This window comes from Neoarius graeffei, chromosome 22 (assembly GCF_027579695.1).
Source record: "Neoarius graeffei isolate fNeoGra1 chromosome 22, fNeoGra1.pri, whole genome shotgun sequence".
Taxonomy (NCBI): Eukaryota; Metazoa; Chordata; class Actinopteri; order Siluriformes; family Ariidae; genus Neoarius; species Neoarius graeffei.
The window spans coordinates 37589501-37661589 of record NC_083590.1 but is presented as its reverse complement, the minus strand read 5'-3'; positions in this window follow the sequence as shown (position 1 = coordinate 37661589).

The following is a 72089-nucleotide window of genomic DNA, read 5'->3' as shown; positions in this document are numbered from 1 at the left end:
ATCTCCTGGTAACGCATCTGAACAGCACGCAGCGCAATCTTAACAATTTGGTGACCCCGACGTGATACTCTCAATCAGGTAAGACATGTTTGATTGACTACCTGGTTGGAAGTAGTTCCGTAGTGCCCTAAGGAGGGCTTTGTTTTCCCTGGTTCGAGTCCAGGAAGAGCGCGCTATAGAAATTTGTGTAGTGCCCTAAGGAGGGCTTTGTTTTCCCTGGTTCGAGTCCAGGAAGAGCGTGCTATAGAAATTTAGATAAATATCTGCTGTTTGTTTCTGTTCAGATCCGTTTGCTTTAATGTACGATGGGGGGCTCGTATCCTAAACCTGAGGTCACAGACACCCCAGCGGAATGGATGAATAAGTGTGGTTTAGGCTATTACGTTACGCCGTGGCTGGACAATTTGGCTGGGTGGACGGAGGCAAATCCTCAGATTCCATCGTATCCCCGTGATGGGACGTTTAATCCAGGCTTTCTTGCTTCAGCGCACCGTATGATTTATGAAAGCTTAGGCGATCCGGATTGGGACCGCCCTTATATGCGCGCAGGGTATGATAAATGGTTTGACATGAAGAAGGTATGGGATAAATCAAAGGGTGTTTACACCCCGAGACCTGTTTTAAAGGCTATTCTAAAACCAAAACTTTCTCAGTTAACCTCCCATGTAAAGCGAGGGAGGAATAGTTACGTCCCACTCATTCCTCATCTCATATACATGTCCAGTAAATTTGTTAGCACATGATTTAATGTGCAAATTAGAAGTAAATCTCACATCCACTCCAGATGGACTAACTATTGAAGTAAGTGAAATGTGCGGTGTGCAGTATGGGTTTGGAAGCCCTCTGTATGTGTATGTCTGGCAGCTCTGTTCAGATCAGCTCACACAAACTCCAAAACACCTTGTACAGCTCGCACACTTGAACACCTCATCAGTTGACACAGATTATATGATGAGGAGCGTTTGCTCGAAATAGTCGATGTGTTGCAACCTAGAAATGACGTCGCTATGAATATAAAGGAAGAAATAGCTCCGGCTCAGGAAGGTGGCCGTCCGCGTCAGCGCACCGTGTCGACATTTTTTTGGAGGGACACACCGAATGCTTTGCAACTCCTGCGTGAGCAGTTAACTAGGTATTTACTGGCTATGAAACAAGCGAACCGTGATCTGTCGCAGGTTACTAACTGTAAACAGGAAAAGTCAGAAGTGACGTCGGCTTTTTGGAAACGTTTTGGTGAAGTTTGGCAGCACCTGGGTGGGTTAGAATTGGACATGACTCAACCCAATCCAATGTTCCTGTCCACCTTTTTATCTAACTGCCGCCCTGAGGTTCAGAACGTTTTGAAACATCACTTGAGCGATAGGACTCATTTGGTCCTTCGCCAAGCGGGTGAACGGTTGAGGACAATGGAAAGTGATGGGTTGTTAGATTGTAAGACTAATAAAGCATGTTTATCTGTGGCCCCACAGGGCCCCGGGTCGTATCGTCATAATAATGACAAAACACGCACCGGGCCTCGCACATGGTCGGGTGGGAACCGGAAGAAAACAGGCAGGTGCCACTATTGTGGAAAGGAGGGCCACTGGATGAGGGAATGCTATGCGCGGCGGAGGGATGAGCAGAGTAGGACGGGAGAATTAGGGGATGTGTTGCAAGGCCAGAATCCCGGACCTAAGGGCTATCGGCAGAATAACGGACAGGACCAGCGCTATCACGCCCCGCTATAGGGCTGCCCCCAGGGTACGGAATCCACAGCCGTTGCCATGTTAAATCTCTCTTTTAGCTCTCCTCGTAATGCGGAGCTCCCTCTTGTGCCTCTGTGTTTGGCAGGAAGGGAGTATCCGTTTATGCTTGATACTGGGGCCACTATGTCCTCAGTAGGGAGGGATTATGAGGGTCCTTTATCTACACGGTTTGTTAGCTCTGTGGGGATAGAAGGGGTTCCTTTTGACTCTAGTTGTACACCACCCTTACCTGTCATCTGCACTCTGGACCCTTCATTGCGTTTTTCACACTCTTTCATTTTTATGCCAGAGTGCCCTTTTAATCTTTTAGGTCGCGACCTCATGAGTCTTCTCGGACTCTCGATCTCCTTTAGCGGCTCACACATGATTGTTGATACTCCGGACGGTGCTCCGCCTGATGTTTTTGCTCTATCCAGTTCTGTGCTGCCACATAACATTCTGAACGCTGCTTGTACGTCCCAAGCTCTTTCCCCTGTTCTCTCTGCTCTTCCTAACACCCTGTGGGCGGATTATAAGGACGATGTGGGCTCTGTGAGCTGCTCTCCGTATGAAGCTGTTATTAAACACTCTACACCTGTTTATGTTAAACAATACCCTCTGTCTCCTAGTAAGCTCGATGGTATTGACAATGTTCTACAATCTCTTTTGCAGCAAGGTGTCGTGGTTCCTTGTGTCAGCCCGTATAACACCCCAGTGAACCCGGTCCCAAAACCGGATGGCACATGGCGCCTCACTCAAGATCTACGTAAAATAAATGAACTCATCGTTCCCGTGGCTCCAGTGGTCCCTGACGTTCCTTCTCTTATGTCTTCTATTCCGTGTGACCATGCTTATTTCTCTGTGATTGATTTGTGCTCTGCCTTTTTCAGTGTTCCTGTGGGCCATGAGACTCAGCCCCTGTTTGCTTTCACACACAGGGGAAGACAATACACGTGGACGCGGTTGCCACAGGGTTTCATTGACTCACCGGCGGTCTTCACTGCCGTATTGCGGGACGCGCTGGCTGATCCCTGTCTTCCCCGGGGCTCCACGGTGCTCCAGTACGCGGATGATCTTCTGGTAACGGCGGAGGATCAAGACGCTTGTGCTGCCGCCACATTGTCTCTCCTCACACTCCTGGCGCAGAAGGGTTTCAAGGTCTCCCGCACGAAGTTGCAGTTTTGCCTCACAACTGTTCGCTACTTGGGACATGACCTCTCCCAGGGTTCCAGGAGGCTTAGCCCGGAACGCGTTCAAGTCATTATGGACACTCAGGTACCTGCAACCAAGCACGCTCTCATGGCATTTCTGGGCCTCATCAATTACTGTCGTCAATGGATCCCTGACTGTTCAATCTATGACAATTGTTTGCGTTCAGCTATAAGTCACTCAGATCCTTTGACTCAGCCCCTGGTCTGGACTGAGGACATGCTAACGGCCTTAAAGGCTCTGAAGCAAGCTTTGTGCTCCGCCCCTGCTCTCGGGCTGCCGAACTATCGTTTGCCGTTTCACCTGTATGTGTGCAAACAGAAGGGGACCGCCTCTGGGGTGCTGGCTCAGGAGCACGGGGGGGGCATGCGACCTTGCGCGTTTCTGTCTAAAACTCTTGACGCTGTGGCACAAGGGCTTCCTGGCTGTCTTAGGGCTGTTGCTGCGTGTGCTCTCATGGTCACGGACGCTGAAAAACTTGTTTTGTCGCATCCGCTCATTTTACACACTTCACATGACGTCGTGTACATTCTGCGGAATCTTAGCACTCAGCATTTGTCTGCTCAGCGTCGCTCTGGCTATGAGTTTATTCTTTTGGCCACAGAGCATCTCACTGTTAAGCCCTCCTCGTCGTTTGATTCTGTCGCCCACGCTCTTCAGCGTCTTCTTAACTCACAGGATGACGATGTTGCGTTTGACTCACATGACTGTCTTTCTAATATCGTTTTTGAGACTAGCATCCGCCCAGACTTACACTCCACCCCTCTTTCTACAGGCGATTCTCTTTTTGTAGATGGTTCCTGTTCCCGCCCTGCGGATGGTGTGTTCCTGTGTGGTTACTCTGTCTGTCGCCTCCCTGATGAAATTGTTGAAGCTCATTCTTTGCCTTTTTCTTCTGCTCAGGCTGCGGAGCTCTATGCTTTGACTCGCGCATGTATTTTGGCTCAAGACACAGACGTTACTATTTACACCGACTCACGCTACGCTTTCGGCGTGGCGCACGACTTCGGCCGCATTTGGGCGTCTCGGGGGTTTACGACAGCCGACGGTAAGCCCATTTCTCATTCTTCACTTGTTACTGATTTAATCACCGCCTGTCTCCTTCCGTGCACGTTGGCCATTGTTAAGACACGCGCGCACACAAGAGGGGACTCATTTGAAGTAAAGGGCAATTCATTCGCTGATCGAGTCGCTAAAGCTGCAGCCGCATCCGGTGTCCTGCCTCCAGGCTTTAATTGCGCTTTAGTTTCTACTGATCGCATGGTTAGCGCTGTCTTACCTGACATAGATCTCATTTCTATCCAGGCCTCGGCCTCTGTGGCAGATACACAGTTCTGGGACGCCCAGGGCGCGACAGAGAAGAGTGGCGTTTTGCTTGACGCACAGGGCCGTCTTTGTTTACCTCGTCACTGTACTCCCTTTCTCGTCCGCGAGTTCCATGGTCCCACTCATCGCGGCCGAAGAGGGGTAGTGGAGGATATGAACAGAACATTCTGCATCAATAATTTGCACACAGACGCACACAACATTCTGGACAAGTGTTTAACGTGCGCCCAGAATAATCTATCTAAACCAGGCGCGGTACATCAGCACCTTCCCATACCCGACACGCCTTTCCAAGAATGGCAGATCGACTTCACTCACATGCCAAAGCAGGGCCCGTTCAAATACCTTTTGGTCATGATTGACAAATTTTCACGGTGGATTGAGGCTTTCCCGTGTAGCAAAGAGAACGCCCGAACAGCAGTGAACAAACTTACACAGGAAATTATCCCACGTTACGGTCTTCCGGTAGGAATTGACTCTGATAAGGGAACGCCGTTCACCTCTAAGGTAACGCAGGAGCTATGTAAAGACCTCAAGATCAATTGGCGTTTTCATATCCCATACCATCCACAGTCCTCTGGCATTGTGGAGCGTGCGAATAGAACAATTAAGGGTAAGTTGCGTAAGGCTATGCAAGACGCAGGCACGAAAAATTGGGTCCAAGTTTTACCGTTGGTCCTCGCTGATATGCGCATGACTGCTCAGGTCGCTCTCGACAATTTATCTCCGTACGAGCTCGTCATGGGACGCCCCTTTCCTGTCCCTTGGCGTAGAGGCATGCAGGTTATAGGAACGGGTGATCTTGAAGTACATCTCAGCGAGTACGCGGTGGGTCTCATGCGGGTGCTGGATGAGTATTGGGCGAGAGTAAATTCCAAAAAGCCTCCCATTCCAGAGGCACACACTCACCCCTTTGAGGTAGGGGACAGAGTTTTAGTAAAGAGATTCGCTAAACTAAACGCTCCCATGGAGGAGTCACCCTACAGTGGGCCCACCGATGTACTCGCTGTAACTCGCACGGCTGTACTAACGGACCTTTTTCCACAGTGGATCCATGCCAGCAGAATAAAGAAGGCTCCAATGTAATAGAAATCTATATTGTTGATGCTTAACAGACTTTTGTGTTTCAGAAAGTTGCTGTGACAATAGCTGACGGCCTTTTCAGGGATCCCCTTCCAGCATCTGGAGCAATCCAGTTTCGGCTGATCTACAAAGAGGGGATGGTTGGTGAGTCTTGCAAAGTTCTGGGCTGAAGAGTCTGAAAAGCACGGGAGCCTGTGATATTTTTCGCCGTCTGCACCCTGTGAGCATTAGAGAACAAAGTCAGTGACCAGTATGACTTTCTTCATCATCGTGCTGATCTCAACGCTTGGGGCAGGGTTACCCGCACAAGCAATACACCGGGACCCAAGGGATAACGAGTTTTGGAAATATATAAACTTCACTGTAAAAACATCAATGAATATGAGTATACCTTGTTATGTGTGTTCTTTGTTACCCCATGACAGCAGCGATCCTTTTCCGGTCCGAATAGCCCCATCTAACTATTCTAAGGTTAATATGACATGGCTCAGCCTGTGGCCCTCGTATACTCAAATTAAGGTTTTCCTGACAGACAATACAGACCCAGAGGTAAGGTTGTCGGCCAAGACTGGGGTGTGAATAATACTCTGGGCTTGCGTCAGAGTATTAAAGAGGGGATTGTAAGAATATAATCCTGAATACTCCTAAACCTACTCTTGTAAATGCGCGGCCCAAGGGTGACTGTCGTGTAGTGTAGCAGTTTAGGGTTAACTTTAGGCCAGAGATAATACGCGCTGCTCTGTACATTTTGTACTTTTCGTATGTTCTGTTCCTATTTCATATCCTGGTCAACTCACCATATAAGGAGTTGTTTTATTATACATGAAAGAGCAGACCATACACCCCCTAGAACAGGAGGAACCAGGAATGTGGTTTCAGTGAAACTAGAAGGTACAGAGAAAAGCAAAAGAGTATGTTCTCGCGGTTATTGAACTGTGCATAACTCCTGTGTGACCTTGATACTGAGTGTGCAAAACACATTCCATAACTTTCTACTGCTGATACTCCCTATGCAGAAGTGTGTATATATACGCCCTGACGCAGCTATGTGTCAGGACACGCAGAGAATAAACCAGATTGATTTAGACTCATGTGGTTCGCTCTCTTCTTGTCCTCGGAGATCTCCTGGTAACGCATCTGAACAGCACGCAGCGCAATCTTAACACACGGGTGCTGATAAAACTGCCCTGGTAATATGCCACATGATTTTCCCGGACACACATAGACACAGACAACCATTCACACTCACATTCACACCTACGGTCAATTTAGAGTCACCAGTTAACCTAACCTGCATGTCTTTGGACTGTGGGGGAAACCGGAGCACCCGGAGGAAACCCACGCGGACACGGGGAGAACATGCAAACTCCACACAGAAAGGCCCTCGCCGGCCCCGGGGCTCGAACCCAGGACCTTCTTGCTGTGAGGCGACAGTGCTAACCACTACACCACCGTGCCGCCCGATTGGAACACCTGATTCCGATAATTTGGATGGGTGAGCAAATACTTTTGGAAATATAGCGTAGGTGAGCATGTTGCTCTTTGATGGTAATGGTGCCATCTTTTCTGGAAACTAGGAATGCAAGAGCTACTACTGTGAGCTTAAAGACGTTCATGTTGTTTACGTCGCACAATAACCAGCGAGTAATATGATTAGCATTTGGGTGGGGTTTGTTCTGAATAATTGTGCACTTTTGTCAATAATAACGTGTCTTTTCGATGAGTGTCTGTACACACAGACTGAACAACTGAATTAAAAACAATGGTGTACAGTTTGACTATTTGTTCCACATATTTACTCAACTACTCAATTTACACTCTCATTCATGACATATTAGTGACAGAATTAAGCGCATCCCTGTTTATACCAATTTATTGTCATGGCTGTATGGAAATAGCTACATTTGCATTTGTGCAGTGTGGTTGTGATTTTGAGAGACACTGAAAAAGCGTGTCGTTGCATTCTGAAAAAGCGGTGACTCTGAATCCGACTTATTTTCTCAACTCTTCATATCCTCTATTAACTGCTTAAGTGTTGTGCCTGAATTGCTTAGTGTAACAGCGTAGGTGTGTGCAAGTCCGCTGTGTGCTGCTTCGTTGGGGCTCTCATCTCTGATTAAAGCTTCATACTTGGTCTCACAGTGATTACAGTGATTAGTGATGAAGTGATTAAAAGTCATGAATCAGAGTGACCTCATATTTAAATTGAAGTAATTAGTATTGGCAAGGAGTTCTGGCGGTCTCGGCAAGTTCAAAGCATTTATTCTTTCCTTTCTTTGACACAGAGAGAGAGAGAGAGAGAGAGAGAGAGAGAGATGCATTTAACAACAATAAGAACTTGTCACTTGTCTTATAAGTGATAAAGCATTGTGTCCAAAATGAAGCTCATATTAATTACACAGTAATAAAAATATTATAAATGAACCCTTTTTGCCCTTCTTAAGGAGAAAAGGAGGGAGAAAATGATGTGTGGTTTGCCAGCATCAGGAGCATCTGATCAGAAATGATGTGAGGAAGAAATAATAATAATAATAATAATAATAATAATAATAATAATAATAATAATAAGACAATGGCATTATTCCTGAACTTAACATTCTTCCAGATTTACGTACTGCTGTTCCCAAACTTCTGAGCACCAAATCTTTTTCAGCACCGTGCTTCGAAGAACTTGGGTAAACTTGGAATCAAACAGGCAATAAGTCATGCAGTTTATATCACGCACTTCGCAATGCCGCAAATGTGGGACATATTATATATGTATATTCATATATATATAAAATATTAAAACGTGCATTACCTGTTGGCCCTTCAGGATTTTCCCCGCAAATCCCCATAGCAAGAACAAGAATAAAAGTCACTGCGTGCATTGTTTATTCCGGTTATTCACGGCGCTGGATATCCGAGTAGTGCTTTGGAGAAGTCGCGCGCGCTTTTGCGCCCATTAAGCCGTCGCTGTTCTGCGAGAGCTGGTGCTGAGTTTACACGCAGCGTGTGCACGAGCCAGAGCCGCTCCAGCTGACGTCAGGACCAATGGATCAAACAAGGTTTTTTCTCTCTCTCTCTCACTCTCGATCTCCCAGCTGCGCTTTTTCTCCCCTCCAAAACTATCTCTCTCTCTCTCTCTCACTCTCTCTCTCTCTCTCTCTCTCACACACACACACACACACACACACACACACACACACAACAGTGAGTCGATGGCGCCCTCCTGAGGAAACCACATATTACAGTTCCATCCCAGTACCATAACAACCAACTACTTCATCCAACCTGTTTTGCAACAAAATCAGGATTCAACAAAAATACATTTGTTAGATCTCCTGAAATTGCAACAGTTCTGTAGGATCGTAGTACAATACTACAACACATTCAGAACTCTGCAGCTAGACTCCTTACCCATACCAAATAATCTGCTCATATCACCCCCATTCTTCCTCTGCTTCACTGGCTACCTGTTCTGTCCTGTTTTAAGTATAAAATCTTACGACTCACCTTCAAAGCTCTCTGTAACCTTGCTCCTCTTACATCTGTGATCTTCTGACCCCATGCACTCCAACCCACTCTTTCAGATCCTCTAGTCATAATCTTCTTGCTGTCCCTTGCACTAGACTCTCTACTTTGGGTGGCAGGTCCTTCAGCACCATGGCCCCCAAGCTCTGGAAGACCCTCCCTCACACCCTCCGTGACCGCTCTTCCCTTCCTTTCTTCAAATCTCATCTCAAAACCTTTCTGTTTCATGAACACTTCAGTTTTATTTGTGTGTTGTTTTCTTTGACCAATGTACAGCAACCTTGAGTTTGAGAAAGGTGCTATATAAATGTAACTTCTCATCTCATCTCATCTCATTATCTGTAGCCGCTTTATCCTGTTCTACAGGGTCGCAGGCGAGCTGGAGCCTATCCCAGCTGACTACGGGCAAAAGGCGGGGTACACCCTGGACAAGTCGCCAGGTCATCGCAGGGCTGACACATAGATACAGACAACCATTCACACTCATATTCACACCTACGGTCAATTTAGAGTCACCAGTTAGCCTAACCTGCATGTCTTTGGACTGTGGGGGAAACCGGAGCACCCGGAGGAAACCCACGTGGACACGGGGAGAACATGCAAACTCCGCACAGAAAGGCCCTCGCCGGCCACGGGGCTCGAACCCGGACCTTCTTGCTGTGAGGCGACAGCGCTAACCACTACACCACCATGCCGCCCTAAATGAAACTTAACGGTATTATTATTTATTATTATAAAGTATTAGGGTGCTCTGGTTTCCCCCACAGGCCAAGTCAACCAAACATGATTCGCCTCAAGCCCGGATCAGGTTCAGAACAGACAGCATCCATTCATTCAGTGTACTCAAGCTTCACTAACTGCTTTATCCTGGTCAAGATCAAATCAAATGATTGTGCAAGATATCACAAACTTCCCATATAATGACAATTACAGGATATGGCACAGCCCACTTATATGGTAAGTATGCAACATCTCGTCATACATGGCTTATAGCCAAGTCAGCACTACATGCCTCGTTGTCTATCAGCTCATGTACGACCCGATTTCGTGGAATAACTGTTATATGTCTGAGCATTTAGGCCTTTTTGGGATTACTTGATAAGGCTACAAGATGGGCGGCACAGTGGTGTAGTGGTTAGCGCTGTCGCCTCACAGCAAGAAGGTCCGGGTTCGAGCCCCGTGGCCGGCGAGGGCCTTTCTGTGTGGAGTTTGCATGTTCTCCCCGTGTCCGCGTGGGTTTCCTCTGGGTGCTCCGGTTTCCCCCACAGTCCAAAGACATGCAGGTTAGGTTAACTGGTGACTCTAAATTGACCGTAGGTGTGAATGTGAGTGTGAATGGTTGTCTGTGTGTATGTGTCAGCCCTGTGATGACCTGGCGACTTGTCCAGGGTGTACCCCACCTTTCGCCCGTAGTCAGCTGGGATAGGCTCCAGCTCGCCTGCAACCCTGTAGAACAGGATAAAGCAGCTACAGATAATGAGATGAGATGAGGCTACAAGATATTTTTCTTTCACCAATGAAGAAGGTAAGAACATTATAGTTCAAAACACTCTGCTAGACTGTCAGGTGACATTGGAAGGTCGAGATATGAAGAAGTCGTTTTTTTATGACAAAAAGAAAATATCAGAGACGAACTTGAAATTACATCTTCACATCATCACTCTATCAGACTACCGGAGACAGTGTAAGATACTGAGAGGAATAAGAATTAAAACGTTCTCCTCTTTTGGACATGACAGTGTAAATTTCAAAAACAAGTGGGAGGCAATCTTAAATAAGTGCTCCCTTGACTTCATTCTAATCGTCTCTCATCTCATCTCATTATCTGTAGCCGCTTTATCCTTCTACAGGGTCGCAGGCAAGCTGGAGCCTATCCCAGCTGACTACGGGCGAAAGGCGGGGTACACCCTGGACAAGTCGCCAGGTCATCACAGGGCTGACACATAGACACAGACAACCATTCACACTCACATTCACACCTACGGTCAATTTAGAGTCACCAGTTAACCTAACCTGCATGTCTTTGGACTGTGGGGGAAACCGGAGCACCCAGAGGAAACCCACGCGGACACAGGGAGAACATGCAAACTCCGCACAGAAAGGCCCTCGCCGGCCACGGGGCTCGAACCCAGGACCTTCTTGCTGTGAGGCTACAGCGCTAACCACTACACCACCGTGCCGCCTCATTCTAATCGTCATAGAGGAAACAAAAAATAAAAACCTGGAACTTCAAAAGGAGCTCCAAGAGGTGAAACATAAACTCTCCCAAGATTACTTTGGTGAAAAGAAAGGTTACCACTTGAAAACAAATTGAAAGAGCGGCTGGACAAGTTGCCAAGCGCATTAAAACAAAAAAATCTGTTTAAATTCAAATGTGACCAAAGATGTATAACCAGGAAGGAAATGTTTACAGCTGTAATATGAAGAAAAAAGCATGGAGCAATCAACTAAAAGAACCAGATCAGTCTCATTTAACTTACCCAGTAGCACTGTTCTCCCCAGAGCACTTTTGCGTATCAGGGCTGACACGCTTTAATTTCACGCTGACACGCTTTAAATTTGCCAACACACTATTTTTTTTTTTTTTGCTCCAACACTCGCTGAAAAATCATGTCAGATTTCTACCTTGCGATGTTGGGGGCAGTGTTGTAGTTGAGTCACCAAACCTTGAGTCCGAGTCCAGTCTCGAGTCCCCAGTGTTCAAGCTCAAGTCAACAAAATAATTTTCAAGTCGGGTCCGATTTGAGTCCACTATTGATTTGAGTTGAGTCCGAGAACAAGACTCCAACCACAGCATATGACAGTGGCTGTTTTAGCGCCATTAACATTAGTTTGTTCCTGAACATGACGTATGAACAGATGAATGTGCTTCTCTTTGTCAGGGAGCGTGAAGTATTCTGTCAGAGATGGTTGGGAGACGGATGTAAGTGCAGAAGGTGTGTTTATTAATACAAGTGAAGACAGATAAACAATCCAGAACGGCAGGCAAAATTGTAAAACAGTGAAACAGGCAATAGGTCGAGCGAGGCACAAACAGGCTATCGTAGACTCGGCAGAAACAAAGACGAGAAACAGAAAATCCGGGATCAGGAAACCAAACAAGGAAATAAGGCTCGGTAATGTGTCAGCAATGCAACACAATACTTCGCAAAGTAAGTGTGTTTTCACAGTTTTTATATAGGTGCACTGATTGCACCTTAATCCTGTGCAGGTGTGAGTTGTTTAGAGCACGCACAGGAGTCTGCTTGGCGCACGTGCTGTCCAGCGCATGCCTGAGAGTCTATCTGATGCATGCACCAAAGCATGCAGGTGTGATACTCTTGCACAAAATTAGTCCAAAAATTAATGTAGATATATAAATATCTTATGCCAAATTATTATGGCATGTTACAAAAAATTAAGAAAAAGTCTGAGTCCTTGTCTCCAATTTATGAGTCTGAATGCTGTCAATGCATGAGTTCAAGTCCAAGACCGAGTCATCAGTGCTCAAGTCCAAGTCAAGTCACAAGTCCTTAAAATTAGGGCATGAGTCAGACTCGAGTACTACAGTACAAGCCTGGTTTGGGGCATATTTTGAAGGAAAGTCAGTGTTTTGGGCCGGTTTGCTGACATGATGCACTCAGGCAGACTTGGAAATACCCCTGGGAAATCCCCAATCACAGCAAACGCCCTCAATCACTTTGCTGCTGCTGCACTGGTACCATGACGCTTCTGTGAGCGGTGAGATCGTGGTTTATGCTTTTTGTGTGGTGGGTATACATCTCCACATTTCAGTCATGCTGAAAAGATGTGTGAATGGTGCTCAGTGCCCCATAGATTCGTATTTTCGACAGCTAAATGAGAGTAGGACAGAAGAGCCAGAAAAAGAAGAGGAAAGAAGTGAAACCAAAGACTTTGTTGACACAGTAGATTGTTAAGGTGCTTAAAGGTGTTTGAATTTATTATTATTAAGGCAGCACGGTGGTGTAGTGGTTAGCGCTGTCACCTCACAGCAAGAAGGTCCGGGTTCGAACCCTGTGGCTGGCGAGGGCCTTTCTGTGTGGAGTTTGCATGTTCTCCCCGTGTCCGCGTGGGTTTCCTCCGGGTGCTCCGGTTTCCCCCACAGTCCAAAGACATGCAGGTTAGGTTAACTGGTGTCTCTAAACTGACCGTAGGTGTGAATGTGAGTGTGAATGGTTGTCTGTGTCTGTGTCAGCCCTGTGATGACCTGGCGACTTGTCCAGGGTGTACCCCGCCTTTTGCCCGTAGTCAGCTGGGATAGGCTCCAGCTTGCCTGCGACCCTGTCGAACAGGATAAAGCGGCTAGAGATAATGAGATGAGATTATTATTATTATTATTCATCTCATCTCATTATCTCTAGCCGCTTTATCCTGTTCTACAGGGTCGCAGGCAAGCTGGAGCCCATCCCAGCTGACTACGGGCGAAAGGCGGGGTACACCCTGGACAAGTCGCCAGGTCATCACAGGGCTGACACATAGACACAGACAACCATTCACACTCACATTCACACCTACGGTCAATTTAGAGTCACCAGTTAACCTAACCTGCATGTCTTTGGACTGTGGGGGAAACCGGAGCACCCGGAGGAAACCCACACGGACACGGGGAGAACATGCAAATTCCACACAGAAAGGCCCTCGCCGGCCACAGGGCTCGAACCCGGACCTTCTTGCTGTGAGGCGACAGCGCTAACCACTACACCACCGTGCCGCCCCATTATTATTATTATTATTAGTAGTAGTAGTAGTAGTAGTATAAATTTTTTTAACTGCAACAGAACTCATTTAAACTTTTGGTTAATGGTGTTCTGGCAGCGGTTCAGGTAATAAAACAGTGTTATTACATACTACATTGTTATCAGATGATGACTTTATTTATTGCTCATGTGAGCCCCATGCTGAAAACCACAGCATTACAGACCTCCACTTGTTGGAGCAACCTTTTCAACCATGTTTCCATTTCCGGTTGAGAGCACGTCGTGCGCATTCTGGCATTCACTTCTCACCGGAGCTCTTTATTTTATTTTCTCTCCTTTTTTTTGTGCATTTGTGTAGTTTGATGTTTATGTTTAAGTGTTTTTGTCCGCCGGTTGTGGTGTAGCTCCGGACCCAGTTTTGGGCATCAGTTCCCTCCAGGCCTTGGTTTGCTTTGGGTGATGCCTGTGCTCCTCGCTATATCGTAGTTGTCCAGCGCTTTGTGCTGTAGTGCTTTAGTGCTTGTCATGATGTTCCGAGCGATGTTGCTCGGTGGTGTCGCAGCAGCTGTGCAGGCGGTTTGGGACGTACCAGCGCTTCTGCTTGGTGGTGCGTCTGTGCTCGCTTTGTAGATCCATGGTGTGGTGTTCCGAGTGATGTTGCCCAGCGGTGTCATGGTGGCTGTGCTGGCGGTGTGGGACTTGTTTTCGTGCGCCTTTTGGTGGAACTGTGGCTGCTACACCATTGGAATGACATCCTGACCTCTATTTGGTGGACTTTTTTTTTTTTTAACTATAATTGTAAAGCGACCTTGGGTTTTGAGAAGGGCGCTATATAACTTGAACTTATTATTATTATCTCATTTCATCTCATCTCTTGCCGCTTTATCCTGTTCTACAGGGTCGCAGGCAAGCTGGAGCCTATCCCACCTGACTACGGGTGAAAGGCGGGGTACACCCTGGACAAGTCACCAGGTTATCACAGGGCTGACACATAGACAACCATTCACACCTACGGTCAATTTAGAGTCACCAGTTAACCTAACCTGCATGTCTTTGGACTGTGGGGGAAACCAGAGCACCCGGAGGAAACCCACGCGGACACGGGGAGATCATGCAAACTCTGCACAGAAAGGCCCTCGCCAGCCACGGGGCTTGAACCCGGACCTTCTTGCTGTGAGGCGACAGCGCTAACCACTACACCACCGTGCCGCCTAATTATTATTATGTTAAGAGTAAAAAGTGACAGTGTCAGTACCAACATAAAATGCTCCTAAAAGTCACATATGCTCCTTTTTTACAAATTTTCTCAGGGAGGCCCCCTGGACCCCCCCAACAAGAAAGGGGGAAACCCCCCCGTACTCTCCCCCCACGCTCCTTTGGCACGTCGCACAGCAAAAATTTAGGGCTTTAGTTTAATCCTGGAGAGAACGCTGCAGTCATGATGATGAAGATAAGCACATTAACACACTCTCAACAAAAAGAACAGAAATTTTTAGATGTGGGGTCCAAGTTCACCACCCAATCAAAAATAAAAGGCAGAGGAAGACATGGAGGGGCTGAAAGTGTCCCTCTAGAGGGACCCCACGAAGGAGTTCATACCAAATTTCGGATGAGATGAGACAGACAAAGGCGGTAATTAACAATCCTAATACTCCCCTCTCACCAGAATGTATTTCTATTCTTGCAAAGAGATTGTTGTTTGCTCCCACATACTCAGCTAATAATAAATTCCAGACTTGTTCAAGTTTTAGCAAAATCTGCATCGTAAAGGATGGTATCATAGCAATCCTTATAAGGATGAGAGCTCTTTGACAACAAGAGCTGATTGAGAGAATGTTATACGGTACATTTTAGACCAAAATCCACATTCTTTCCAAGCAATCCTAATCAGACTATTGAATGCTTTTACAAAAAAAAAGTTACATATGAAGTGGATAAGTTATTTGCAGGACAAAGGAGAGTTAAACATCACAATCTCACAAAGAGAGAGTCTCAAGCATAATAATAGCAAACAGAGGATGAGAACATTGTCGTGAAACCAGCCCCTAAGGAGTGCAGTTGTAGTATGGGGTAAGAACCGGTACATTCAGGAGGCACAACGATAACTGACTGACCCTGAATACCGTACTATCAACTCCTGGTATGCACTCACCGGCCACTTTAATAGGAACTTGTTCTTGATTGTAAGATTCCTGTTCTTGGCTGAAGGACTGGAACCCAATGTGGTCTTCTGTTTGCTGTTGCATGCTGAGATGCTTTTCTGCTCACCATGGTTGTAAAGAGTTGCTATGATTTTCTATATGCTTCTTGGCAAAAAAGCTCAAACCAATCTGGCCATTTTCCTCGGACCTCTCTTTTCAACAAGGCATTTGTTTCCACCCACAGAACTGTCACTCACTCACTCAGTGGGTTTTTTTTTTTCGCACTAATCTGTGTAAACTCTAAAGCAGGGGTCACCAAACTTTTTTCTCTGGGGGCCACATTGTCGTTCCTGACTGTGATGGGGGGCCGGGGTCGGGTCAGCTATATAACATAGAATTGTATGACCCAGACAAATATGACCACCAGCAGGCCTCATTGTGTAGTAGAGATTACTAGCCTGGCACAGCCATCCACACTACTATATCCCCCACTACTATATCCCACACTACTATATCCCCCACTACTATATCCCCACTACTATATCCCCCACTACTATATCCCCCACTACTATATCCCCCACTACTATATCCCACACTACTATATCCCCACTACTATATCCCCCACTACTATATCCCCCACTACTATATCCCCCACTACTATATCCCCCACTACTATATCCCCCACTACTATATCCCCACTACTATATCCCCCACTACTATATCCACACTACTATATCCACACTACTATATCCACACTACTATATCCCCACTACTATATCCCCCACTACTATATCCCCACTACTATATCCCCACTACTATATCCCCCACTACTATATCCCCACTACTATATCCCCCACTACTATATCCCCACTACTATATCCCCCACTACTATATCCCCACTACTATATCCCCCACTACTATATCCCCACTACTATATCCCCCACTACTATATCCCCACTACTATATCCCCCACTACTATATCCCCCACTACTATATCCCCACTACTATATCCCCCACTACTATATCCCCACTACTATATCCCCCACTACTATATCCCCACTACTATATCCCCCACTACTATATCCCCCACTACTATATCCCCACTACTATATCCCCCACTACTATATCCCCCACTACTATATCCCCACTACTATATCCCCCACTACTATATCCCCACTACTATATCCCCCACTACTATATCCCCCACTACTATATCCCCCACTACTATATCCCACACTGCTATATCCACACTACTATATCAACACTTGATTCCTGGCACATATTTGTTTATCTTTACTAGTGGTTTGCAAAAGTAGTAATCGAGTCTTCACACTTTGTTTTAATTTGAAATACCACAGATATTCCATTTATTTATTTTCTAATAAAAATAACATCAAAGCTGTCAAGGTAAGAAACATCTGCCTAGTTGAGGTGACTGACACTGGCAAAGGTGAGTGGAAAATTATAAATTGTAGGTAGGCCTGTTGATATTATTAATAATATTAATAATAATTGTGTGCAGCACTTAATAAAGGTCAAATAAAGAGGCCTATAAAATAAATACATTAAAAAAAAACAGTGAAGTTATAATAATATGAGCAATAGATCAATAGATCACAGCAGTTGTGCTGTGTCCTGCACGTCATTGCTCTCATCCATGGCCAAAGCAAAAAACTCGAATTCTGACCCTTTCTCATTCAGCTGGTCAGACACGTTGTCCCCCAAATCTTCGGTTCGCCTGATCATAGTAGGTGCGGAGAGACTCACCGCATTGAGTGCATCCTTCTTGTCAGGACACACCTCCTCGGCCACAGCAAGCATACATACTTTAACAAAGTCCCCAATCAGTAAACGGCTTTCCATGGGTAGCTAGTAGGTGAGCTACCTTATAGCCAGCTCGGACAGCAGCCTGGTTGATCTGGGTTTGGCGAAGGAATACATTCTGTTGTGCAGCCAGTCCGCATTTCATCCTCCGAATCCTGTCTTCTCTTGTTTGCCCTGGCAAATTAGCATACTCTTTGTGGCGGGTTTCGTAGTGACGACGCAGATTATATTCTTTGAAAACCGACACACTTTCTTTACATACAAGACAAACTGCACAGTCCTTACACTGAACGAAAAAATAATCGGTGGTCCACTGTTCTTTAAAAACTCTGCACTCTCTGTCAGCTTTTCACTGACCGCTAGCCATTTTGCTGTCCTGAACACTGACAGTTCTCTTCGCATGCGCTGCCTGTCACTGCTTGATCGCGAGCATATGACGAAAATTCGGAAAATATGAATAGTTCATTTTATAACTAAATATCAATTTTAATTGATAAAATCAACAAAATACAAGATGCAGACATGTTATTATTTGCCAAAAAGCAATTTAAAAAAATAGGCCATGACCACTTTTGGGGATTGCCTCATAGGGCTGGTTCAAGTGGTAGGGGGCAGAGGGGCCGGGGGGCCGGTCAAAGGGGGGTGGCGGGCCGGAATCGGCCCGCGGGCCATAGTTTGATGACCCCTGCTCTAAAGACTGTTGTGTGTGAAAACCCCCAGGAGATCAGCAGTTTCTGAAATACTCAAACCAGTCCATCTGGCTCAAACCAACACCCACACCACAGTGAAAGAAAGTCACACTTTGATATCACAGTCTTTCCCGTTCTGATGTTCAAAGTGAACATTAATAAACTGAAGCTCTTGATTTGTATCTGCAGGATTTGATGCATTGTGCTGCTGTTAAGGGATTGGTTGATTACAGAACTGCATAAAACAGCAAGTGGGGGCGTCGTGGCTCAGGTGGCTAAGGCGCCATGCCATAAATCCGGGCACCCGGGTTCGATTCTGACCCAAGGTCATTTCCCGATCCCTCCCTGTCTCTCTCTCCCACTCATTTCCTGTCCTATCCAATAAAGGTGAAAAAAGCCCAAAAAATATAAAAAAAAAAAACAGCAAGTGGATGGGTGTACTTAAAAAAGTGGCCAGCAAGTGTATGATCCCCAAGAGAAAATGATAGAGGAACTTAAGAACATACTTTGGAGAGCAAAAAATGAAAATTTGATTTCTCCGTCATAAGCATGACTTTTTGTTTCGCAAAGAACCTAGGATCCCTCCTTTCTATATGCTGCCAAAAATTCATAAAAATCTTGAAAAATCCACCTGGAAGACTCATGGACCTTTGAAGGAACCAGACTCTCTGTATGTTGACTTTTTCCTTAAACTATTTGCATCTGGTCTTCCAACATACATTCAAGATAGCACACACGTGCTCAAATGAATCAATGATATTACGTCGGAATGTAGGAACATCCTTTTTATTTACACTGGATGTCAAGTCCCTCTCTGTGAAAACTGACCTTCAGATGGATTTGAAGCAGTTAAACATTCCTTGAACGTGACATGACCTCAAAGTGTGCCCCCGTTGGCTTCATTTGGCTCTTTAGTGGACTCTCAAGAATAATGTATTTTTACCTCACCCACGATGGAGTAAGCAGGGTGAGGTATTGTAATCACTGCATTTTGTTTGTCTGTTTGTTTGTCTGTCTTTCTCTGTTTGTTTGTTTGTTTGTTTGTCTGTCTGTTAACAATCTATTGTCTAGACAGTTGCACTGATTGACTTCAAATTTTCAGGGTAGGTGGGCAATGGTCCTTAGATTACCTGATTAAATTTTGGGGGTAATCAGGTCAAGGTCACCGGAAAGGTCAAAATAGTTTATTTTGTGATAACCTTCTTCAAATTCATCATTTTGACTTCAAACCAAAACCAAAATGTGTATCTTTCAATTCTGCTTCCAACCATATGCTGCATAATGGGGTAGCTTGGACAGTCTCCATAGCGGTTGGGGGTTAAAAGTCAGGGGGGTCAAGGTCATTAGTCAAAATACCATTTTTCATTATAACTCAAAAACGGTTGCCGATAGACAGATGTTTACTATTATGCAAATACAGGAACTCCCATATGGCCTTTCATTTGGCACCATGATCTGTGACCTTGAGTGACCTTTAAAAGTCAAGCTCAAGGTCATGGATTTTCAGAGGGCTGTAATTTGGAAACGGTTGATAGTAGACAGATATTAACCATTATCAACTGCTAGGAAGTGTCATATGGGCTTTCGTTTGGCACCATGATCTTTGACCTTGAAAGGTCAAACTGAAGGTCATGGATTTTCAAAGGGTTATAACTTAAAATGGTTCAGGATTAGTCTGGTTAACACCAGACCATATCACAAGTGAAATATGGTCTGGAATCCACCTATTGAATTTCTCGTAGGGGAGGTGTGGTTTACGATTGTCAATGGCCATTTATTGGACGTTGCGAATGCCTATCATTTGGCGTATACGTAGCCCATGGCCAATCATGGCAGTTGTACCCGGTGACGTAGTTAGAGCGACGAAGAAGACGAAGAAGAGAAGGAAAGAGAAAGAGAAAGCAAAACAAAAATAGGAAAACACTATTCAGAACAGTGTCTAAAGCTTGATCGAAAGTTTGGTTCGTATCGCTCGCTGCCATGTTAAATGTGATCCGTAAACAGCCCCAAATAAACTACAAGCTTCCGTTTGTCGAGTAGTACGTGTCACCGTCTTTCCACCCCTCCCCACTCTCTGATTGGCTCCCTAACTCAGGCGAGCCTTTAGACCATAGTTTCCATGCTGTCTTTTCAGATCGGAACGATTGTGCAAAGCAGCATGGGATTTCCCAGGCTAGTTCAGGATAGCCAGATGTTTACAATTATCAACATATAAGAAGTCTCATATGGGCTTTCAGTTGCTGCCATGATGTTTGACCTTGAATGACTTTGAGATGTCAAACTCAAGGTCATGGATTTTCATAGGACTATAACCTGACAGCTGATGATTGAGAAATATTACCATTATCAACATATAGGTATAAAATAAGTGCTGTCAGGCAAGGTTTGTTTTGCCTGGTAACACTTGTTTCAAGATATGCTTTATAAACAGGTATGGCTGTATGGTGCTTGTTTTGCTCCCAGTTAGTGTGCCAAAAATGGTTGTAATCCTAACTTGATCTAAGCCTAGATCTAGTAGTACCAGGTAGATGCTTAGTAAAGCTAGTTTTCACTCAATCATAAGCACAAGAGACAGTGCTTGTGTTTTAAAGTATTACACTAGAACATAAAATGTTATGATCTTAGTCCAGATCTTCCTTGAAGAGATGTCCCTGGAGTCTTATTTAGTGAAAGCTCAAATGAAATGAACTCATACCGGTACAACCAAGTTTGCCTTTTATTGAATAGTCCTTTCTGGATTTTGGTTTAATCAAGGTATCAGGATGGTAGCATATATTGTTGAGTACAAATAAATTTGTAATAAAAAGAAAACAGTGGGGGCAGCACGGTGGTGTAGTGGTGAGCACTGTCACCTCACAGCAAGAAGGTTCTGGGTTTAAACCTAGCAGCCGGCGAGGGCCTTTCTGTGTGGAGTTTGTATGTTCTCCAATTGTCTGCATGGGCTTCCTCTGGGTGCTCCGGTTTCCCCCACAGTCCAAAGACATGCAGGTTAGGCTAATTGATGGCTCTAAATTGATCGTAGGTGTGAATGTGAGTGTGAATGGTTGTATGTGTCAGTCCTGTGATGACCTGGTGACTTGTCCAGGGTGTACCCTGCCTCTCGCCCATAGTCAGTTGGGATAGGATCCAGCTTGCCCGCAAACCTGTAAAGGATAAGCGGCTACAGATAATGGATGGAATGGATATATATCGCTAAATATATACTCAGCAAGATATACAGAAGACCAAATAAATACCCGACAGATTAACTGTCTGCAATGAAGCTTCTATCTCATAAGCAGTCCTAGCTTATAGTCAGAGATCTATTGAAGTTCCAAGCAACTCAATGAAATAGAACATAACCTTTTCTAATAGAGCAGTTTCTCTAACAGCCCTGTGATGACCTGGCGACTTGTCCAGGGTGTACCCCGCCTCTCATCCATAGTCAGCTGGGATAGGCGCCAGCTTGCCTGCAACCCTGTCGGACAGGATAAGTAGCCACAGATAATGGATGGATGGATGGATGGATGGATGGATGGATGGATGGACAGTCTCTCTGAATTTCATATAACTTATGTTATTTCTAGCATTCAGTGACCCTACATTGGCCACTTGTGGTGGCCGAATATTGACAGGATCCTTGTGGTTGTCTTGATATTCATCACTAAGGCACTGAGCTGGTAGATGGGGAAATCCCCACCTCAGAACTGCTGGTTTCAGAATGACTCGTGAGCATGGCTGCACAAACTCATGTCACCAACCATTAATCTCTTTCATCAACCTTATAACCTTCTTTTCCTGGCCCTTGGTTTCTTTCTGCATTTGGGGCTAAAGGCAGATTGATCATGACACTATGCAAACCTATTCCTTGGCTTGTAGGAAGAGACATTTTCTGCATTCTACCTCTAATGCTTTTCATGATAAGATCCTATGATGGGGCAGGGCTATTGACAATATAGTTATGATTTGGTCAGGCTCTGAATGGGAACTTCTCATTTTTCATAACTGCATTAATGGCACCAATAATAATAGCAATAACAGGCCATTTTTTAAGTAGTTATAGTGTTGTGTAATGTATCATATTAAAGAGCATGAAAATCTGAATTGAAAACTTGTTTAATTTTGTAAATATATCTTAGGGCGGCATGGTGGTGTAGTGGTTAGCGCTGTCGCCTCACAGCAAGAAGGTCCGGGTTCGAGCCCCGTGGCCGGCGAGGGCCTTTCTGTGTGGAGTTTGCATGTTCTCCCCATGTCCGTGTGGGTTTCCTCCGGGTGCTCCGGTTTCCCCCACAGTCCAAAGACATGCAGGTTAGGTTAACTGGTGACTCTAAATTGACCGTAGGTGTGAATGTGAGTGTGAATGGTTGTCTGTGTCTATGTGTCAGCCCTGTGATGACCTGGCGACTTGTCCAGGGTGCACCCCGCCTTTCGCCCGTTGTCAGCTGGGATAGGCTCCAGCTTGCCTGCGACCCTGCAGAAGGATAAAGCGGCTAGAGATGATGAGATGAGATGAGTACCATTCTCGGAGCCAACAGCTTCCATCCATCCTAGTTAACTGAGAACATACCAGTTGGTCAATTCCAACAGCTGAAAAGAATTTGTGATTTAAGGGATTTTGAAAATTAGTTGACTGATATGTGGCACCGATTTTGCCAGAAAGGATATAACACAGAGATTCTCTCCAAAGCTAAAAATATTCTATGAGTAGAGAGCAATTATTCAAGAAAAGAATAATGTAACAACAAACAATGTGCATTTCCTCACCACTTACAGTCACGAAGCAGTACAAATTAAGTGAATAATAAAAAGCAATTGGGTTATTGTTCTGAGTGACAGTGCTCTGCATTGAGTTTTTCAGGAGATGCCATCAATGGGCTACAGTTGAGTGCCTACACTTAAGGATAAATTGGTTCACAGTTATCTTCCAACCCATGGAAAATAACATGGCTCAATAATCATGTGGGCAATTACAGCTGTGGAAACTGCAATCATTGAAGTAATGTGGTTAGAACAAATACATTCTCGGGTGTCTTCTCAGATAAAGTTTTTCAGATAAAGTTTTTTATTCACTGTAATTCTTCTTGTGCTGATTATAGATTGGAATGAAGCCTTTTTTTTACATAGGATGAACAAAAAGAAAGCTGAAAATAAGAGTGGCAGAAGACAAATATGCAATTAGGACTGCTGTGTTCCATGGCTAAATATTACAAGGAGAATATTCATTGCAGTGATAGCTCACTTAAAGTGGTTGGTATAGAGACTGTATTCAAGTCCATCAGAATGGCAAGAGATTGAAGCAGCTACTACAGTATGAAACCTATTGGATTTACTTTCTTCAAAGTATGACTACACCTGGCATTAATGAAGATACTGATGTCGATGCAATTTTTTCGAGCTTTTATATGTACTTTGTATAGGCAGCGCTGTAGTCAAGTCACTAAACCTCGAGTTCGAGTCCAGTCTTGAGTCCCCAGTGTTCAAGTCCGAGTCAAGTCCAGGTCATTAAAAAAATTTTGAGTCGAGTCCAAGAACAAGACTCTAACTGCACCATGTGATGGTGGCTGTTTTAATGCCATGAACATTAGTTTCTTCCTGAACATGACGCTTGAACAGGTGAATGTGCTTCTCTTTGTCAGGGAGTGTGAAGCCTTCCATCAGACATGGTTGGGAGACGGATGTAAGTGCAGAAGGTGTGTTTATTAATACAAGTGAAGATGGTAAACAATCCAGAATGGCAGGCAAAATCGTAAAATGGTGAAACAGGCGACAGGTCGAGCGAGGCACAAACAGGCTATCGTAGACTCGGCAGAATCAAAGACGGGAAACAGGAAATCAGGGATCAGGAAACCAAACAAAGAAATAAGTCTCAGTAATGTGTCAACAATGCAACTCAATACTTCGCAAAGTGAGTGTATTTTCACAGTTTTTATATCGGCACGCTGATTGCGCCTTAATCCTGTGCAGGTGCGAGTCGTTTACGGCACGCGTGCAAGAGTCTGGATGGTGTGTATGCGTGAGTCTGCATGGCGCGTGCACTGTCCGGAGTGCGTCCAAGAGTCTACCATGACCTCGACCAAGTCATCACCTCTCCAACATGTACTACTGAAAACTCTGAATCATTGATTGATTTGATTTTTACTAACATCAAGCATAAAATCATTGATTGTGGGACTGAGGATTTAGGTTTGAGTAATCACGCCACGGTATACTGTGTAATTAAGAGTGGTCTGAAAAAAGTACCTCCTAAGACCATTGAATACCGCTGCTTTAAATCATATGATATAAAGTCGTTCAGGAAAGACCTTGAAGATGTTCCATGGGATGTTGCATTTCATAATTTAGAAAATATCGATGATTGCGTCTTGATCTGGAACAAGTTATTCTTGGATGTTGCTAACAAGCATGCACCAATTAAAACCCGTCGTATTAAAGGCACTTCCACGCTACGGGTGACTTCTGAAATTGTTACTCTGATGAAGGACCGTGACTTTCATCTTGGGAAGGTGAAAGGGAATAAATCTAATCACCACTGGCGGAGTTACCATTTGCTTAGGAGCAAAGTACATCGTGCTATTAAGAAGGCTAAATCTGAGTACTATTGCAATTTGATTCGTGACTTGTAATGGTAACTCCCGAGATCTGTGGAAAGCAATTAGAGAGACTATTCCATCTGGAAAATCATCTAGCAGCGTAACCAGTATAACTGTTGATGGTATCGTTCTTTCAAGTCTTTCATCGACTGCATCGGCTTTTAATAACTTTTTTGTCAATATTGGCTCAAAGCTGGCCGAGAAAATATCTTCTGGAAAGCTGAACTTAGACAACGTGAAAACTCCCAGCACTTCCTTTTCTTTTCAACAAATTTCATGCGACTGTATTGAAAAGTTGATTAAACAGCTTAAACCCAATAAGGCAGTGGGATTAGACAAGATAAGTGCACACATGCTGAAAGATGCTGTGGACATCATCACGCCTTCTCTGGCCTCCATTTTCAATATCTCTGTCAGGACTGGAAGGTTCCCATCAGTATGGAAGCAAGCAAGAGTTACAACTTTTTTCAAGAAAGGTGCCAAGCAAGATCCGTCTAACTACAGGCCAATATCTATCCTATCAACCATTAGTAAAGTCTTTGAAAAAGCAGTACATTCTCAACTATATAACTATCTTTCTGGCAATAATCTGCTTTCTCCTAACCAGTTTGGATTTAGATTTAATTCGTCAACAGTTACAGCCTTCGATAAATTTACAGATGATATTCTTACTTCTGTGGATGATGGCAAGCTCACTGGTGTTGTATTTCTGGATCTTACAAAAGCCTTCGATACTGTTAATCATTCGATCTTGCCGTCGAAGCTTAAACAGTTGGGTGTGGTTGACTCTGCCTATTCCTGGTTCCAGTCATACCTTTCTAGTCGAAGTCAAATTACTGTCTGTGGTAATGTCCATTCTGACCTTGCTAACATACCTATTGGAGTTCCCCAAGGTTCTATCTTGGGTACACTGTTATTCATCATCTACATCAATGACTTGCCTGATGTTCTGGAACATTGCAATGTAACTCTTTATGCAGATGACACAGTTTTATATATATCTTCTAAGTCTCTGTGTGACATTGAATCTATGTTAAATTCTGATCTTTCTAGAGTTTGTTCCTGGCTTGTGTCTAATCAACTTACTCTTAGCATTAAGAAATCTAAGTTCATTCTAATAGGTAGCAGCCAGCGCTTAAGTAAAGTGGGTTCTGTTTCTATCTCCATTGGCAATAATGTTCTAGAAGCTGTAACCTCATTTCACTATTTAGGTGTGGTTATTAATACTAACTTAAGCTGGGAAGATCATATCGATTATATAAGTTCCAAGATAAATAAGAAGTTAGGTCTTCTCAGGCGAATTAAAGCCTGTTTGTCTTTCGAGGCCCGGATATTGTTTTTCGACAGCTACAACCCCGATTCCAAAAAAGTCGGGACAAAGTACAAATTGTAAATAAAAACGGAATGCAATAATTTACAAATCTCAAAAACTGATATTGTATTCACAATAGAACATAGACAACATATCAAATATCGAAAGTGAGACATTTTGAAATTTCATGCCAAATATTGGCTCATTTGAAATTTCATGACAGCAACACATCTCAAAAAAGTTGGGGCAGGGGCAATAAGAGGCTGGAAAAGTTAAAGGTACAAAAAAGGAACAGCTGGAGGACCAAATTGCAACTCATTAGGTCAATTGGCAATAGGTCATTAACATGACTGGGTATAAAAAGAGCATCTTGGAGTGGCAGCGGCTCTCAGAAGTAAAGATGGGAAGAGGATCACCAATCCCCCTAATTCTGCACCGACAAATAGTGGAGCAATATCAGAAAGGAGTTCGACAGTGTAAAATTGCAAAGAGTTTGAACATATCATCATCTCCAGTGCATAATAGCATCAAAAGATTCAGAGAATCTGGAAGAATCTCTGTGCGTAAGGGTCAAGGCCGGAAAACCATACTGGGTGCCCGTGATCTTCGGGCCCTTAGACGGCACTGCATCACATACAGGCATGCTTCTGTATTGGAAATCACAAAATGGGCTCAGGAATATTTCCAGAGAACATTATCTGTGAACACAATTCACCGTGCCATCCGCCGTTGCCAGCTAAAACTCTATAGTTCCAAGAAGCCATATCTAAACAGGATCCAGAAGCGCAGACGTCTTCTCTGGGCCAAGGTTCATTTAAAATGGACTGTGGCAAAGTGGAAAACTGTTCTGTGGTCAGACGAATCAAAACTTGAAGTTCTTTATGGAAATCAGGGACGCTGTGTCATTCGGACTAAAGAGGAGAAGGACGACCCAAGTTATTATCAGCGCTCAGTTCAGAAGCCTGCATCTCTGATGGTATGGGGTTGCATTAGTGCGTGTGGCATGGGCAGCTTACACATCTGGAAAGACACCATCAATGCTGAAAGGTATATCCAGGTTCTAGAGCAACATATGCTCCCATCCAGATGACATCTCTTTCAGGGAAGACCTTGCATTTTCCAACATGACAATGCCAAACCACATACTGCATCAATTACAGCATCATGGCTGCGTAGAAGAAGGGTCCGGGTACTGAACTGGCTAGCCTGCAGTCCAGATCTTTCACCCACAGAAAACATTTGCCGCATAATAAAACGGAAGATACGACCCTTATGAAAATTAACCATGGTTTTACTATGAAAACTAACCATGGTTTTACCATGGTTTATAGTTATTCATGGTTTTCATGGTTTTTTGGGTAACCATGAAAACCATGGTGCATTTTACCTCAGTGTTCACTTAAATTTTTAGGTTCTAAGTAAATGTTAATGTATCTGGGCTGTTAATCGAGATCCTTCTCGACAGCATTGACTGTTGGATGAAAGCATGGTAATACTACAGTTAGTGCATCCTTTTAAAAACCATACTATCCCTTTTTAAAGTAATTTCGTAGTTATTATGACCTATTACACATACAACTATGATGCTACCACAGCTACTGCAGTACTATGGATAAACCACAGTAATGCTATGTTTGGTTCATAGTACTTAGAATCACCATGAAATACCATAGTAGAACCATGGTTACTACCATGGATGAACCATAGTAATACTATGGTTGGTTCATAGTACTTAGAATAACCATGAGATACCATGGTAGAATCATGGTTACTACATAAAAACCATGGTAAAACCATAGTAAACCATAGTAGATTTCCGTAAGGGGACAAAAAAGACCTAAGACAGTTGAGCAACTAGAATCCTACATTAGACAAGAATGGGTTAACATTCCTATCCCTAAACTTGAGCAACTTGTCTCCTCAGTCCCCAGACGTTTACAGACTGTTGTAAAGAGAAAAGGGGATGTCTCACAGTGGTAAACATGGCCTTGTCCCAACTTTTTTGAGATGTGTTGTTGTCATGAAATTTAAAATCACCTAATTTTTCTCTTTAAATGATACATTTTCTCAGTTTAAACATTTGCTATGTCATCTGTGTTCTACTCTGAATAAAATATGGAATTTTGAAACTTCCACATCATTGCATTCTGTTTTTATTTACAATTTGTACTTTGTCCCAACTTTTTTGGAATCGGGGTTGTATATTTTATCTATTCTCGACTACGCTGACATCATATGGGGTGATCGGGGGAATTCTACTCTTATCACAACTTCAAGTTCTTCACACTAAAGCAGCACGTATAATCTTAGATTTACCTTTTCCTTCGTCAGGAATGGAGGCCTTAAAATGTTAAGTGGGTACCGCTTAGCCAAAGACGTGCCAACCATCGAGTTATTTTCATTTACAAATGCCTAAATCAGCTGTTCGCTCACAAGTGTAATATTAATTTTAATCAGGATTATCACAACTATCACACTGGATTCAACAGTAATATTCGAAAAACAGCAGTTAATGCAATGTGGACATCTACAAATTTTGCTATGAATGACTGGAACAAATTAGAAGAGAAGAAGGGAAGAGACATCACTAAGTAAATTTAAAAAAGGTCTCAGGAATATAGTTTTCTAGTAAAATTAGTAGTGATATTCATTAACTCTTGAAATTTAATCTATTCTTCTTAGTCTATTGTGCTTTAGTCATAGATTATTTTTTTTATTCATTTTGATTGGACATGTTTTTTTTTCCTCAGTTCACTCATTATTCATGGGTTGATGTAAACCACTTTATTAAATTGTGTTTTTCATATTTTATTTTGTATTACTTTTATAGTTTATATTTAATTTCTTTGTTATTTATTATTTCGAGGACCCTTCTGTAAATCACTCTGTGACGTTGGCATCCTCAATAAATATATTCAAAAAAAAAAAACATGCATACCTGTACATATATCAGCATATTACTTTTGTCCTGCCCAGTCTATTGCTTTGTATATTTGTTTGGCCATGAGTGATGTTAGGAGTGTAAAATACTTTATTAGGAGGAGGTTATGTTCTCACCTCCATGTTTGTTTGTTTGTTTGTTTGTTTGTGTTGTATCCCAATGTAACTCAAAAAGTAGTGAACAGATTTTGATAAAATTTTGAGGAAAGATGAGCCATGGGCTAAGGACCAATTGGTTAGATTTTGATGCAAATCTGAATATGCGGCTTGGCGGAGGTATGCACTCTACCGAGTGCCCTTTAGTCTTGATTTTTGTTTGTTTGTTTGTTTGTGTTCTGGATTGGTGGCATTGGTTTATTCTTGTTCTTTGGATATTCCTGTCTTGTAAACTCAAAGCTGATTTAGTTTTAGCTTTAGATCTGCACAACAACTGATTACTATAAGACAGCTGATTTATTGATTGTAGTCACACCCATTAGCTAATTGTTTTCCTGGTTGTAGGTACAGCGTGGTGTGTGTGTGTGTGTGTGTGTGTGTGTGTGAGAGAGAGAGAGAGAGAGAGAGAGAGAGCCTGATGGAAGCACAGAGAAGCCAAAATATATATCTGCAGTTTTAATATGTTTTAATGAATAAAATGCCTTAAGCCTGTTAAAATAAAGGCTTTTGAAAATTAACCACATGAGTGCCTTGGCACATCTTTTCTATTTTGAAAACCTTAATTAATTTCCAATGCATACATTCCAGCTAAAAGTTTAAATCTAATTACCTCCACTAATTTTGTTGGAGGAGTTTGCTTTCACTTCCGTTTGTTTGTCTTTTCTCAGCGTAACTCAAAAAGTAGTGAATGGATTTTGATGACATTTTGAAGAAAGGTGGGCCATGGGCCAAGGAACAATTACAGTCAAGCCGGAAAGTCTGCACAACCCTTTCACCTTCTCCACATTTTATTACCTTACAGGCTAATTCTACAATAGATTGAGTTCATTTTTTGCCTCAAACATCTACATACAATCGCCAATAATTACAAAGTGAAAACAGGTTTTTAGAAAAGATGCATTTTTATTTTACTGACAAAAATAGGTTATTTAGGGGTTACAGTACATATCTGTTCATACCCTTAGCCTAATACTTGGTTGATGCACCTTTGGCAACAATTACAGTTTCAAGGCATTTTGGGAAAGAAGCTACGAGCTTGGCACACTTGTTTCTGGACATTTTTGCCCATTCCTCTTGGCATATCCTTGCGAGCTCTGTCAGGTTGAATAGGGAGCATCGGTACACAGCCACTTTCAGCTCCTTCCACAGATGTTCAATTGGATTCAGGTCTGGGCTCTGAGTGGGCCATTCAAGGACACTCACAGACTTTCTCTGAAGCCACTCCTTTGTTCTCTTGGCTGTGTGCTTCAGGTCGTTGTCATGTTGGAAGGTAAACCTTCGCCCCAGTCTGAGGTCCAGAGAGCTCCGGAGCAGGTTTTCTTGAAGGATCTAGGTGTACTTAGCTGCATTCATCTTTCCCTCTATCAGGACTAGTCGCCCCATTCCCACTGCTGAAAAACATCCCCACATCATGATGCTGCCACCACCATGCTTCACTGCAGAGATGGCATTAGCCAGGTGATGAGCAGTGCCTGGTTTCCTCCAGATGTGACGCTTGGTATTCAGACCAAAAAGTTCAATTTTGGTTTCATTAGACCAGAGAATCTTGTTTCTCATGGTTTGAGAGTCCTCTAGGCACCTTTTGACAAACTCCAAGCGGGCTGTCATATGCTTTTTACGAAGGAGTGGCTTCCATCTGGTCACTCTACCATAAAGGCCTGATGCCTGGATGGTTGATCTTCTGAAAGGTTCTCCCATCTCCACAAGAAGACATTGGAGCTCTGTCAGAGTGACCCTTGGGTTCCTGCTCACCTCCCTGGCCAAGGGCCGTCTTCCCTGATCGCTCAGTTTGGCTAGGTGGCCAGGTCTAGGAAGATTCTTGGTGGTTCCAAAATTCTTCTATTTATGAATGATGGTGGGCGGCATGGTGGTGTAGTGGTTAGCGCTGTCGCCTCACAGCAAGAAGGTCCTGGGTTCGAGCCCCGGGGCCGGCGAGGGCCTTTCTGTGCGGAGTTTGCATGTTCTCCCCGTGTCCGCGTGGGTTTCCTCCGGGTGCTCCGGTTTCCCCCACAGTCCAAAGACATGCAGGTTAGGTAAACTGGTGACTCTAAATTGACCGTAGGTGTGAATGTGAGTGTGAATGGTTGTCTGTGTCTATGTGTCAGCCCTGTGATGACCTGGCGACTTGTCCAGGGTGTACCCCACCTTTCGCCCGTAGTCAGCTGGGATAGGCTCCAGCTTGCCTGCGACCCTGTAGAAGGATGAAGTGGCTAGAGATAATGAGATGAGATGAGATGAATGATGGTGGCCACTGTGCTCTTTGGGACCTGTAAAGCTGCATCAATTTTTCTGTACCCTTCTCCAAATCTATGCCTTGACACAATCCTGTTTCTGAGGTCTGCAGATAATTCATATGACCCCATGGCTTGGAGTTTGCTCTGACATGCACTGTCAACTGTGGGACCCCATTTAGGCAGGTGTTGGCAATCCCCAATCATGTCCAATCAATTGAATTTACCATAGGTGGACTCCAATTAAGTTGGAGAAACTTCTCAAGCAGTATCAGTGGAAACAAAATGCACCTCAGCTCACTTTTGGGTGTCATATCAAAGGGTGTTCACACTTATGTACATATGATATTTTACATTTTGATTTTTAATAAATTAGCACAAATGTCTAAAAACCTGCTTTCACTTCGTCATTATGGGCTGTTTTGGGTAGAATTTTGTGACAAAAAATGAACTCAATCAATTGTAGAATAAGTCTGTGATGTAATAAAATGTGAAAAAGGTGAAAGGAGTTTGCAGACGTTCCAGCTTGACTGTATGTAGGTTTTGATGCAAATCCGGATATGTACGTAGATCCAGGACTTTTTTGGCTGTTCCCAATGTAACTCAAAAAGTAGTCAACAGATTTGGATGAAATTTGGTGTACAGTTTTAGTATTATCCTAGGCTCAAGTGATTTTTGATTTTGATGTTGATAATATGTAGCTTGGTGGAGGTATGCACTCTACCAATTTCTCTTCTCGTTCATGAATGAGTTAGGCCACAACACATAGGCTAAATAATTTCTCAAGCCACAATGAATGAATGAACTCAGTGAGCTGCAGATTTATTCACATACACATTCACACTTGAGGGCAATTTTGCATAGCTAATCCTCCTAATCTAAGTTTTTTTGGGAGGTGGAAGGAAGCTGAAGAACTCCACATGGAAATAGAACATACACAGATGGTTACCCAAACTGAGGAGTGAGAATAGACAATAAGATTGTATAAAATTAAATATATCATTCATACAAACTCATTTTTTTTATTTTAGTATTTAGCTATTATTTGTAAGGTATGCGAACACCTATCCATCACACCCGTATGTGCTTTCGGAACATCTCATTTCCAGATTTATTCCCTCTTTGCTCTTTGCTTTTAACTTCCACTTTTCTGAGAAGGCTTTCCACTTTCTTCCAGATTTTGTATAGTGCAGGGCTTTTCAAAGTGTGGGGTGCGCCTCCCCTAGGGGGCACCAGAGTTCTTCGGGGGGGGCGCAACGTGAGGAAAAATAAACCAGAATAAGTTACTATTGCGGACATTTAGCGAACTTCAGCTAGCCTTTGCCAGAGACAAAATGGATCGATTTTTAGTACCTAAAGCTACAGTGAGTGAGGAGACAGAGTCTGGGCCAAGCAAAAAAAGAAGGAAGTATGACCACGATTATTTAAAGTTTGGATTTTCATGGACTGGATCTGAAGATGCTCCACTGCCACAGTGTGTTGTCTGCCAAGAGGTGCTAGCTAACGATGCTATGAGATGTTTAAAATGTGTAAAACAATATGTTTTCAAAAAGCACAGATGTTTAAAATGTGTAAAAAAAAAAGATGTTTTAAAAAGGCACAGATGTTTAAAATGTGTAAAAAAAAAGAGGTTTTAAAAAGCACAGATGTTTAAATTTGTGTAAAAAAAGTGTAGGGGTTGCTAGGCGTGGGTGGAGCACAGAGGACGGCAGGACAGAGATCAGGTTCGTATAGGGTTTTTTTATTGTCAAACTTTTCAGTCTACACAATGTATTATTCGGAGGTGAGAGACACAGACTAGCGTCTCATCGGGAGATGAGCTCCCCTGCTCTCCACTCTCCTTTCATAAATAGGGTGCGGTCACTGGGAAGACACACAAACATGTTAATTGCCATCAGGTGTAGTGATTCTGCCACTTACCTTCCCTGACTCCGCCCTCCTGTCACAGACCGGCGCTTGACCACGCCCCCGCTGCCACATACGCCCACTGCCCGACTCAGGCCGGGTGGCCGTCAGGCCTGCAGCTGACTCCCCCCCCCCCCCCCCCCCCGATAGGAGAGGAAGTCCGCCACGACCATCTGCGCCCCCGGCCTGTGGACCACCTTAAAATTGAAGGGTTGGAGTGCCAGATACCAACGGGTGATCCGTGCGTTGGCATCCTTCATGCGGTGGAGCCACTGGAGGGGTGCGTGGTCCGAGCAGAGGGTGAAAGGGCGCCCCAGCAGGTAGTAACGGAGGGTGAGGACTGCCCACTTGATCGCCAGACACTCTTTCTCGATCGTGCTGTAGCGCCCCTCACACACTGACAGCTTTCTGCTAATGTACAGGACGGGGCGGTCCTCCCCCTCCACCTCCTGGGACAAAACCACCCCCAGCCCTCTGTCCGATGCATCGGTCTGCAACACAAAGGGGAGAGAAAAGTCAGGGGAGTGTAAAAGTGGCCCCCCACACAATGCATCCTTCACTTCAGAAAAAGCCTGCTGGCATTGCTCTGTCCACTGGACCGGATCTGGTGTCCCCTTTTTAGTGAGATCAGTCAGCGGGCTGGTGATGTCCAAATAATTAGGTATAAACCTACGGTAATAGCCAGCCAGCCCCAGGAACTGTCTCACCCCCTTTTTGGTCTTGGGCCTCGGGCAGGCCGCAATCACTGCTGTCTTATTAATTTGGGGACGCACCTGCCCATTGCCCAAGTGGAAGCCCAGATACCGTACTTCCACCCGCCCAATCGCACACTTCTTTGGGTTGGCTGTGAGCCCCGCTCGCCTCAGCGACCTAAGGACGGCCCTCAGATGTTCGAGGTGCCTCTGCCAGTCATTACTACTATAGATGATGATGTCATCTAGATAGGTGGCCGCATAAGTGGCGTGAGGGCGGAGGACTCTGTCCATCAGCCGCTGAAACGTAGCGGGTGCCCCAAACAGCCCAAATGGAAGGGTGACGAATTGGTGTAAAACAAACGGTGTGGAAAAGGCCGTTTTTTCTTGGGATAGTGGAGGCAAGGGGATCTGCCAATATCCCTTCGTCAAATCCAGCGTCAAATAAAAGCGAGCAGTGCCAAGTCGATCGAGCAACTCATCAATACGAGGCATCGGGTACGCATCGAATTTAGACACCGCGTTGACTTTTCTATAGTCCACACAGAACCGGACCGACCCGTCAGCCTTGGGTACCAAGACCACCGGGCTGCTCCAGTCACTGTGGGACTCCTCAACGATGCCCATTTCGAGCATGGTCTCAAGTTCTTCCCGAACCACCTTTTTTTTGTGTTCGGGTAGCCTGTAAGGGCAGCTACGCACTACTACCCCCAGGGGCATCTCTATGTGGTGCTCTATGAGGTTAGTGTGACCGGGCAGGGGCGAGAACACATCCAAAAACTCGGTCTGCAACTGGGCAACCTCCATGAGTTGGGTCCGGGAGAGGTGGTCTCCACAGGGGACTGGAGAGGTGCGTGATGCCAATGCCCCCTTTTGAACCTCTGGCCCCAGCTCCGCCTTCTCCGGAACCACCGACACCAACGCCACGGGGACCTCCTCATTCCAGAGTTTAAGTAGGCTGAGGTGGTAAATTTGTAGTGCCCCACCCCTATCCGTTCTCCTCACCTCATAGTCGACGTCTCCGACTCGCCGTGTGACCTCAAAGGGCCCTTGCCACTTGGCAATCAATTTGGAGCTCGATGTGGGCAACAGTATGAGTACTTTATCTCCCAGTGTGAACTCCCTAAGGCACATACCCTTGTTTACAGGCGGGCTTGCCGTTCTTGGGCCTGCCGCAAATTCTCCTGGGTTAGGTGGGTGAGCGTGTGGAGTTTTGCGCGCAGGTCCATAACGTATTGAATTTCGTTCTTACTTTGTGAAGGTCCCTCCTCCCAATTTTCCCACAGCACGTCTAGGATGCCACGCGGCTTACGCCCATATAATAATTCGAACGGGGAGAACCCCGTGGAGGCTTGGGGGACCTCTCGCACTGAGAACAACAAGGGCTCGAGCCACTGATCCCAATTACGTGCGTCCTCACTTATGAATTTTTTAATGATATTTTTGAGGGTGCAATTGAACTGTTCCACTAAACCATCCGTTTGTGGATGATACACACTGGTGCGGATTGGCTTAATCCCCAATAACCCATACAGTTCGCGCAGTGTCCGTGACATAAATGTGGATCTAAATGTGGATATAAAGAATCAGTCAGAATCTCTTTCGGGATTCCAACTCGGGAGATAATGCGGAAGAGTGCCTATGCAATACTGCATGCTGAGATATTGCGCAGAGGCACTGCTTCCGGGTATTGCGTTGCATAGTCCACCAGAACTAATATAAAGCGGTAACCTCGTGCTGACCGATCTAATGGCCCAACGAGATCCATCCCAATTCTCTCAAACGGGGTCTCGATTAATGGGAGGGGGCGCAAAGGCACTTTTGGAATGGCCGCCGGATTTACTAACTGGCATTTGCGGCATGCCGTGCACCATCTACGAACATGGCCGCGAATCCCTGGCCAAGAGAATCGGGCCATTATTTGGGCTAGTGTCTTCTCCTGCCCCAAGTGTCCAGCCATGGGATTAAAATGAGCCGCCTGGAATACCAATTCCCGGCGGCTCTTTGGAATTAAAAGTTGCGTGACTCGCTCTTTAGTCTGAGTGTCCTGCGTCACTCGGTATAACCTATCCTTCATAATCGCGAAGTAGGGGAAGGACGGGGTGGCGTTCGGCTGGAGGGTTTGACCATCGATTACTCTCACTTGGTCAAACGCATGTCGCAGAGTCTCGTCTCGCGACTGCTCTAATGGGAAATCAGCGAGGGATTCCCCAAGAGAGAGAGGAGGGGCCGGCAGCTCCTCACTCTGACGCGGAGATGACGTAGACGGTTCTGCGACAGCTGCTCCCGCCAAAGCGACACCGGGACCTCCCCCCGTTAAATGGCAGGACCCACTCTTGACTAAGTGTGTCATCAAATCCCGAAATCCCGGCCAATCAGTCCCCAAAATTAAAGAGTGGGTAAGGTGAGGATTAACCGCCGCCTTCACTATAACTTTTTCCCCTCTGAAAAAAATGTGGACCGACACCAAAGGGTAGCGGTGAACATCCCCGTGCACACACAACACCTTCACCCCCTGTGCTCCCCCCAATGCCTCGTTTTGAACCAGGCTTTGGCGAATTGAGGTCTGATTACAACCAGAATCCACCAACGCCTGATATGTAGCCCCTTGGATACTCACCGGTATGCGATACGCTCCGGCCCGATCGAGGGCGGCCTCTGGTGCATCGGGGATCCAAACCACCGCGCCCACTTCCATTGCCGTGCACTGCTGTTGAAGGTGGCCAGGCTCCCCGCAGCGCCAGCAAACTGGCCTGGGCTTTCCCTCTGCACTGGTGTTCTGGGGCTCACTCACCTGAGGGGGGGGAGAGACAGACACAGAAGGGAGAAACGGGAGGGCACCGCGGGTGTGGCGGGCCGGCTGGGGTGGTGCCGGCCCCCGTCTCCGCGGTGGGGGAATGGGGTGAGGAGGGGACACAGAAGGAGGGGGAGAGAGAGAGAGAGAAGAGGAGAGAAGACGCCGTCTGCTGTCCTGCCACCGGACCAGCCACCAAATGATCCTCCGCCAGCTCGATTGCCTGATCCAGCGACGCCGGGCGGTGGCACTGGACCCACTCCGCGGTTCCTGCTGGTAGGTGAGTGATGAATTGTTCCAGCACCACCTGGTCGATGATCCCCTCGGCGTCGCGGTTGTCGGCCCTCAACCACCGCCAGCAGGCGTCCCAGAGCTGCTGGCCAAATGCGAACGGCCGGCCGACTTCCTCCAAGCACAAAACGCGGAAGCACTGGCGCTGTTGCTCTGGAGTGCGCCCCACGCGCTGGAGGACGGCCCGGCGGAGGTCCACGTAGGCCAGCTGGCGGTCGGCGGGGAGCTGTAGCGCGGCCAGCTGTGCCTCTCCTGTTAGGAGGGGGAGGAGGCGTGCCGCACGCTGCTCCATCGGCCACCCCAAGGCTTCTGCGACTTATTCGAATAGCGTGATGAAAGCCTCGGGCTCGTCCTGCGGACCCATCTTGGTGACGGTGAGGGGAGACGGGCCCGCGGTCGGAGCGCTGGTGGACCCTGCCGATGCGAGGAGGTGCCGGAACGCCTCTCGGTCTTCCTGCTGGGCCAGCACCAGGGCTTCGAAGCGTCGCTCTTGTTCCTTCCGGAGGGTGACGAGCGCCTGGTGCTGGCTTTGCTGGGCCATAGCGAGGGCATGGACCAGGTCGGCGAACAGGGAGGACTCCATGGGGCTGATCAGCTGGTGCTCCACTCTGAATTCCCAGGTTTTGGCACCACTGTAGCGGTTGCTAGGCGTGGGTGGAGCACAGAGGACGGCAGGACAGAGATCAGGTTCGTATAGGGTTTTTTTATTGTCAAACTTTTCAGTCTACACAATGTATTATTCGGAGGCGAGAGACACAGACTAGCGTCTCGTTCGGCGATGAGCTCCCCTGCTCTCCGCTCTCCTTCCCTAAATAGGGCGCGGTCACTGGGAAGACACACACAAACAGGTTAATTGCCGTCAGGTGTAGTGATTCTGCCACTTACATTCCCTGACTCCACCCTCCTGTCACAGACCGGCGCTTGACCACGCCCCCGCTGCCACAAAAAAGTTTTTAAAAAGCACAGATGTTTAAAATGTGTAAAAAAAGATGTTTTAAAAAGGCACAGATGTTTAAAATGTGTAAAAAAAAGAGGTTTTAAAAAGCACAGATGTTTAAAATGTGTAAAAAAGATGTTTTAAAAAGGCACAGATGTTTAAAATGTGTAAAAAGAGGTTTTAAAAAGCACAGATGTTTAAAATGTGTAAAAAAGATGTTTTAATAAAGCTCATATGTTTTAAATGTGTAAAAAATATTTTTCAAAAAGCACAGATGTTTAAAATGTGTAAAAGAAAAAAACAAATGTGTACAACAACCATTTTTTAAAAATACGAGTCACATTAAGTATAGCAACAACAAAAATTGTAAGGAGGGCGCTGTTGTTCATTTGCTCTCTGAGGGGGGGGCTGACTCTCCCACACTTTGAAAACCCCTGGTATAGTGGATAGTGTGGTTGTGGGGACGTGTGTTCATTCAGCCACAAGAGCATTACTGAGGTCAAGTACTGATGTTAAGTGAGGAGGCCTGGGGTGCAGTGAAGATTCAAGATTCAATCCTTCATTACCATATCAACATGGTTGGTTGCCATTTGTCTTTGTGAGCTCACTTCAACAAAGACAGAAAAGGAGTTTATAAAAATAGTTGAACCACTCACTCATACATCAGAAGTATAAAACAGATAGGTAAAATCCAAACCATAAAATAACAATAAAGCATAAAACTAAATTAAATCAAACACCTATGAACACAATAGATAAACCACTAGCACCTATAGGAGAATGAGCAGCAATATCAAACATCCCACTGCTTCAAGTGCATTAAATACATTTACATTATTGCACAATTATTTCAACCTGCGGAGTGGCTTATAGTGCTACGTTTATAGAGTTAAGGACGTGGACAGCTTCTGGATATGTGCTCTTCTGAAACCTGGATGTTCTGATCTTAAAGGTAGACTGCCTTTCAGATTTTTCAAGCAGAGGTCATAAAAAGAATTTTCCCTGACATCCAGTTATTTTTGTTTCGTGGACTGAAAGCTACTGAATTCGAATCACAGACTTCCAATTTTATTATTATTATCTCATCTCATTATCTCTAGCTGCTTTATCCTGTCCTACAGGGTCGCAGGCAAGCTGGAGCCTATCCCAGCTGACTACGGGCGAAAGGCGGGGTACACCCTGGACAAGTCGCCAGGTCATCACAGGGCTGACACATAGACACAGACAACCATTCACACTCACATTCACACCTACGGTCAATTTAGAGTCACCAGTTAACCTAACCTGCATGTCTTTGGACTGTGGGAGAAACCGGAGCACCCGGAGGAAACCCACGAGGACACGGGGAGAACATGCAAACTCCTCACAGAAAGGCCCTCGCCGGCCACGGGGCTCGAACCCGGACCTTCTTGCTGTGAGGCGACAGCGCTAACCACTACACCACCGTGCCGCCCATTATTATTATTTTTTTTTAAAAATAAAACAATGAATGAATTTAAGGCCACATGGCCCTAAATTCTCCACTATTTTTTCCTGCTTCACCGTGACCGGATACAAGATACTACATCATGCATCACATGGTGGGCTTTCCCCGTTCACACAAGGCATTGTGGGATACAAATTTGAAACAGAAGAGTAAAATGGAGGACGTGAGTGTGTGAATGAAATGTGAAAGACCGACTGCAGTAATGGAAAGTGAGAAGAAAAGACATTCGGTTATATATGGAGGAAAGGAAACACAGGACCAAACTAATAAATATCGGCGGTCAGCGAGCACCTCGGTGTGATCAGCTGTTCATTTAGCGACAGAATGATGGAACTGTCAGTGCACGGTCAAAGGTAAACCTGTAGATGGCAGTAATGCAACACTGGATGCCAGCTGCCATAAAACCCAAAAGAAGAAGGGAAAGAAGAAGAAGATAAACCTGTGCTTGCACACACGGACTTCCTCGGTCTGCTTGACTGCGCGAAGCAAGCGATTTCATGCACATTATTTGCTCGGGAATCCCATCAAACTAAATATCTTCCCATCTTAAATATCTGTTGTTGCTGTTTTTGTGAGATATTACAGAAATAAACATATATCACAGTGACCAAATTTCAGAGGGAACTAAATTTCACCGATTTTATGAAATCAAAAAGCCGTATAGCTTTAATGCTTCTTAGTCTTTTGTGAAACAGAAAGAAATTAAAGAGGTTATTAGCTCAATTTGATGGTGAGATGGGTCCTTTAAAACTTTAAGGCCATCCTTTTGGAATCTAGCCTTGTAATATCCGCTAAGGGTGGGAGATCGCATCCAACAATCCTGGATGTAGTGCACATTACTTTGTTAATCTGTCTCCTGTCCTCAGCTGCCATGTTCTCAAACCACAGTTCTTGCATAGTAAAGTATGTTCTCCACTGTCGCTCTAGAACTGCATGGTGCCGTTGTCTTAAAAAGAAAAGGTTGAGGTGTGCTTTTTTTTGAGAATAGTAGTGTTGTTGTCGTCTCCCTATTTTAATGTGGAGGAGAATATCACTCTCAGGAATGTTTGTAGCTGCACACTTTTTTATTGTTCCAATGTTGATGACCCAGGATAGGTGGTCCCTACAGCTCCTCCAAAAGTCAGTTTTAAATGTCTTTAAAGGCCAAACGAAAATGCTGTTCTCCTATACAAATGCATGGGAAGCAGATCCAAGATAAGAAAGTAAGGCACATTTACAAATTGAAATAATTACAAACAAGCTATTTTTCTGAACAAACCTGAGGACTGGATACAGTTGCTTGAGATGAATATTTAAAATATATAATTTTTTTTCGCGGTCCGGTTTCCATCAAATCCTGCGCTCTGATTGGCTGGCGAGCGGGTCCGTATCCTATGATACGGACCCCAGTTACGGACCTCTGGCGACTCGCTCGTTCACAACAACAAACATAGTAGCATTTTTTGTCAACATTTATCTTTTTTTTTTATAAGATTTATTTATAAGATTATCAAAAATCTTGTAAATTTTTGCCAGCATTTCTCAGGAGAATAGCATTAATTTTACAGCATGGATAGTGATAATGACAGTTTTCACAGCGAAAGCGAGTTTTACTACCCTGAGGAAGAAGAAATAAAAGAAAACATTTCAGGAGAAAGCTAAAAACCTGTAACTGTTGCTAACGCCGAACAAAAACATGGCTGAATCCTGAATGACTCAATTTTGTATAAATAGGGGACTACATAGGCGGCAAAATGTAGTTTTTTTCCTGCCATGGAAGTGCACTTGTATACCGAGGAGGAAGCAATTTGCATTACAGCCGTGAATGAGGATTCAAAATGGCGGCTCGGCTCGGTTTTCCCTTTCGGGCGCTCTCGTTTTCTGTTAGAATTTGGTAAAGAAAAAAATATATTATTTACCAGCTTAAGGTCGGTCCGTATGGTGAAATACCGTGACCTCGGCCTTAAATACTGACCTTGGACCAGAGGGGCTCGCTCAGTACTTTCAAGACCTCGGTCACGGTATTTCATGATATGGACCTCCCAGCTGGTAAATAACATATATATTTATTTGAATTAATATATAAATATTTAAATGTATATTCATATTTAAAGAGATTATATGTAAGTCTAAAAGGTGACAGCAGCGAGCCTCCATTCATACAACACCAAATGCACTTTTCAGATGACTACAACATCTTGCTCCCTCCTAAGAACAAGCCTCTTCTCATCCCACCTGAAAAATTCACAGACAAGGCCTCGTGGGTTATTGTCAGGGATTCTGTCTTGATGTCCTCACGAAGCTGGCATATCACGATAGCCATTCCACACTGGCCAAATGAATCATCCTTACAAATATGCCTGGATAACACCTAATCAAGCCATAACACAGTGTGAAACACATCCCTGTGAACATCAGGCTTGTCAGCCTAAAAAGCACATGGAGATTCACCACTTATATGGTGAATCCAACCCAGTTTCTTTCTTTGAGTTCATTCCTTTTCAGAGTTGTGTTTAACAAAATGAAATCTTGTGCACTCTCTAGACACCAGCTACACACTAGTTGTGACATTGACCTGCTCATTCATGTTAATCCCTTGTCAGCGACAGCATATAAAACCATGGAAGAATACATCAGTAAAGCCTTTAAAGGAGAACTGAAGGCAAATTTTTTATTCTCAAAATTCTATTTATCTCATTTTATTAAATATAGGAATGCATTTTGGATAGCTATTTTGTCACTGCTATACCAAGTTATGAGTGTTTGAAATATGCTATGGACTATATCAGTCCATATCAATCAATTAATCAATCAAATTTTATTTATATAGCCCTTTACAATAACCAAAAGGTACCCAAAGTGCTTTACATCAAAGCCATAAAACAGAACACCAAAACACATAAAAACACAGGTTTTGACTGCGGAAGGTGCCACCGTGCTGCAGATTACCAAAAGCCTTTCAGAAGTACATGAAATAAAACAGACGAAACGAAGCACGCCTCAAAAACAAGACTCCCCTAGTTAGGATTGTATGCCAATCTAAAAAAGTAGGTCTTCAACTTTGATTTAAAAAGGCCGGGATCAATAGTGGTGCGAATGTCGGGGGGCAGATTGTTCCACAGTCTGGGAGCAGCGACAGCAAAAGAACGATCACCCCACTGTTTATATCTCGACCTTGGAACTTCTAACAGAAGCTGACCCGAAGAACGCAGGGCCCTACCATGATCATGAATAGTTAAAATCTCAGACAAGTAAGAGGGAACCAGGCCATATGTCAAAGCAATGGCCGTAAACGAGATTCATTGAGACCTGTGCAAGACATCGTAGGACGGAAGTAAAACGTACAGCGGAAATCAAAGCGACCAACCCTGTGTCCAAAATCACTCACTTGTTCACTACTCCCTACTTCCTATATAGGGAATTACTATATAGAGGACTGTATAGTGAGCTCATTGGTAAAATGAAAAAACACTTTTGGACACTAGTCCGTCATGCTGGTATTTACATCATTACTGTCGCACAATTAAACCATGCCAGATCAGTCGGCTGGTGGGTTTTTCAAAATAATAAACACATGCATGTATTTTTGTGATAAATCCATATTTGAGACTTTTAATTTGATTTCTTTCAGTGCGACCACAATGCATGATGGGATATATTGCTTTGGTTAGTGACCATTGGCTGTACACTACTTTTTGTGATGCATTGTGGGATACTTTGAGTGCATTATACAAGGTGTAAATAATCCTCATTAAGGTTTTGGACAGCACTACAAAATGGTGTCCTCACTATATAGTGTCCTATATAATGAGTAGGAAGTGATTTCGGACACAGGGCAACATCTGCCAACATTGTCAAAAGATGTGCACGCCCTCTTTTGAATGCTGATGTAATCAAGCCAGAAGTTTTGTTTGTTTTGACAGCAATCAGGAAAGTTTGAAAAAAGTCGGCAGTAATCGTCATTTAAACTCGTTTTTGTGCAATATTTCATTTAGAAAACAGTTTTCAAAATGGCGGAACTAACACCTGGCTGACACTTCACGTTTCAAAGTCTCGCACAAGTCTCGTGAAGATCGCGCGGATAAGAAATGCCTGCAACAACCAAACGAACTAAATTCAACACGGCTAAAAACCGAACAGGCCAATAAGTATAATATTTAATTGCAATTAGTTGCCAATATGAGTCACGATATAAGGTTACCAAAACCGAAAATGTAATTGAAGAACACATTAATTAAGGAATAAAGCAAGTTTAAAAATGACTTCAGTTCCCCTTTAATCAAGGTTACTGTGGCAGCAGGGGTGTGGTCAAGCATTGGCTGAGGATGGAGAGGAGGCAGGATGAGCCAGCAGGTAATGTGTGATCATTCTCACCTGTGTGATCATGGTGAGCTTATTTAAGTGCCTTTTTTTTTTCCTTTCAGAAGAACACTGTGAGTCAGAGAGAGACAGAGCTGATGGAGCTGACACAAAACACTCACAGTGATCACACAGAGGTGAGAAACATCATTTGTTACCTGCTGATTCAACCCACCTCCGCTCCATCCACAGCCAACAATCGACCACGCCCCCACTGCGAGTCTTATATTCACTATTCTACCTAACGTACATGGCATCATATTTGTGCACAAAAGGGAAGAGGACATCTACCTTGTATTGATTGTCAGGGTCTAAACCAAGAAACAGTCTTATCCTTTGTTCACATCAGCACTGAAATCCCCCAGGACATTATGAATATCTGGTCATGCTCTATGGACTGATTAATGCCCCTCCATCTTCCAAGCTATTCATTATCCATAAATAATGTCCTCCAGGTTTTCATATGGGAATTCATTATTGCAATGATCTACACTCTATAGACATTCTGATGTGTTTCCTTTCACTTGTTCAACATGTAAAACAAGTTCCGAAATCATTTATATGTAAAAGTAAGGGACATGTCATCTGTGAGTTCCATGTACCCGTGGTATCTTTCCTAAATACTCATGGATAAGGATAAAGTGAGCACTGTCATATAGCAGATAGTTCCATAAAATAGTCCTGGGTTTTGTCAATGTTTATGGTTGTGGATTCAGTTCTACTGTGGCTCCTCTTACTCCCTTATTACAGGGAGGCATTAGACACTTGGCTAGACTCTCCGAGCCTTCCTGCAAGTCAAGAATTCTGTTCTTCAGTATTCTGATCCTTTGCTCTCATTCACCAGAGATTCAAATGGATGCTTCTAAAATACAACTGTAGTCTTTTTTTTCCACATCCCCACTCTGGCCCGCCACCCCACCACTTGAACCGGCCCTATGAGGCAATCCCCAAAAGTGGTCATGGCCTATTTTTTTAAATTGCTTTTTGGCAAATAACAACATGTCTGCATCTTGTATTTTGTTGATTTTATCAATTAAACTTGATATTTAGTTATAAAATGAACTATTCATATTTTCCGAATTTTCGTCATATGCTTGCGATCAAGCAGTGACGGGCAGCGCATGCGCAGAGAACTGTCAGTGTTCAGGACAGCAAAATGGCTAGCCTCAGCGAAAAGCTGACAGAGAGTGCAGAGTTTTTAAAGAACAGTGGACCACTGATTATTTTTTCGTTCAGTGTAAGGACTGTGCAGTTTGTCTTGTATGTAAAGAAAGTGTGTCGGTTTTCAAAGAATATAATCTGCGTCGTCACTATGAAACCCGCCACAAAGAGTATGCTAGTTTGCGAGGGCAAACAAGAGAAGACAGGATTCGGAGGATGAAATGCAGACTGGCTGCACAACAGAATGTATTCCTTCACCAAACCCAGATCAACCAGGCTGCTGTCCGAGCTAGCTATAAGGTAGCTCACCTACTAGCTACCCATGGAAAGCCGTTTACTGATGGGGACTTTGTTAAAGTATGCATGCTTGCTGTGGCTGAGGAGGTGTGTCCCGACAAGAAGGATGTGCTCAACGCGGCGAGTCTCTCCGCACCTACTATGACCAGGCAAACCGAAGATTTGGGGGACAACGTGTATGACCAGCTGAAGGAGAAAGCATCAGAATTTGAGTTTTTTGCTTTGGCCATGGATGAGAGCAATTACGTGCAGGACACAGCACATCTGCTGTGATCTATTGATCTATTGCTCATATTATTATAATTTCACTGTTTTTTAAATGTATTTATTTTATAGGCCTATTTATTTGACCTTTATTAAGTGCTGCACACAATTATTATTAATATTATTAATAATATCAACAGGCCTACCTACAATTTATAATTTATAGTAGTGGGGATATAGTAGTGTGGGATATAGTAGTGGGGATATAGTAGTGGGGATATAGTAGTGTTGATATAGTAGTGTGGGATATAGTAGTGGGAGTATAGTAGTGGGGGATATAGTAGTGGGGGATATAGTTGTGGGGATATAGTAGTGGGGATATAGTAGTGCAGGATATAGTAGTGTGGATATAGTAGTGGAGATATAGTAGTGGAGGATATAGTAGTGGGGGATATAGTAGTGGGAGTATAGTAGTGGGGGATATAGTTGTGGGGATATAGTAGTGTGGATATAGTAGTGCAGGATATAGTAGTGTGGATATAGTAGTGGAGATATAGTAGTGGAGATATAGTAGTGGGGGATATAGTAGTGGGGGATATAGTAGTGGGGGATATAGTAGTGGGGATATAGTAGTGGGGGATATAGTAGTGTGGATATAGTAGTGGGGATATAGTAGTGGGGATATAGTAGTGTGGATATAGTAGTGGGGGATATAGTTGTGGGGATATAGTAGTGTGGATATAGTAGTGTGGATATAGTAGTGCAGGATATAGTAGTGTGGATATAGTAGTGGGGGATATATAGTTAGGTTTTTTTTTTTTTTTTTTTATCAGACATCTAGTTTTTGGGTTTGTTTACCTGACATGTTTCGACGTATGACTGCCGTCTTCCTCAGAGTGTCACCGGATGTTAATTGGTGACGCATCTTTTATCAGCTGATGTTTCTGAAGGCGTGGCCTTCCTGTCTGGATTGACAGGTCGGTCACGCCTTCTACTGTCTGTTCGTCCCCTGCAAGATGGCACTCCAGGTGTGGGAGAGCATGTATGCTCCCTCATCCCGGTTGATGGTCCTCGGGCTTCGCTTACGGATCTCTATGGCCTCCCTGATCCAGCGCTGATGTTTGTTATCTTCTGTGTGGATGACTCTGGCATTCCCCCAGTCCATAATATGATTTTCCCTTTTGCAGTGATCTGTTATGGCTGACTTATAATTTTCCTGTTGTGCCTTTTCTTTTATTGTTTGGGTTTGTCTTGTAGCTGTCTCCTTTTCGCACTCTTTCTTATGTTCATTTTTTCTTGTGTTGAAACTCCTTCCTGTCTCCCCAATGTAAGTTTTATTGCATAATTGACATGGAATCTCATATATGGTGTTGCATCTGTTTTCCGGATGTATTCTGTCTTTGGGATGAACCAGGATCTGACGGAGTGTTGTGTATGGTTTGACAGGTGTGTTAATGTTGTGTTTCCTCATTGCTCTTTGAATGCGTTCAGTTATTCCCCTAATGTATGGTAATGTAACTACTCCCCTGTGTTCTTGTTTGTTGGTTTGTTTTTTCTCTTTCTTCTGTGTTTTGTTGTTCTTAACCTGTTCCGCCCCTTTGGATATTGCCCATTGTGGATATTGACATGCCTTCAGTGCATGTTGTATATGTTGTTTCTCATGTTCTTTGTCCTGTGGATCTGTAATTATTGCTGTGCGTACCAATTAACATCCGGTGACACTCTGAGGAAGACAGCAGTCGTACGTCAAAACATGTCAGGTAAACAAACCCAAAAACTAGATGTCTGATAAAAAAGAAAAAAAAACTAACTATATTTAATATAAGACATAATGAACGTAATCGAAATAGTGGGGGATATAGTAGTGGGGATATAGTAGTGTGGGATATAGTAGTGGGGGATATAGTAGTGGGGGTATAGTAGTGTGGATATAGTAGTGGGGATATAGTAGTGTGGGATATAGTAGTGGGGGATATAGTAGTGTGGATATAGTAGTGGGGGTATAGTAGTGTGGATATAGTAGTGGGGGATATAGTAGTGGGGGATATAGTAGTGTGGATATAGTGTTGATATAGTAGTGTGGGATATAGTAGTGTGGGATATAGTAGTGGGGGTATAGTAGTGGGGGATATAGTAGTGGGGGATATAGTAGTGGGGGATATAGTAGTGGGGGATATAGTAGTGCGGGATATAGTAGTGCGGGATATAGTAGTGCGGGATATAGTAGTGCGGGGTATAGTAGTGCGGGATATAGTAGTGGGGGTATAGTAGTGTGGATATAGTAGTGTGGGATATAGTAGTGGGGGTATAGTAGTGGGGGATATAGTAGTGGGGGATATAGTAGTGTTGATATAGTAGTGTGGATATAGTAGTGTGGATATAGTAGTGGGGGATATAGTAGTGGGGGATATAGTAGTGTGGATATAGTAGTGTGGATATAGTAGTGTGGGTATAGTAGTGGGGGATATAGTAGTGGGGGATATAGTAGTGGGGATATAGTAGTGGGGATATAGTAGTGGGGGATATAGTAGTGTGGATATAGTAGTGGGGATATAGTAGTGCAGGATATAGTAGTGGGAGTATAGTAGTGGGGGATATAGTTGTGGGGATATAGTAGTGGGGGATATAGTAGTGTGGATATAGTAGTGGGGGATATAGTAGTGCGGGATATAGTAGTGCGGGATATAGTAGTGCGGGATATAGTAGTGCGGGGTATAGTAGTGTGGATATAGTAGTGGGGGTATAGTAGTGTGGATATAGTAGTGGGGATATAGTAGTGTGGGATATAGTAGCGTGGATATAGTAGCGTGGATATAGTAGCGTGGATATAGTAGCGGGGATATAGTAGCGGGGATATAGTAGCGGGGATATAGTAGCGGGGATATAGTAGTGGGGATATAGTAGTGTGGATGGCTGTGCCAGGCGTAATCTCTACTACACAATGAGGCCTGCTGGTGGTCATATTTGTCTGGGTCATACAATTCTATGTTATATAGCTGACCCGACCCCGGCCCCCCATCACAGTCAAGAACGACAATGTGGCCCCCAGAGAAAAAAGTTTGGTGACCCCTGCCCTAGGACATCAACCAAGAGAAACCCGATCACCTGTGTACATCCTCACTGGTAACTGGGCAACCATTTTTGTACTAACAACTTTGCAAACTATCTTGATTTTCCCACAGATTCATGGCATATTTAACCCTCTGGGGTCTGAGGGTATTTTCTGGCACTCTAATGATTTTGGCATGCTCTGATTTTGTTGTCAATTTCAACAAATCTCAGCAGTATTTTCAAAGTCATATGACATTTTTGTATTCAGCACAAGTTCAGCTACAATTATATCTAATGTAGTATGTATGTCATGATTGTACTTTAACTCATTCCCTACGGCAAGCCGCTGACAGCGGCTTGGTGAATTTTCCCATTCCCTACGGAAAGCCAGTACTATCGGCTTTGGTGGCGTCATACGGAATTCCCTTGGAAACTCCCATAATAAAGCAGTACACGTGAATTTGACCAATCAGAGCCATAGAGGACTGCACATAGACCACATTTGGATATTATAATTAGCGGGAAACCCCAGAAGTCACGCGTAGGGAAGGCTTATTATAGCAGGGATAGACTGCTATAATATTATTATAGTATTATAATATTATAATATAATATTATGACTGATGCTTGTGAAACCTACCTACTTCAGAATTGTACAAAAATAATTCCATATTTAGAAAGGATAGGTTTCAAGGACTCGGTAAATGTATACTTTTTCTACCTCTAAAATAATTTGTTATGGAGATAGAGACATTTAACTGAATGTACCTGTTAAATTGGTGATTTTCACAAAAAGTATTCCGTAAGGAATGAGTTAAAAAACATACCAGGGTCATTCCACGAAATCGGTATCTTTTCAACTTTGAAAATTTTAAAAATAAAATCTCTTTTTTTCTCAATTTTTAAAATACCTATGGAAAGAAGACATCTTAAAGTGACAATGAATTATATGGTGCCATCTCAGGCTATTTATTTTATTCATTTTATGACATGTTATGTACTTCCTGATACGATTTATCTGTCAACCCTGTTATGGACAAAATGGTTACTATATAAAATATTTAGAATTAGAATTGTGTAATAGTTTACACATGTATGAGCAGCACATCAGTCCCTCTTTTCACTAGGATTATTGCAGATTATAAATATAATTCTAAATATTAAATGTTATCTTTCAAATGACCAAGAAAGTCTAAATTGAAAAAGTAGACCACATAGAAATTAAGAGAGATAAGCATATTTATGACAGAGCTATTGAATCAAATGTATTTTCTAAAATGGTTTACAGTCTTAATTGGAATGGTAATACCTGGCTGGCCCTTCTAATTGTCATTTTTACATTTTTATCAAATTAATGACAATAACAGGACTAGTGGCGTGCACAGACATTTTGGGGGGCAAGTGCTCTGGGGGGAAAAAAGGGCACTTTTTTGCGCATGTGGAACACCTTATTATAAAAGTCTGAGATTTAACCCTCCTCTTGTGTTCGGGTCGCCACTGACCCGTTTTAGTTTTTAAAGGTGTAAAACAACCACTTAATGTTAATTTATTACATCAAGGCTTTTTGACTTTGCCAGGAATCTCTAGTTGAACAAAATAGAAAAAGAAATTTTTGTTTTCCTAAATCTGAAAATGGTCTAGCAAAAAATATAATACTTATGTGCAGTTGTTTCTGTATGCGACGGGCTACTTCACGACAAAATAATTACAGCTTGGGCTTAGAGGGCAAACAATACATTTTCACTCGATTCATGTGTTACCTGGCTGGTGGGGCAGGGGAAGAGCTGACTGACTGCCCGATGTGTTGTCTGCGCTACGACAAGGCCGTGGCTTCCAGGACGCTATGCTGCTGCAACCTCACATTGAATGCACTGCACGCTTGTTCATTGGACAGAGCAAGAGAGACAGAGGTCCAGTGTGTGTGCGGAGGGGGCACACATCGGGACATTATTTTCACACACGCTTTTAATGCCGCGGCTTTTCTAAAAGATCATGTCGACATTGGCCTCAGTAAACTGTAAAAAAAAAAAATTCAAAAGGGCACTTTTTTGGACAGAGGGCAGAGGGGCAGGTGCTTGAGCACCACCTCGTGTCTATCTGTGCACGCCACTGAACAGGACTGACCTATGAAGTAACAGGACTGACAAGAGTAACAGGAATGATGAAACACAATCTTCAGCACATTGTACATTACTGCATGCATTATTGTTGTTGTCATTATTATACTTTATAAGTAACAGTATCTTTGAAATAATATTTGCATGGAATTTGAATATTTATAATAGTGAAGCACATTGAATTCTAAGAAATGTAATGTTTTGAGGGATTTGTAGTTGGAATCATGACTTCTAGACAAAGTTCTTTTAGCTAACATTTGGTTTCATTTTCTTTAACAGATAGAGGGTGAGGGGCGGCACGGTGGTGTAGTGGTTAGCGCTGTCGCCTCACAGCAAGAAGGTCCGGGTTCGAGCCCCGTGGCCGGCGAGGGCCTTTCTGTGTGGAGTTTGCATGTTCTCCCCGTGTCCGCGTGGGTTTCCTCCGGGTGCTCCGGTTTCCCCCACAGTCCAAAGACATGCAGGTTAGGTTAACTGGTGACTCTAAATTGACCGTAGGTGTGAATGTGAGTGTGAATGGTTGTCTGTGTCTATGTGTCAGCCCTGTGATGACCTGGCGACTTGTCCAGGGTGTACCCCGCCTTTCGCCCGTAGTCAGCTGGGATACGCTCTGGCTTGCCCACGACCCTGTAGAACAGGATAAAGTGGCTAGAGATAATGAGATGAGATGAGATAGAGGGTGAGGTTCTGTGTGTCATTGCATTTACACATCATTAACAAGAGTTTTAGAAGAATGTTACTTTAATTGAAACTGATCTTCAGTAAAACCAGACCATAAAGACCTATCGCACATCACAAATCTCTGAAGTATTAAAATTCACATTGAGTTAGGTAAAAACTCCATCAAATTGGTTAACATGGTGAACGTGCAACATCACCAGACTGTTAACACTTATCACACGTTACATGCCTCATTGAAGATGTGTGAAACACTGAGAACAGCAATAGCAATCAGCACATATGAAAGTGCATCATCTTCACATCAAAACTGAAAACATATACTTTACTCTAAGGGTAGAATGAAAGTAAATGCATAAAAATCTGAAAACGTATGGCAACCGTATTGTGTAGCAGTTTAGAGACTAACAGCTGTACAAACATAGTATTAGAAATGAAAACGTTCCTGCCATTGAGGGAGGTAGCACCATAGGAAAATGAGATTTAATTCACATTAGGGGTGTTCACACGACAACTTTTACTCTGGTGTAGCACTGGGGCTGCCCCGGTAGAGCGTTCACACCAGGGGCGATTTCTCAGAGACAACAAGGGAAGCCGAACTTCCCCTAAAATTCTCTTCCCAAACTGTGGCATCTACAACGTTGAATTCTCATTAAAACAATAACTTGCATAACATAATATATGCCCAAGATTGTATTTACATTCATAACTATCCCTATGTCATCCTGTAACTTATTTGAGTGATGTCTGACGAACTTGCAGTTTGCTACGAGAATCACCTTTGCTGCCAGGCTGTAACCTTTCTTATTTCAATGGGCTGTATGGCTGGCAGCCGGGTATCCATTGCAGTCTACGAGACGGCTCTGAACAGCCAATTTCGGCTAGTTGTTATTGGTTAAAATCGACAAAATCATCACTTCCGGGGAAGCCGGGCTTCTCTGGGGGTAAACGGGACATGGGAGGGCCAAGAAGCCGGGCTGATAATGGATTATTGGAGGTGGTGTTTGAAAGACATGAGGAGGGCGGTCGCTGTACTTCGGTGTCGGCGAGGAACACGGAAGCATGATCAGTCAGTCCCTAGCGGATGTCGAGGAAGTGTAGTCGTGTGCCAAAGTGCTGTCCGAATTTCTTTTCATATAAACGTTTCTTCTCATTGATGTCTCTGTACATTACTCTGTAAATAAATGTAAATATTACTCATTGTGCTCCGTTAACTTTCATCCATTCTATCAGTTTGATCATTTGTGAATTCACTCGTTTATTTCATTTGTAGTTCAATCAACGTGGTTGTAGGCTAGCTTGAGCCTTATTGGGATCTGCAGTGCTAGCTGCTAACAGCTGGTATCTATCTGCTATAATGGCAAAGTACGGCCAGTCATTTTGCCCCGCCCCTGCCTCGCGCTCCGTCCAGTGTGGTAGTGATGTCCCGTTGCTCGCGCGCCACAGCAGAGACCCGCGCGACCTTCAGCCGGTACAGTCGCTGTTCTTTTACCACCGCCGTTATTCTCATCTTTCCGGTGCGTTCTTGATTTTTCCATTGTGTCCTATTTTGCCATATCAAATACCCAAAATGGTATCGTATTATTCATATTTAAGTGAATAATCAATTCAGTCATCATAACTTGGCATTTTTAACCCAAGCAATCAAAAAGCGGAAATTTTTTCAATATTTTCAAAAAATTTTACAAAAACATTTGAATTGTAATAAAAAAAAAAAATTCCACAGCAGAGGCCAGATAAAGCAAGACGCTATCTTTATTCTTATTAAACATGATAAAAGAAACATTGAGTGTTAGGTAAATGCAAAAAAAAAAAAAGTAAAATTAGAAAATTTATTTTTTGACCATAATGTCCCAAATGAGAGACCAGTTTCTGAGACAGACCCACATAACAACAAATTGACTCATGACAAATAACAAATAATTGAAAAATTGTATTATGTAGACCTAAAACTGAGCTTCCCCTATTTCAAAGCCCACCAGCCGCCACTGGTTCACACGGTACAAAGTTATACCGGTGTAGCCCCTGAAAGCTGCTTAAACCGGTGCAAATCTAACCCTGCTCGGGAGGTGGTTTAAGAAATTTACTCCGGAGTAAATGCTAGTTTGCGGGGCAGCACCGATATAAAATGGGATGTCTGAACGCTACAGGGGTAGACTCGCTACGCAGGGGTGCCGCCAGAAATTATGGGCCCCATGAAAGATTAGAATTTTGGGCCCCCCAACTTTCAACAAAAGCAGCAATCCTAAAGCATTTATGGGTTGTATTGCTGCTTACCTCCTTCTCCAAAGGGGGGGTCAGTCATTTGGTAGGGTGGAGGTCCCCCTGAGGCTGAATCTGTGCATATTTAGGGCACCCCATTAGTTATGAAACTGGTTATTAGCACTAGTTATTAGCACCAGCATAACGTGATATTTTATCTTGTTTATCACACAAGTCAGTTCAGTTATTAAAATGGAAAAAATGTCACTGTACAAACTGTAAAAGTGTTCTCTTGATAGGCTAATCCAACCATGTTCATACTGTTCATTTACCATTCGCTAATATTTTGAACACACGTGAGCGATAGCTACCTTTCTTTGGGAAAAACTGAGTGACCAGTTGCCTGCCTCTCCGGTCCCTCTCAGCTTTCAGCTGCCTTTCTTTACGTTTTTGACAGCCACTCTTCATATTTAGTGATCATAGACTGTACGCACTCCACTGCTGGCTGGCTGGCTGCAGCACCGCGACACAGCAGCAAGTAGCGTTGCACTGATCAGCACACAGATTTAACGCATCGCGCTTCTACCAGAACTGGACCGTACCATTTCGCAAAAGGGGGAGGGTTAAATGACAATATGTTGAAGAACTCAAGAAATAGACAACCTTGTTCAATTAGCTCATTTTACCAGATGGAATATTGCATTGTTGTTATTTCAAAAGTCTTATTAAAATCATTAAAAGCATATTATCAGCCCCTTAAAGGGCCCCATGGCAGTGCTGGGCCCCTAGAATTGTTCTAACCTTTCCCCCCCTGGCGGCGCCCATGTCGCTACGCGTGAGGAGAGTTGATTACATACGGGCATTGCATACGTGTCTTCATCCACGTTGTTTTCCCGGCGCTTGGTGATGCCATGACAACCGTCCACATGGCCATGAACGACACGAAGTCGTCGATTTGTTGCCGAATGAATTGTAGAATGCGTTGTCTTCGTGCTCTCTTGTACTTGCGCAACCTTTCCTTTCTCTCTTTTACGGTGTCTGATCCACAACGTAGAAAGTTTGTCTGGGGAAGTATAAACCATGGTTTTTCGATATATCAATCACAAACACGGCAGGAAAAGGAAGTACATTTTCACGCATGCGCATATTTCATTTCCGCATTATTACTATCGTATAGCACGGTCACAAAAACTGCCGTGTGAACGCAAGTGGGGCTGCACCGGTGCTAACACGCTAGTAAGCCGGTTTGTGACGTGTGAACGCTCCACAAAATTTACATCGGTGTAAGAGATATCGCAACAAAATACATCGGTGCAGCATCGATGCAAATATGTGCCGTGTGAACACCCCTATTGAGTCGGGTAAAAACTCCATCAAATCAAAATTCACATGCAGAGTTGCACTGCTTCTAACACTCTTTATCTGTGTATGTTATATGTATACCTGCATATACACCTGGCTTATAGTGAATTATTTTTTTTATTGTTCTGACCTTGAAGGACCAGCTTCTTCTTGATTTGCCTGTTCTGGGCTCACTGGAGGAGTTGCTACACTACTGAGTGCAACTGAAACTGCCTTTTTTGCTGCTCTGCTCTTTGCCTGAGCTTGTCTCCATTTTCTCTGCTGTAACCTCTGCTCTCTCTGACTGCACTCATGTATGGATTTCTTCTTTCCCTCTTCTCTGTCTATCTTCCATTTCTTCCTCTCCCACTGAAGGTACTTGGCCCTTCTCTCAAGATCTTGGTCTCGGAGAGCGTGATGGCGCCTTTGCTTTTCTGCTGCACTTAATGGCATACTAATAGCATCTGTAAAAGTGTATCAAAACATAAATATAAACAAATAATCAAAATAACGGGCGGCACGGTGGTGTAGTGGTTAGCGCTGTCGCCTCACAGCAAGAAGGTCCTGGGTTCGAGCCCCGGGGCCGGCGAGGGCCTTTCTGTGTGGAGTTTGCATGTTCTCCCCGTGTCCGCGTGGGTTTCCTCCGGGTGCTCCGGTTTCCCCCACAGTCCAAAGACATGCAGGTTAGGTTAACTGGTGACTCTAAATTGACCGTAGGTGTGAATGTGAGTGTGAATGGTTGTCTGTGTCTATGTGTCAGCCCTGTGATGACCTGGCGACTTGTCCAGGGTGTACCCCGCCTTTTGCCCGTAGTCAGCTGGGATAGGCTCCAGCTTGCCTGCGACCCTGTAGAAGGATAAAGCGGCTAGAGATAATGAGATGAGATGAGATAATCAAAATAACAATATTACATTATCTTTAGCTAGCAAATAAGACAGCAACCTCAGTAAGTCATTAAATATTAGGCACTACTAGCAAATGTTACTAAGACTGTAATAAACGCTCATAAGCACCCACACTGCATAATATGGGCATCATCTCAATGATACTTGAATGAAACTTTTAAAAATACACAATGAAACTTTTTAAAAATGATAGCAATTTAAATAAATAAACTTTTAAAACTGTGTGACTAGAGTGAAACCTAATCAATGTCACTCCTGTTACTTATGCCACTTTTCCACTACCAACGCGGCTGAGTTGGGCTGAGCCGTGCCGTGCTGAGTCGAGCTGAGTGGGGCTGTTGGAGTTGCATTTCGACTACAACCGCGCTGAACCGTGCTGGCTGGAAACATTGGGTGGAGTTAGCGAAAGTGGGTGGACGTCACGTGATGTCGTTAGGCGGCGCAAACAGTGACATCAGTGACCTTTTAAGCGGTAGTCTCACGCCCCGGATAGTAAACAATAAACATGGAGGACATGGAGTCGTTAGTGTTGCTAGTCTTGGTGCTGTGGCTTGTTGTCACCGACAACGCCAACAGATACTGGCAAGAGCGTATAGATGAGGCGAGGCGCATAAGGCTTCAGAAATTCTCGTAATTCGTAATTCTTCTTCTTCCGGGTTTACGGTGTTTACAGATCCCAGCGTGCTTGCGGGGCGTGTGTGGGCATGTGAGGACACTCCTCCTCACCAATCAGTGCACAGGGGAGTGTCTACTCACGCCCCCAGCCCCACTCGGCTCGGTTTGGCTCGTTTCAGCCCTACTCCAAAACCGTGCGAGTTTTGGGTGCTAAGCAGGGCTGAAGCGAGCTGAGTCATGCTGCTCTAATGGCCCTTTTCCACTACCCTTTTTCAGCTCACTTCAGCTCGCTTCAGCTCACTTCAGCCCAACACGGCTCGTGTTTCGACTACCAAAAAACAGCACGACTCAGCTCGCTTCAGCCCTGCTTAGCCCCTAAAACTCGCACCGTTTTGGAGTGGGGCTGAAGCGAGCCAAACCGAGCCGAGTGAGGCTGGGGGCATGAGCAGACACTCCCCTGTGCACTGATTGGTGAGGAGGAGTGTCCTCACATGCCCACACACGCCCCGCGAGCACGCTGGAATCTGTAAACACCGTAAACCCGGAAGAAGGAGAATTACGAGAATTATGAAGCCTTATGCGCCTCGCCTCATCTATACGCTCTTGCCAGTATCTGTTGGCGTTGTCAGTGACAACAAGCCACAGCACCAAGACCAGCAACACTAATGACTCCATGTCCTCCATGTTTATTGTTTACTATTCGGGTCGTGAGACTACCGCTTAAAAGCTCACTGATGTCACTGTTTGCGCTGCTTAACGACATAACGTGACGTCCACCCACTTTCGCTAACTCCACCCAATGTGTCCACCCACTTCTAGCCAGCACGGTTCAGCGCGGTTGTAGTCGAAATGCAACTCCAACAGACCCGCTCAGCTCGACTCAGCACGGCACGGCTCAGCCCGACTCAGCCGCGTTTGTAGTGGAAAAGCGGCATAAGGTAGTCGAAACGCGAGCCATGTCGGGCTGAAGTGAGCTGAAAAAGGGTAGTGGAAAAGGACCATTAGATGTCAAACCTGTTACTCTAGGGAGAGTAACAGGTTTGACAGTAAAAGGATTGATGATTTTAAACTAATTTGCCCCTAGCTAGCTAATTCTTCAAGGTCACAAGAGCAGATGTCATACAATTTGAAAGGATATTACTTGTAGATATGGTAAACATCAAGATATGAAAATTATAATTTTAATTAATATGTAAAAAATTGGTAACAGTAATGATGCTGTATGATGTCCCCACCCCCAACAATCTCATAAAACAATACAATTTTTATATTATAGAAGAGAAAAACTTACTTGTGTTTCAAAGATTGTTAATCCTCTTCCTGTAAATGATGTAACTTCCTGTGAATGATGTCACTGCTGGAATGTGCCATTATTTTACAGGGGTGTTTTTGTGTCAGTAACAGGGTTGACTTGAAATTAGGGGACACTGATGAAATGATTTATATTTTATAAAGATAAAACGTATTCATGCCGAAAACATTATTTAACAATGAGATTAGTTGTAGAACAATATAGAAATGCAAAATTTGTATCATTTTAACAAGAATTTACAATTAAAACAACCTGCTGAAAAATAACTTTCATAGTGAGGGACAAGCCGAAATCCCTGCCTTATCAACATAATAGCAAATTTAACGATGGACAATGATATTTAATTGACTTAATTTTGAGGTAGTTTTGATGGTAGAAGACATACTAATGTTATGTTTTCAAATTATGCATGTATTTGGTATTATAGTGATTTCATGACAGATTATTTCTCTGGGACGCAAAATGTACCAATTTCATGGAATGACCCACCAGATAAATAAAAATGTTGTAAAAAGCAGTTTAAGAACTGTGTTGGAATATGTGAAAAAAATATGACTTTACCCATTGTGACGAACCGTTTTGGTCACTTGAGATGATTCTGTTCAGTCTTTGGAATGTATCAAGCACAAAAACTTAAATATGTGCCCACTGATTTGGACAATTAACTAGCCATCAAAATAATTGTCCTATTGTTTTGGGATAAAGGGTTGGCAGTGGGAGGAGTATTCAATGAGAAAGGTAAAAATATTCCATTCCATTCAATGAGAAGAGTGAAAACCCCTCCCACTGCCAACTCTTAATCCCATCAGATTAACTCTTAATCCCATAAGGTCAAGTCAAAATGGGTAAGGTCATGTTTTTCACACATTCCAACACAATTCTAAACCTGCTTTTTACAACAGCTTCATTTATCTGGTATTTGACTTTATTTTGGTATTTGACTCTATTCAGTGTGTCTTGAAATTAACTCTTGTACTATTTTTACTCAGTTCAGAGCCACAACCAACTCTGTTCCTCTGTTACACAATTACTCTGTAATTTTGCTCCCACTCCAACTCCACATTTTACTCGTTAAACTCAAAATAGAGCAAAATTAACTATTTTTGAGGAAAATAATTTTAACCCTGGAAAAATTGCTCAGTCATTTTTTCTGCGAGGGTGGCACGGTGGTGTAGTGGTTAGCCCTGTCGCCTCACAGCAAGAAGGTCCGGGTTTGAGCCCCGTGGCGGCGAGGGCCTTTCTGTGTGGAGTTTGCATGTTCTCCCCGTGTCCGCGTGGGTTTCCTCCGGGTGCTCCGGTTTCCCCCACAGTCCAAAGACATGCAGGTTAGGCTAACTGGTGACTCTAAATTGACCGTAGGTGTGAATGTGAGTGTGAATGGTTGTCTGTGTCTATGTGTCAGCCCTGTGATGACCTGGCAACTTGTCCAGGGTGTACCCCGCCTTTCGCCCGTAGTCAGCTGGGATAGGCTCCAGCTTGCCTGCGACCCTGTAGAACAGGATAAAGCGGCTAGAGATAATGAGACAAGATGAGATTTTACCCTGTTTACAGTGGGCATTCCCACCGCGAAAGAGAAACCAATCGAAACTGAAAGAGATTATCATGACGTTGCCACGTGAACAGTCTTTTATGAATGTGTAAGTGGGCGCTCAGTGCTCCGACTCCAGTGTGACTGAGTAAGGTGACAAGTTTTATTTTTCATCTAATTTAGGTAATTTAAAACTGTAATATTATTTGGCAGTGGGAATATAGGAAAGTGTAAAATATAAAGTTTCTGTCAATTTGTTTATCATACTTGTATGATGAAAAACTCACAAAGATATTTATCTAAATATGTGACCTACTCATTCTAAACCTGTCAAGCTTCACCGGCGAAGCTCTCGATCCCAGAGGGTTTAATAATATTGGCTGGCTTTATTTCGTGGTATATCAGATATATTCTATTCAGCTAGCATGATATTGAACAAGTCAAAGATGAGGAACTGAATGAAATATATCTGATAGACCATGAAATAAAGCCAGCCAATATTATTATTATTATACATGCGCACACTCTTCATATCAGCATATCGGCATTCTTGAAGGCCAACACTAGTTTACCCGCAACTTTGGCGCTGTTAGCATGACAGTGCAGTCACCTTCCAGCCGGTGTAGCATTAATGAGTAGTGTTAGCGAGTGCTAATAAACCAGTCAAGCCAGTGCTATCGAGAGCAAGTAGCACAGGCTAACGAGCAAGAAACTAACATTTCTGTCTCCAGACTCTTCTTCGATGCATGCTTGCTACAGTATTTTTCACTCATACTTAAGTATTCATTTCCCTGGGTCTAGGGTGTAATTTTGGGTCGGGACGCTAGGGACGTGTCCCTACCAATATTCAGCCGCTACTGTGTAATCATGATCAATAAAACCGATGTCCTAACCTGAGCAATTATTATATGGCACACAAAGGGTTAAATGTATGACTGCTAATAATCCCCCTCTAACGTAGATATCATTCTCTGATTAGCTACCTGTTTCTCGCTAACTTACATGGTTGGCTATCCCAGCTGTCACTCCATTTGCTGTAAAAGCAGCACACTTCCCACAGCAGCCGTGACTACCCGCCCATCAACCCCCCGTATCTCACACGTACACACCTGACCTACCCCATGCACCCCCCACTCTCCATCAGCCTACAAATTGAGCTGGACTTCGATGTCCATGCCTGCTTGCCCTACGACTCGCATGCTGACTTGAGTATCATGGATGCTGGCCCCCCCTCCCAAGAAACAAGACATTCGTTCATTCTTCTTCAAAGTCAAGAATGTAAGTGCAGGGTTTCCGTCGAGCTTTAAAAACTCAATAAAATCCTTTTGATGCATGGAAACCCTTCATAAAAGTATTGCTGCGGCTCCTTAGGCAGGTTTAGCAACGTGACAGGATGCATCAGAGCTAGGCTACTGCATAGCTGCAGAGAAAAGGAATGCTGGAGCAATGTAACTTGGTGTTAGATAATATCCTCGATGAATGAATGTTAAATTTATAGACCTAATGGTTTTACAGAATGTAAGTAGTCAGATGTAGGCTCCTGCATGGCCATGCAGATGTGCGACTTGCATTTCAGAATCAACAGCGTGACAGCCGCTGAGTCTGCTGCTGAGTCTGCTGCATTCACCGTTTTACAGAGACCTCTTTCTACTACTACTAGGCTAGGCTAGATACAACAAATCCATGGTCCTTTACTGCCACCTACAGACGAATATTGGTAACTGCAGCATGAACATAAAAGAAGTCACAAGCACATCTGCAGTGAAAATCATAACACACATTAAGAACACAGAAACAGGCAACAAAAAGACATAATATGGAAAATGGAGGGGCAACAAAAAGACAAAAAAATGGGGGGTATACTACAAATGCAATACTAATGTAATCATCTCATCTCATTATCTCTAGCCGCTTTATCCTGTTCTACAGGGTCGCAGGCAAGCTGGAGCCTATCCCAGCTGACTACAGGCGAAAGGCGGGGTACACCCTGGACAAGTCGCCAGGTCATCACAGGGCTGACACAAAGACACAGACAACCATTCACACTCACATTCACACCTACGGTCAATTTAGAGTCACCAGTTAACCTAACCTGCATGTCTTTGGACTGTGGGGGAAACCGGAGCACCCGGAGGAAACCCACGCAGACACGGGGAGAACATGCAAACTCCGCACAGAAAGGCCCTCGCTGGCCACGGGGCTCGAACCTGGACCTTCTTACTGTGAGGTGACAGTGCTAACCACTACACCACCGTGCCGCCTAATGTAATCATAATCATGCTATAATAGGCAATCACTAAATTATATATCCAAATATCATTTTAACTAAATTTGAGCTTAATTACAGAATAGAAAATGCCACCAGTAGCACCTATTTATGAGTGTCTCAATAAGGCAGTCAGTGAATTTAGAGACACCCCCCCCCCATGTCAAACAATACAGATATTGAATTTAAAGCTCTGCCTTGGATCACTTTTGTGTCCCCAGCAATGTCAAAATCAAAGTTACTCCCTTGCCCTGGGTAATTAATTACTTTTAAAATCAACATCGACAACTACAGACAACAGAGCAACCTGGCAGCCAAAATTCTCTCAAAATCTTCCGTATTTAATGATGCAAACCTGGCAGCTGTGTTTGTTTATAAATTGTCACAGTTGCTCGCTAGTGCAGAAGTTCTACATCTCTGATGTGTCTCTTTTCCAGTTTTTCAATCTCCGATGGTATGTTTTTCTCTTGTAACTATGCCTGAAGAATATCTAATGAGGTTTTGGTAACCTCTCAGGTGTTCAACATGTCTTTCTCTTTCCCGGCGAACACAGAAATGATTGTGCGCATGTGCAGCAGAAAAGTTTCTAATTGGATATTTGCGCTCCGACATGTGATGTCATGTTGTCTCGTCATAAACCATATTCAACACTCATTCTCCATTGAGTCGAGTGACGTAATACATGTAGGATAAGCAATATTCAAACAATACTGCATGCTATCATGCCAAATAAATGAAACCCGCTAGAAGGGAATAGAATACATGTTTTTATTCCATGGAAAAAGTGTCCGGTATGTATAATAATTAAGCAATATTGCAAGAGCAAGAGTGAGGTTATGCTGAACATTGGCACGGCTGTGATTACCTATAGCACTTGTCCTGAAGTCTCATGTCATCACCAAATAACAGCAGAGCATTTTTCAAGGATTTTCCACTAGGAGACCAACTGGTCTGGGCAATACAATCACAGGCCCCAGAGTCCATGCGGCTGCACCGCTGCGGCATATTCTGTGATGCAAAATGGTTCACCAATCACCATACAGACAAACACACTACAGTGACTACACAGCTATCAAGAGCAATTACCAAGCAAATGTTATGTCAAAGACACTCAGAGTTACACAGTAATGACATCGGATTCTGGCATCAGCCATCTCAGGCCCTGTTTACATTATTTCGAATCAGCAGATCATCAGATTAACGTTTTTAAAACGATTCGCGTACACACACAAAATTTCCCCGTGCACACAGCAATGCCAATACACGGATACGCTAATCACATGACTAATTAGACGGCACGTCACATGATCCCAGTGCATATCGGGCATGCGCAAGTCACTCACCACTTGCAAGTGGAAGGATGTCGTTGCAAAAAATGAAGTATGCCAGTCTGTTATCGGCGGTACTGGTACTACAATGACGCCTTTTTTACACCGTTTATGGCCTTCGTGTTTATGCTAGAAGGATCTAACAGTGTTCGGTACACGCTTCACCTCGCAGAACGGCCGTTTTTTGCGATTACAACAAGACTATTTAGTGCTACGGTAACCAGCACACTTCCTGTATTGCTCATTCACTTAATGACTTCCTCAACACACTTCCTGTATTGCTCATTCACATGACCAACGTGGCATGACCAACGCCAGCGAATCAGGAAGGTGGATGTCACAGTGACGTTGTCCAATGACGACGTCAGCTAGAGCTCAGCACTGCGTATCCTCGTTCCTCAATGTTTACACAGCACCGGATCAGATACGTACTGGGTTGAATACGTGGGCCCTGGCGGATTCAAACTGTTCCGCCTGTGGAGTCGTTTTCCGGCGTTTTAATGTGCATGGACAGTGCATCTGCAACGAAAACGATACGGATACAGTCTAATGTAAACACCACCTCAGTAACCAAATTTTAGTTTTGTTTTTCTTAACCAACATGATCTTGTGTGTATATCTTATAACATAGATCTTCGTTTTCCTTGTTAAATGTATACTTACATGGTACTTGGTTAATTAATTGCAACTGATTGAACCAAATGATAAGACATAACTTGGTTTAAAATTTGGTCTCCCAGTGAAGCTGGTTTGGCATTGACTAGGAGACCAAATCTGGCTATGTTAAAAAATGCTCTGAATCACAGATATTCAGTATATTGCTTTTATACAACAGTTAGCACAGTATGACCAAATGTTCTGTTTATTTCTGCTCCACGAGTGGCAATATATCCTAAAGAAGCCACATTCATTTTATAGCACATCAGTTATCTGACGAGTGTTCTTGGAACACCACTCAGCCAATCAAATTAATGGACTGGAACTAACTCTTATATAAAAGTAATTGATTATGTGCATTACATTTAATTTGCAACACTACAAAATGTGGAAAAGTTTAAGAGGGTAGTAAATTATGCAAGGATTAGTTTGGCAATAAATAAATATTCCCTACTTTATATAAAAAGGGGAGGAATTGAAAAGTAGACCTTCAACACACCATGTACTGTACATAGTTTTATTTTTCAAATGATACAGCATACAGAGTGGCGGCTACAGTTATCGACACCTTAACGATCTTTTGGCTGTTGCAAAAGTAGAAAAGACTTTCGATATGTAAATTGTGCATGAATAATTACTCAAACTTCCACTAGAAAAAATGAGTTTATTCCTGATTACTTAGCGTATCAGATCACGTGACACCGTTCCACAATTATCGACACCATGTCCACAGTTATCGACACCGTTCCACAATTATCGACATCCAGATGACTATTTTTTTTTAAATTATCAGTATGTGGTATTAACAAAACATAGTTTTTTATTTAAAACTTGTTTTACATAGACTTATATTTAGTCCAAAATATCTTTTATATAAATATATCAATGTCGGTGTTTACGTAAATGAGGAAGTAATTCTGTTTGGAAACAAGTAAACTGATAATGTTTAACCTGCATCAGAAAATCTTTTTGTTCCACTTTCTACCCACTTTCTAAGTATTTTCGTAGATCACATTTTGTTCCTCATTCGTTGTTGTTTGTATTAATTTCTAGTTTTGTCGTTTACCAATAAACGTCAACAGGCAATTGACATTGTAACCACATGAAAATCCAGGTCAAAGGTCGCATGTCATTCCTCAAACCAAAATATAAAATGTCTGCTGATATTGTAATAAGTGGTAGAGATTTACAACAAACTGCAAAAAATGTATATTTTTCTGAATGGAACTGAAAAATCTGGATATTTCAAGCATGTAATATTTCATATGCTAGGAATTTAATTCTAGTCTAATTCTATTTATTGCAGTCGGATTCCAAATACTCTATAAACATTCCATTATGTTATGAATCAGAAAAAAAATTATTATAAATCACAGCACTTTTATTTTTTTTAAAGTACTTCATCGACTTCAACAATGTTACACAAAGATCGATCCATAACAGTTGCAAATGCCACTTAATTCCACAGGGTGTCGATAATGGTGGACACCGGTGAAAGTGATCACTATTATCGACACCTCACGTGACTCTCAAACGCGCGTTTAGATACAAAATGGCGGCTGTCAAATGAAAGAGTAAGAAACAAAGTAGGTTTCGGCGAGGAGATCATGAAATATCAGTGAATTTGATCAGTAAAAACATGTCCATGATCTTTCCACCATGCTTACCTGCGATGATAATGTCTGGGTTTTCCTCAAATTGCTGATCATGCTAAAAAAATTCCATCTCAGGTAACGAGCTGTGTCATCAGATGACAAGATCAAAGGGTGAGGAGGGTCTTCCGGCTGATCAATTAACCAATAATAACTGTTGTAACTGAAACTCACCTTTGTAAAATTGTTTTTGATTGGTAAATCTGAAAAGGTGTCGATAATTATGGACTGTCGATAATTGCTCTAGTATCTTTTCCTTGTTCTCGTGATTATAATTGTACATGTCTTTTTTTGAGCTATTTTATGACACTGATGGATAGACTAATTAGGGTGAGATTTATGATGGGTTTTGAAATTAAATGAGCATCAGTGTAGTGTGGATGATCATGTTTAAAGGTCTACACTGTTGAACAAAAGAAATCTTGTCATCTGTTGTGTACTGCACTTACTAAACAAATCAGTCTCTCAGTGAGACAGTGAAAATAATTTCACAACGTCGCGCTCAAACTGTGTGCACACTGCATGTAAATTCCTTGATGACACGAGGCACCGCAGCTGCATGTGCTAAACATCAGAAGGAGACAGGTCAAAGAATACAGACATAAAGGACATCAGATTACTGCAGCTTCCATCACTTTTTGTGATTTTGCTATCTGGTACAAAGTATTGGCCCCTTATACCACATCTATCAATGAAAAGTGACTATCATAGGATCATAGCTACAATCCTTTTTGTTAACAAATCCATAATTAATGACTCTCATAAGCTGTCATGCCCAGATACAGCATAGTGTTTCAGAGACACTCGTTATCATGAATGCTTTTTCATACAGAAGAGTGGACAGTGAAGCAATACATATCTGGAAGACTATTAGGATCACTCTAGTGGGATTACATAATGGGGCAATCAGTCAAAGTAGCAGATCCTCAATGCACATTATACTGTAGGTTTGTAATGACTGACGATCTGTTGCTATCTGCACAATGTATTTTGCCCCCTACATCTACTTCATCCATCAATGAAAAAAGACCACCCCAGGCTGACTGCTGAGCAGATATTATCTGAGTAGTGGACCATAGACCTTATTAAACTTACTCAGAGTGCTTATCACAGGCAATAAATGAAGAGTTTGGTTCCAAAATGTGAGAAACGCCAACTTTGAAAAACTGAAACTCCCGCCACCAAACCATCAGCAATGATCATATCTTACTCATACCATTCTCAGTTTTCACCAAAACACGATATCTGCCATTGATTTACACACTGCATTACGGCCTTTCATTCCAAAACGCAACAAGCGCCATCACTGATTTTTCTCAAAACCAGACATATCCATTTGGCCAATCAGAGGCCACCATTGGTGTGAAGTCTTCTAAGATGGCTCCACCCATGAAGTAGGAAATCACTTTAGCACTTCTCGCATTTATTGGACAAATTCACACTGAATTATGAATAATTTCCATAAAATAATCTAAAAAAATAAAATAATCTATAAAATAAAATAATCCGTCATGAAAGAACATGGTTAAATGCACGTTAAATAGAAAGGGATGTGTAGCATTTGGGGGGAAAATGCAGTGGCGTGGATATGTAGTGACTTGACAAAAAAATTATTACTGTACTTGGTTCAGTTGAAAGCTGTTAATTAGTTCCGGATTTCATTTTTGAAGTTTATTATCATGAAGGAGTTAGTCAATAAATTTTAAAACAGGATACAGTGGGGGCGGCACGGTGGTGTAGTGGTTAGCGCTGTCGCCTCACAGCAAGAAGGTCCGGGTTCGAGCCCCGTGGCCGGCGAGGGCCTTTCTGTGTGGAGTTTGCATGTTCTCCCCGTGTCCGCGTGGGTTTCCTCCGGGTGCTCCGGTTTCCCCCACAGTCCAAAGACATGCAGGTTAGGTTAACTGGTGACTCTAAATTGACCGTAGGTGTGAATGTGAGTGTGAATGGTTGTCTGTGTCTATGTGTCGGCCCTGTGATGACCTGGCGACTTGTCCAGGGTGTACCCCGCCTTTCGCCCGTAGTCAGCTGGGATAGGCTCCAGCTTGCCTGCGACCCTGTAGAAGGATAAAGCGGCTAGAGATAATGAGATGAGATGAGGATACAGTGGTTTTCCTTTTATCACTTCCCGTAATCAGAAAAAGTGATTTTTCTCGAAACAATGGAATTGGATATATAACGTTTTGGAACCAAACTCTTCAAATGTACACTACCGTTCAAAAGTTTGGGGTCACTTTGAAATGTCCTTATTTTTGAAAGAAAAGCACTGTTCTTTTCAATGAAGATCACTTTAAACTAATCAGAAATACACTCTATACATTGCTAATGTGGTAAATGACTATTCTAGCTGCAAATGTCTGGTTTTTGGTGCAATATCTCCATAGGTGTATAGAGGCCCATTTCCAGCAACTCTCACTCCAGTGTTCTAATGGTACAATGTGTTTGCTCATTGCCTCAGAAGGCTAATGGATGATTAGAAAACCCTTGTACAATCATGTTAGCACAGCTGAAAACAGTTTAGCTCTTTAGAGAAGCTATAAAACTGACCTTCCTTTGAACAGATTGAGTTTCTGGAGCATCACATTTGTGGGGTCGATTAAATGCTCAAAATGGCCAGAAAAATGTCTCGACTATATTTTCTATTCATTTTACAACTTATGGTGGTAAATAAAAGTGTGACTTTTCATGGAAAACACAAAATTGTCTGGGTGACCCCAAACTTTTGAACGGTAGTGTATCTGTGATGCCATACAATTTCATAACATCGATATCTCAGACCTTGTGTTAAAAATTACTCTGATGCTTGCAAGGGCAATTTGGAAGTGTGTTTCTGCTCATAACACTCAGGTGACTACGGACCTTATTCAAAAAGAAGGTTTCACAACCTCTGAGTTTAATCCTCAACTCCGTGTTGAATAACTCTGAGCTGTTGAATTCAGAGTTTCCAGTTTCAGAACAGATGTCAACAATTATTTCAATCAACTGAAAGTTAACCCTGAGTAAAGCGTGTGCATGAAAAGATAAAAAGCCTTCATTAATGAAATACCGATAACATAATTTAACATGGCAACAGGAGAAAAAAGGCTTTATCCTCCTATTTCGCCCAAGTGGAGTTAGATATATGAATGAATGAATGAATGCATTTTCAGAATTTGAGTATATCTTTACAGAGAAAAAAAGGAATACAAAAATGTTTTATCTCAAGGTTTTATCTATCTTATTCAACATACACATATATATATATATATATATATATATATATATATATATATATATATATATATATATATAATACACTTCATGTCTTAAAGTAATGATGGATGTCATTTCTCTTTACTTAGCTGAGCGGTTCTTGATATAATATGGATTACTACAGTTGTGGTGTGCAATAGGGCTATTTACTGTATTTTTATTATTTACTATCTGATCTCAAATGCATTAAGAAGGCAAGAAACTCATCCACTAATTAACTTTTGACGAGGCACCTGTTAATTGAAAAGTATTCCAGGTGACGACCTCATGAAGCTGGTTAAGATAATGCCAGTAGTGTGCAAACCGTCATCAAGGTAAACGCTGGATACTTTGAAGAAACTAAAATATGAAATATATTTTGTTTTTTACACTTTTTTGTTGACCACATAATTTAATATATGTTCCAGATATTATTTCATAGTTTTGATGTCTTCAGTTTTGTTCTACAATGTAGAAAATAGAAAATTATCGACAGTCCATAATTATCGACACCTTTTCAGATTTACCAATAAAAAACAATTTTACAAAGGTGAGTTTCAGTTACAACAGTTATTATTGGTTAATTAATCAACTGGAAGACCCACCTCGCCCTTTGACCTTGTCGTCTGATGACACAGCTCGTTACCTGAGATGGAATTTTTTTTAGCACGATCAGGGATTTTATTTTTCTCCCTTTGTTTTTCTTTTTGTTTGTATAGATTGATGTTTGTTTTTTGTTTGAATGCTTTATCCGCCAGTTGCGGTGTAACTCCTGACCCAGTATTGGGTGTCGGTTCCCTTCAGGCCTTGGTCCGCCATGGGTAATGCCTGTGCTCCTCACTATGGACTGCGGTGAGCTTGTTGCTCTTTTAACATCAGGGTTGTACAGCACTCTGTGCAACGGTGCTTCTATGCTTGGCACAGTGTTCTGAGCACTGTTGCCCGGTGGCATCACATTGGCTGTGCAGGTGGTTTGGGACATACCAGCGCTCTGTGTGGTGGTGCTTCTGTGCTCACTTTGTAGACCCATGACACGGTGTTCCAAGCGATGTTGCCTGGTGGCGTCACAACTGCTGTGCAGGCGGTGTGGGATTTACCTTCGTGCGCCTTTAGGTAGGACTGTGGGTAGCTACACCATTGCAATTACATCCTGACCCTCTTTTGGTGGATTTTTTTTTCCTTCCCCTAATTGTAAAGTTACCTTGGGTGTGAGAAAGGTGCTATATAAATTGAACGAATTATTTTTTCCTTCGCATATGAGTTTAGATTTTCTTGACAGCCCTTTGCAAAGTACTCTATTCCCAATACACCACTCAGTTGTCTATTATATTGCAATGATATACAGTAACTAAATGAAATGTTGGGAAGACGATAGGTCATATATGGAAAAAAAATTTGGTTATGTTGCAGGAGGAATTTTACTGGTTTACATCCCTGAGAAGGGAAATCTGTACAAAGTTTTTCTGTGTGATTACCTTTACACTATGATGAAATATTTCTATCCTAATTTGAGTGATCTCTCCCAGGATGACAATGCCGTCATCCACATGGCACAATGACTCACCAAATGGTTTGATCAGCAGGAAAATGATGTAAATCACATGCTTTGGTTTCCACAGTTAGTGAGGCGCTAGACACTGCTGTCTACCATGATTTAAAAACACCCAGCGATGGAATATCTTTTGGAGGAATGGTGTTCACGTTTCAGAGACTAACTGAAGCAAGCAAAGGCTAAAATCTGTGTACTTGTTTTAGTTTTGAGTTCATTGGGAACAGTGAAAGAAATAAACAAAAAAAAAAAAACAATCTCCTCCAAGAAAGTTGGCAGAGGTAATTAGGTGGGACACTTTTCTGGGTAGTGTTATAATTTAACTGTCTAGTCTTCTTCATCTTCTACCAGTTAATGATGGTGTAATCTTTTGCCCTAACAGACCTCCATGCAGGTGTAAGTCATCTTAATACTTCAGAGTTTTCATAATGGGTTCGAGTAAACACAAAAATTGTGAATTTTCATTACAGGAGGATGATGAAGACACCTTGTCAGCTGCCACAGCATGGTGAGATACACTGAGGTCAATTGAGGTTTACACCTTTAAAAAATAGCATCTAACAGCTGCTGATAGTGTTGTACCATCATTAAACTTGTGCCTTCGTTTTCTCTCATAGAGCATTGCTGGAAATTATAATGAGGAAGATGGTCCATCCACCTCCACAGCACAACATACCTCAGTGAAATGTTGTTCATCATCAGCCCATGACTTACAATGAAATGAAACAAAGCAGACCTGACACTGTGAAATTCAATGCCCTGCGAAACAGCTGTACAAGGCATACTTAGAAAGACAAATAGAATGAATGAATTTATTTTTGAATTAATTAATTTATTTTTATTTCAAACATGTATAAAAAATGTATGTAACTATTTGTACATACAAAAGAAAGAAAACAAGAAGTTAAAACAAAAAAAATAAAACAACATAAAGAGCTAAAACATTACAAAACACCGCACATTGTTTGAAAAAGGAGTGGGAAGAAGTACAATACTTTTTTAATTTCCCACCCCTTTTTAACTACCCTGAAATCCAAACTACATTAATACACCTATAAAAATATACAACCCCGATTCCAAAAAAGTTGGGACAAAGTACAAATTGTAAATAAAAACGGAATGCAATAATTTACAAATCTCAAAAACTGATATTGTATTCACAATAGAACATAGACAACATATCAAATGTCGAAAGTGAGACATTTTGAAATTTCATGCCAAATATTGGCTCATTTGAAATTTCATGACAGCAACACATCTCAAAAAAGTTGAGACAGGGGCAATAAGAGGCTGGAAAAGTTAAAGGTACAAAAAAGGAACAGCTGGAGGACCAAACTGCAACTCATTAGGTCAATTGGCAATAGGTCATTAACATGACTGGGTATAAAAAGAGCATCTTGGAGTGGCAGCGGCTCTCAGAAGTAAAGATGGGAAGAGGATCACCAATCCCCCTAATTCTGCACCGACAAATAGTGGAGCAATATCAGAAAGGAGTTCGACAGTGTAAAATTGCAAAGAGTTTGAACATATCATCATCTATAGTGCATAATATCATCAAAAGATTCAGAGAATCTGGAAGAATCTCTGTGCGTAAGGGTCAAGGCCGGAAAACCATACTGGGTGCCCATGATCTTCGGGCCCTTAGACGGCACTGCATCACATACAGGCATGCTTCTGTATTGGAAATCACAAAATGGGCTCAGGAATATTTCCAGAGAACATTATCTGTGAACACAATTCACCGTGCCATCTGCCGTTGCCAGCTAAAACTCTATAGTTCAAAGAAGAAGCCGTATCTAAACATGATCCAGAAGCGCAGACGTCTTCTCTGGGCCAAGGCTAATTTAAAATGGACTGTTGCAAAGTGGAAAACTGTTCTGTGGTCAGACAAATCAAAATTTGAAGTTCTTTATGGAAATCAGGGACGCTGTGTCATTCAGACTAAAGAGGAGAAGGACAACCCAAGTTGTTATCAGCGCTCAGTTCAGAAGCCTGCATCTCTGATGGTATGGGGTTGCATTAGTGCGTGTGGCATGGGCAGCTTACACATCTGGAAAGACACCATCAATGCTGAAAGGTATATCCAGGTTCTAGAGCAACATATGCGCCCATCCAGACGACGTCTCTTTCAGGGAAGACCTTGC